This window comes from Nicotiana tabacum, chromosome 16 (assembly GCF_000715075.1).
Source record: "Nicotiana tabacum cultivar K326 chromosome 16, ASM71507v2, whole genome shotgun sequence".
Lineage (NCBI taxonomy): Eukaryota > Viridiplantae > Streptophyta > Magnoliopsida > Solanales > Solanaceae > Nicotiana > Nicotiana tabacum.
Window position 1 is genome coordinate 65,379,431 of NC_134095.1, and position 72,089 is coordinate 65,451,519.

Sequence of the window (72,089 nt, forward strand, 5' to 3'; positions counted from 1 at the left end):
TTACTTTACCGTTTATATCACATGTTTATTCCATGTTGACATTTACCGATTCTTGCTTTCATTATTAGTTTTATACTTATATACTACACAGGTTATTATGACTAGTAGGTGTCTTGACTTGTACCTCATTTTTACTCCACCTAGGTTAGTCTTGATACTTACTGGGTACCGCCGTAGTGTACTCATATTACACTTCTGAATATTTTTGTGAAGATTCAGGTATTGGAGATAGCAGACTAAGGAAGAGTTAGCTTCTTGATCGTGAGGATTCAAGGTAGAGCTGCTTGGTCGTTGCAGTCCCTTAGAGTCCTTTTCCTTTTGATTGTATTGTTAATTCGATATCCGAACAGTATTATATTTTGTTTGAAGATATTTCTATGTATTTAACTAGAGTTCGTGCATCTGTATTACCTAGTCTTTGAAGGTTGTTGTGATTATTATCGCGTAGTCTTGTTTCACCTTTGTTTCAGTATTTAAATTAAATTCCATTTTAAAATATTATTGTTAAACTGACTTAATTGTTGTAAGTAATCGGCTTACCTAGTCATAGAGACTAGGTACTATCAAAACACCTAAGGTGGAATTTTGGGTCATGAAAAGTTGGTATCGAATCTCTAGGTTCATAGGTTCTACAAGTCATGAGCGGGTTTAGTTGAGTCTTGTGAATTGGTACGGATACGTGTACTTATCTTCGCGAGGCTACAGAACTACACGAAAAATTCTACTTCTTTCATTCCCGTTGTACGAATTTGTTGATTTTGAAGTTTGAGCCTTTGTATCTCCATTCTCTCACAGATGGTGCGGGCACGTACTACTGGATCATTCGAGCAGACACCTGCACCCCTGCTAGTAGCTCTAGTTGGGGGAAAGGCACTGGAGGCGCCTGTTGTTACCCCTGGTCTTCAGGAGACTTTAGCGCAGTTCATGAGCATGTTTGGTACATTGTCTCTGGTACTTCACAGACTGAGGGAGGAGCTCAGACTCCGCCGCCCCTACTCCTGAGTAGTAGGCTCATGGTGGTCCTACTCTAGGTGTGGTGCCAGTATAGCCTATTATCGCAGTTCAGCCTGAGGTTAGGCCAGAGGCATCTAAGGAGGAACAATGGAGACTTGAGAGGTTCAAGAAGTATCACCCTCATACTTATAGCGGAAAAATAACTGAGGATGCGCAGGTTTTTTTAGAAAAGTGTCACCGTATTCTCTGTACCATGGTATTGTGGAGGCGAGTGGAATTGCTTTTACTATATTTTTGCTATCATGAGCAACGTATCAGTGATGGCAGGCTTATGAAGAGGGTAGGCCAGCTGATGCAGCACCACTAACCTGGACTCATCTTTCATAGATGTTTTGGGGGGAGTTTGTTCCCCAGACCCTCCGGGATACGCCACATAGAGTTCGAGCAGCTACGTCAAGGTGCTATGACGGTGTTGTAGTATGCCATCAAGTTTAGTGATTTATCCCATTATACACCTACTTTGGTTCCTACAGTCAGAGAGCAAGTGTGCAGATTTATCGAGGGCCTCAGTTATGGTCTTAGATTAGACATGTCTCCGGAGTTGTAGGCTAATACTCTATTTCAGCAGGTTGTAGAGATTGTTATGAGGTTAGATAATATTTAGGATGATGATATGGAGGATAAGGAGGCCAAGAGGTCTCGAGGTTATGGAAGATTTAGTGGATTTTACTATTCGGCTATGACCCATCACAGTGGAGGCTTAGGCAGTTGGCCAGCCCAGTACGCACTTTAGACTACTTATGGTGCTCCATCTAGTCAGGGACCTAAGAGTACTCTTATGGGGTAGTCTTCTTTTAGTGCAGCACGGGGTTCCTACATAGGTAATTCTAGTTATCCGGCATAGACTCAGTACTACCAACCACACTCGCGAAGCGGTTGTTATAAGTGTGGCGATACTAGGCACATCATGAGAAATTGTCCCAGACTCGGGAGAAGTGAATTTTATCAGGGCACTCAGGCTATTGGCTCCATTCTAGTTGCTACTCCACCTACACAGCTAGCTAAAGGTGGAGGACGGGCAAGTAGAGGGCGTCCTAGAGGAGGAGGATGCTTTCCCTAGTAGGGCTGAGGCCTCTACACTAGATGATGTCACTACATGTATGGTTTCGACATGTCTGGGTGAGTTTCGTGATTTTCTTACTCTGCTAATGTGTTTACCTCTGTTGAGTGATTCTATAGTGGTAGCCCATGTCTATAGTTTTGATTTGTGTCACGCCCCGAACCTGGAGAGGGGGAGAGGGGGGGGGGGCGAGACCGGCACCCGATGCCTCACATATCATTGCGTACCAACTTGCGACTAAGGGACTCTGAACATATGATTTCATTCTATGGATATGGGCCACATTGCAAGAAAACTGCGTATGATGACTAAATATCAATATAAAGCTGGGCCGACAAGGCCGTCATAATTACTACAGCTGACAAACGAACTAAATGCTGCACTAACTGACAGGATATATCTACAAGCCTCTACTGATGGATATACTGCGATCAGAATAGGGTCTCGACCTACTCATAACATATATACATATATACACGAGATGTACATAAAGCTCTAGACCCGACAACTCCGAAGGGCATGGAGCTTACCGATCAAGCTGAACAAGGGCAACACCTAATGAGGAGGTCTATCTATCTGTCTATCTGAACCTGTATCGCACGAAATGCAGCACCCCCAGAAAAGGGACCTCAGTACGAAATAATGTACCAAGTATGTAAGGCAATATACTGAAAGTTGAAATTAAACTGATAATATAATAACTGAAAGTAACTGGGGGTCAAAGATAATCTGAAGATATGCTCACCTGATGATACTGACTCAACTCTCTCAATATAGTAAGTAAAATAGTTGTCCGACCTTATAAGGCTCGGTATATGTATATATCTGCTCGGCCGTAGTATGCTCGCTCATAGGTGCTTGGCCATACTAGGCTCTGTATCTCGGCTATGCTAGGCTCGCTCATAGGTGCTCGGCCACAGTAGGCTCGGTATATAACTTACCATCTGATTAGAGGTTGCCCAATAGGGACCTGCCCATCGATTTTAACTCGATGGTAATGAAAATAGTGTAATACTGTATACATAGACTCTCTACTCTCTTGACTGGAAGAAGTAAATACTCAATTAAATATGAAGTCCCGATAAGGAAAATATTGTAACTTACAAAACTAGAAAAATATACGTAAATTCCGGGATATGAATTTTTCTTTATGACTCGTTATCAAACTCATGTAATTACGAGATAATGCAAAATGAATGAAGAGCTTAGGTTAACATACCTGGAGTAGGAAAAAATCCGTATGATATTCTTGGAAAAGGTTGTACCGTACTCCCTTAGAATTACAAAATGCTGTTGTTATTATGTAATGCAACTTCGTATGAATTTCTTTATAAATCTAAGAATTTCCGTCGGTATTGTAACGTAATGTCATATATGAATCTTCAAGAATTCCCTCCCTTCATTCCTTGTCTTTCCTTTCTATACATTTCTTTATAACAAAAGACTTTGATAACCTTTAAAGGTAAGATAGAGATGGCCAAAATTATCACTTTCTACGTGTAAAAATAGCCTAACATTTGTTGTCCATGTGCCTATTAGTTAGCTTGTGTAAAGGCAAGTCATTTAACGTCACTTCATATGCTTCCATGTGGGGGTTATTTGTCCCCACCTACAATTATTCACAAATCCTTAATTACATGGTTAATCTTTCATTAAACTAATAATTAACCAATTACCGACATAATTAAGAATTGTCTCAAATTATTTTAAATTCTACTTATTTTTAATACATTTTATACATCATACTATCATGGTCATATGGTACCTTTTATTGTACTAGTCCATAAATATCGAGTATTATTGCTCAGATCGTATTTTATCCCAACATGTCAAACTTGGACGGAAATTTATTTTTTTGAATTGCTTCCCCTCTCACATTCACGAATTTACTCATCACTTGTTTGAAATAGCATAATGCTTATAATCTCAAAATAATCCCATTCCCGAACTTATGTCAATTAACTTACAACGAAACTTTAACATACGAAAATGCGGGATGTAACATCTCATTTTTGAGCTTCCAAAAATTTATTTATGGCGTACTTTCACATACGAAAATATAGGGTGTAACAACAGTCCCCCCCCTTTGGAACATTTGACCTCGAATGTTGACTGATGCACTTATCATTTCCATAACTTATAGCTCTTGTGAATACCTTGATACTCTTATTGCCATTTAGGCAATTGTTCTGTGAATAAATCCAAAGGCCAGGGCATTCCCCCTTTTAGGCCTCTTTCTCACGCCACGACTTGTGGTCGGAATCCTTCCAATCTCATAACTGTTGCTACCTTCTTTCATGCAGCTTGTACGATTCTAACCTTGTAAGTGTGCCTATGTGACTCTTCTTTCCTTTTCCTCCAACCTTTAGCCAATCTCTAGGCCTTACTTTGTGAACATATACAAAGCTTGACAAAATGTCTCTCTGGGCATCTATAGGTATACTTAAGTTCTTCGCTCGGTACTTTGTTGAACTTACGAATATTGCTATGCTTTATTTCATAGATCCGTTTATCCATTCGTATGACTTTACTGCATCAATTTAGGTCATACTATACCATAACTCTTACTTCAATTTATCATTGCTGAGGTATGTTACCAAACTCCCAGTTACTTTTGTTTCTTATCCTTTAGGTATAAATCTCAGTCCTTTAATGCTTCTTCATTACCGTTCATCTTAAGAATGATGGCTTAATCTCATGTCATACTTTGTAACTTGTATCCTTCCATTGTTGATTCACCTCAATGTTAATCTACAATCCACCATTTGAAGACTTGAAACTTCTTACGTAATACATTGCCGCTAGGACCCACGTCTCATCGGGGATATTTAGAGTAATTAGGTTGATCCACATAGGGGTGATACTATACTTCCACAACTATATTTTATATCATCCCAATGTGACTCACCTTATATGGGTATTTTTGTCCCTTACAATTCATGAAATCCTCTTCAAGTCATTACTCAATCAAAGGCCCAAACGTCATCCGTTATCTATCACAATCACACCCTCATTCTACTACCAAGGCATCATTCCATCTCTTCTAAACGCTACTAATCTTAGACTCCTTTGAGTTCGTTCAGGCTATACTGAGCTTTCTATAACTTAGAGGAACCATCATCTCCCTTGTTTTCCTGGGGTTAATTCCGAGGACTTATATATTTCTTGTCACCTCCTCACTCGCACTTTCTTATCCTTACTCCTGTCTTCCTAAAACCTGTTGCTTTACCATACTTTTGCTTGTGACCGATTTCCTTATGCTTTTCTGGGACATCAAGCGAGATATCATATCGTCTCTAACTCTCCTTTTACTCTATAGTTAGACCTTTCAGTACTTAGAAACCATAGTCTGGAAAGTATGCCACTAACGATGCTGCTATCATTCCTAGATACTGAATCCACGTGCTTCTAGCCTTTTATCCGCAGTATGGACTATACACAACCTTCTACATTTGAGTATCTCGTATGTTGTTCCCCTTTTACCTTTTTTAGCTTAAAATCTTGCATCATATCTTCTATCTCTTTCATGACCTCCCTTTCACATAGGTACAATTCACGTTCACAACTTGAAGCTCTATTATAATACTTACACCTCTGGGAATACACAATTTGGTGGTAGAGTTATACTGACTTCTTAAGAGGTTGGTACTTCCTCTAGCTGGATTTATCGCAGAGCCGTTATAGAATATGGTTGTTGTATTATCTCTCTTGTACCTTTGATATTAAGAGTAATTCTGCAATATTCTCAATCACGATTTCTATAATTTTCTGGGTCCAATAATCAGACTCCCGATTTACTTCGTTGATGTAACTCTTTAGTTTCCTCTTCCTTCTGATCAACCTTTATGTAGGCTTAAGCCATCTTCCAATATGCTGCTCATGGTATTACTTTAGCCCTTCATGGACGCTAGGGAATATTCAAGATACAATCTCCTAACAATTCAATCCTTTGTATATGACCTGGATTCAATTCTTTCTTTTAACTTATACCGAAGTTTTCTATGATTGTATGATTGTCAACATATATGCTGCATGGCTTATACTCCGAAATTTTAAGTGCGTTCATAACGTAACTACTGGGGATCATTGATCGAATAATCCCTTTTGTTCCTTCTTAGCTTTCTTTAACGTACGCTATCACTTTTCCTGGTCTTTGTGCCCCCTTGTTGCGTGCATACTTAGCTTATCTTAGTTCCCACACATGCCATAGTTTTCGTGCAACTCATATGATCCCAAATACTACTTTTAATTTTACTTCCCGTTCATTAGCCACGGTAGGTGCCACTTTCTTATGGAGTGCATACAATGTTGTTTTGAGACTGTTGTTATAAGACCGTTTCCTCTTTAGATCAATGAGTTTAGGTTGAAGATTTCTTCCTTATTTTCCTTAGCTAGTCTTTCATTGTAGTACTTAGGCAAGACCCTCTGGCTCTTGTAAAGCTGTGAGCCTATTACATTGTATACTTAACAGACCTTCTGATGTCCTTCCTTGCCTATACTTATCCGTAGTTACTTACCTCTATGCCCTTGTGCTTGTGGGGTTGCTTCTGAACTGATATTTTGATTGTGTTTCCAGTGGCACTCTCTTTTATTTTTGTAACACTCATACGGTACATTTAACTACCCCAACTCTTATTTGAATGTATCTCAAGTATTATAATGACATTACTACGAGGCTGAATTCTTCATGTTGGGGTTTACTATATTTATCTTGCATGATTTGTTGATTTGTCTATAACCTCTTGTCTAGTCATGACTAGGCTCTTCCTGAATCACCTACTAACTACTCGTTGGCCCATTCTCAAATCCATATTCCGCGTAATCTCTCTTGGGTTTATTTCCTTTGTCTTAACTCACCTCACGTACTAGACCCTTATCTATCAATAACATCCTGGGCAGGAACCCTTCTTTTTCTTGACGTCGTGCTTACATAATATTCTGGAATCATATCATATCTTTAATATTTGAATAAGTGCAATCTCATCCATTTCTCATTTTTTATCGCATTCTTCCTTTATTATTCCATAATTACTAGATCCACTTAATTCTGACTAAATACCACATCATTCCATATTCCCCCCTTTAGGGGAGTACTAAGAATTTGAGCTACAACGACCTGCCTATAGATGTTTTTCCTTTTCATCTTTGGCGTCCTTTCATATCATCAATGACCCTTACTCGCCTTGCGGTAATCCTTCTATACCAAGGATAACAAAATTCCTTACTCGCGGTGGTGACACTTAGTGTAACTAGCACATACAGTCCCTTAAGCTTAACTTTGCTCACATTGCTTGCTTTAGGGAAGCGTCTTCCTGAATGACCATTCTATGAATTCATCATGGATCTTTTTCTGTTGTCCATTATATTATCGCCAGAACGCAATATGAAATTCTCATGATGCTGAATATTATCAAATCACTCAGTCCCTAATTCATGTTTAGTTTATCTTGTTCACCAGTCCATACTGATTTCTATTACTCTGGGTCTAACTTTTCCTTCTGTTAATCACGTTAGAGTTACGAACTTATTTCTCGAAATGAGAATGTGACTGTATGGCCTATACTCTTTTGTTGTCTTAAGTCCCATCACCCCTCGTCTCTTTCTTAATTTGACTATAGATTCTATAACACTCCGCCGTTGTCATCCATGTATCACATCTCACTCACAATGCTTTATTATCCCTCTTCTACTTTCCTGCTAATATTTCTATCTATCACTTTATTCTGAAAATTTTTAACAAGACATTCTTTTGCTTTTATCTCCCCTTTCTCCATCTACTGGCTCTTCGGGCTGCCTAACATTTTCCCTCTGCTAGGGACGGGAGCCACACTAAGATATTATTTATCCCTTCAAATCTTCCAGTGCTTATCTTTGTAGTGTTCATATCTAGCTGTACTATTTTAGAGTGCAACATCTGGGTATATCACGAGGAGATACATTAGCACATTTGCAATATTCTTCGGAAATGTCAACTGATGCAATAATCCATCCATCATTTTGGGTTATTCTAACCTCAGCCGGATCCTGATATCCTGTCTTTCTCTTATACTATTTTTGTTAACCCCCATAGGGCATAACTGGAATGGGTGTGACCAATTGTACATACCTTTCTACTATTGAAGGTAACTCAAAATGCTTATGTCTCTCTGCCTGAGTTGAAAAAATCGATAATTTTCATTAACTAGGTACCTCGTACCATTTTTCACCTTGCTTCTGTTACTTGCTGGAACATATGTCTACTTTTCGATTCTCTTTTTCCTTTTTATCGTAAACGTGGATAGGCATTTTTGCCTTAGGGATCCTTATCAAGAAGCTTACACATGTTAGTATATACATGGTTTGTTGAATACTTCATGTTTATCTATCATAAGCATGATACAAAAATCTAATTCTTCTAACTCAACTCTTCCATGATTATATCTCTTACCACCTGCCTTTCTAGATGTAAGCATCATCGTATTATGAATAAGATAGCGTTTAGAAAGTTGATTTCTTACAACTGAGCTCTACCACACGATTTAGAGTAAGAAGAAAGAGTGACAGTCCTAAATGCCTTGTAGCCTCCTCCTTATAAGTGTGGAGCACGACACAACAATAAATAATACTCTACCAGATACGGCTTGTAGATTCCCCAGGACAGAACTGCTCTGATACCACTTTTGTTATGCCCCAAACATGGGGGCATGAGACCGGTACCCGGTGCCTCATCTATCCTTGCGTACCAACTTGCAACTAAGGGACTCTGAACATATGATGTCATTCTTTGGCCATGGGCCACATTGTAAGACAACTGCAAATGCTGAATAAATATCAATATAAAGTTGGGCCGACAAGTCGTCATAATTACTACAGCTAACAAACCAACCAAATATACATACAAGGCCTACAAGCCCAACATGCTACACTAACTGATATGATATGTCTACAAGCCTCTATTGATGGATATACTGTGATCGGAATAGGGCCCCGACCTACTCATAACATATATATATACACACACACGAGATGTTCATAAAGCTCTAGACCCTGCAACTCCGAAGGGCATGGACCTTGCCGATCAAGCTGAACTCGGGCAACACATAATGAGGAGGTCTACCCGTCTGTCTGTCTGAACCTGCATGCATGAAATGTAGTGCCCTAAAAAGGGACGTCAGTATGAAATAATGTACCGAGTATGTAAGGCAATATACTGAAAGCTGAAATTGAACTGATAATATAATAACTAAAAGTAACTGGGAATCAAAGATAATCTGAAGATATGCTCACCTATTGATGCTGACTCAACTCTCTCAATATAGTAAGTAAAATAGTTGACCGGCCTTATAAGGATCGATATATGTATATATCTGCTCTGCCGTAGTAGGCTCGCTCATAGGCGCTCAACCATACTAAGATTTGTATCTCGGCCATGATGGAATCGCTCATATGCGCTCGGCCATAGTAGGCTCGGTATATAGCTTACCATCTGACTAGAGGTTACCCAATAAGGGCCTGCCTATCGATTATAGCTTGATGGTAATGAAACTACTATAATACTATATATATAGACTCTTTGCTCTCTTGACGGGAAGAAGAAAATACTCAATTGAATATGATGTCCCGATAAGGAGAATATTGTAACTTACAAAACTAGGAAAATATACGTAAATTTCGGGATATGAATTTTTCTTTATGCCTCGTTATCAAACTCATGTAATTACAAGATCATGCAAAATGAAGGAAGAACTTTGCCTTAACATACCTGGAGTAGGGAAAAATCTGTAGGATATTCTTGGAAAAGGTAACATCATACTCCCTTAGAATTGCAAAATCCCGTTGTTATAACGTAGTGCAATTTCGTATGAATTTATTTATAAATGTAAGAATTGCCATTGGTATTGTAACGTAACGTCATATATGAATCTTCAAGAATTCCCTCCCTTCACTCATTGTCTTTCCTTTCTATACATTTCCTTATAATAAAAGACTTTGATAACCTTTAAACGTAAGATAGAGATGACCAAAATTATCAATTTCTACGAGTAAAAATAGCCTAACATTTGTTGTCCATGTGCCTATTAGTTAGCTTGTCTAAAGGAAATTCATTTAATATCACTTCATTTGCTTACACGTTTGGGGTATTTGTCCCCACATACAATTATCCACAAATCCTTAATTACATGGTAAATCTCCCATTAAACCAATAATTAACCAATTACCCACATAATTAAGAATTATCTTAAATTACTTAAAATTTTACTTATTTTTAATACACTTTATACATCATACTATCATGGTCATATGCTACCTTTTATGGTACTAGTCCATAAATATCGAATATTATTGCTCTGGCCGTATTTTATCCCAACATGTCAAACTTGGACGAAAATTCAATTTCTTTGACTTGCTTCCCCTCTCACATTCACAAATTTACTCATCACTTGTTTGAAATAGCATAATACTTATAATCTCAAAATAATCCCATTCCCGAACTTACGTCGATTAACTTACGACGAAACTTTAATATACGAAAATGAGGGATGTAACATCTTATTTTTGAGCTTCCATTAATTTATTTATGGTGTACTTTTACATAAAAAATATGGGGTGTAACAGTTTGTTCACTATTGAGGGCTATGAGCCTAGAATGAACTTTTTGTTACTCATTATAGTAGGTTTTGATGTGATTTCTGGATAATTTAGTTATGATATGTTATTTAGGTGCTCTGCTGGTATGGGAAGTCCGTTACGTGTTGTGATTTTGTTTCATGGAATTGAGTTAGTGGAAGGTTTTGGTTGGTGTGATGTCTATTCTACTTGTGATTTAGAGCTGAGGATGGGATCCTCGTATTTTCATATATATTGATATGTTTTGATCAGGCTACGTACCACGGTGGATTTATTTTAGGATGAGATCCTTGTGATTAATTCATATGTTTTGTTTCTCCCTTGTGGAATTCATTCGTAATATGATACCGATGGGGAGTTATGCCTGTTGGACTTGTTCGATAGTTCTCTCATGTTTTTCTCTTTCCATATTCAGTCATATTCGAGTTGTTCTTGTTGGATTTAGATTGCGAGGTATGTTCCCAGGTGGCGTTTGGAGTGAATTGTTGATTTGAGTGAGTGGTTGTAGGATCTTCATGTTTCTTGCATCGTTGTCAATGTTGTGAAGGTTTGGAATATGGTTCTAGTCGATATGCGGCTATTTACCGGTACCGAGTTTGGTAATGGATAGTTATAGAAGTCAGAGTTGTTTCTTTGGGCATATGGATGCTGCATTACGTCGTGTGGTTATACCTTGTGGGAGTAGGTAGGAGCTGTTGAAGCTGGTTGAGGTTGATACACTATGTTTATGCAGGAGTCGGGTGTTTGGGAAGGGATCGGATGTTGAAAATTTGGTTCTAAGGCTTATCAGTATGGGTGGAAGGAATAATCTTTAGTTGAGATGGTGTTGTCAGGCTTGTGTGGATTGGGGTGATGTGGAGTCACCCACGAGTATATGTATGATGAGTTCATTAAGTGATTTCGTGGCTACAGAATGGTTCTTAGCACGTTCGAGCGTGTACCTGGATTATATGTGGAAAAGTTAATTGGTTTAGACTCTTAGGCTTCTTCCATGTATTTATTTAAAGTTGTTTGCACATGTTACATCTTTTATTTGCCAAGTTCACTCTTATATGCTTTATCTGAAGTTGTTACCTCTTTTATTATAATGTGACCTCCTTTGTTGTGAGTCATTCTTAGTTGAAATTCTTGTTACATGATATCCTTTCGTTGTCAGGTTATTCTCATGCATCTATACATAGTTGTTAGATGATACCATCTCTTACATTGTTAGCTTATGTCATACATTAGAATTTGAAGTTGCCATTTCATGAAAATACCTTTATTATTGAGTTTATTCTTACACAATTAATTGGAGTATAATGTGTTTACCGTGAAAATGGTAATAACAATTTTGATTATGGGACTCTAAAAATACATGATCTATTTTTATGCTAGTTGTTAAGCAGTTGATGCTATGTATGTGAGACTTAGAAACGAAATGAGATTTAAGGATAGGGTGATAATCAAACCGATAGGCTAACAATCAGGGCCTCGAGCTTGTCGATTCAGGGGCATCGAGGTCGATTCCGGAGCTCAGCTGGGAGCTATCGAAGGTAATCGAAGTATGACTAACAGTTGGAGTAAAATTAATGAAAGATCCTTATAGCCAATGATAAGCAATAAATGAAGAACAATAATGAAAACAATAATGAAGACAATACATGGGGGCAACAATATCAAAGAATATGTTAGAGAGCAAAGAGACTGTTCTTGTATATTTCTCTTGGAGCAACTGAAGCAACAGGTCCCTCTAAAATGATAAGAATCCCCTTTATATATGAGGGGAATCCTAACATAGTACAAGATGCACTAATTACAAAGATAGGGGGATGGGACAGCTAGATGACACCCTGATTCAGGGTCAGGGTAGTCCACTAGGCTCTATCAGTCCTAGTTGTGTACCTTGGGAACTCCCCATTTCTGCCATAGCTGTGGTCAACATTATTTCAAGGTCGGGTATCGATGAACCTCGAGGGGGCAAACCCGATCATAGCCTTGTAGCCTCGAGGCTTCGAGATGAACTTCTGAGGTGCCTCAATGATGAGGAATTGGACCCTCCGATTTTACCGTATACAGAAGGTCCCCACGTTTCTTAGAGAGGAACGACAAGAAATGATTTTGACACCAACTCTTCAGGCTTCCCACGATGATGTCACATTGATGATATCATACTTATGACGTAAGCCTTCATGATAACCGGGACATCCCATGGACTAGTCTTTTCAGAGTTATTCAATGTGGTGCCGATTCCCATTCTTCAAAGCGACTGTATCGCCATCGATTCAGTTTCCAATGACGCATTGATCGCGCCTGCCGATCCGTCTTTCAAAGGAATTAATGGCATTGTTGGCCATACTATCACCCCCTATAAAATGGAGCCTTCCAGTACTATCTTTTTATCCAACTGCCTTTCAACACCTTTCCATTCCTTTTTCCCACAATCCTCCTTTATTGCTACACACCATGTTTGGGGTATATGGTCTTAAGGTCTTACAGCGACGTTCCCATCAGCCACGCCATGGCCTTTTGCCTGGGCTTTTCTTTGCCGAGCGAGATTATACTATCTTGTCACTGTTGTTGCTATTGTTACGATTGTTACTGCTGTCGTCATCAGTTTGAGGTGATGAGATAAGGGGGCTGACTTCTTCCAACTTAGGAGGACATTTAGACTCTACACCGCTGCTCGGGAGAGCGTTCAGACTATACACTGCTGCTCACTCTCCTACCCTGGCCTGGTGTGGCACTTCATCCCCTTGGTTTTACAAGGGATAAAATGGCACCACCAGCCATTAGTCTTGCACGACACAATGTCATGGAAGGCGGACCCAGAGCCGTGCAAGTAGGGTTGATGCCCGCCGAATCTTCAACCTCTGGCTTCAGCGGGCTATGTCTCTTTTTTCTGCTTCTTCTGCGTCACTTTCCTTTTTTTCATCTTTGCCTTTTCTTCTTCTTCATCTTCACCCTCGGAGATATTATTCTGGAGGATCGAGATGAAACCCCAGAGGAGGTGGCGATCAAAGGTATTGTCGCTGGGGATGCATGCCTGAAGAGATGGTGCTCGAAGATGCTGCTGTCGAGGATGCACCTTTGGGAGTAGATTAGGCTCTTGTCTTTTTCTACGTGTGTATATTTTTTTTTTCTTTGTTTCTGTGTAGTGACCCATTGTGGGCTTTTGTAATCACATGTAAAGAACCCTCACGGGCTTTTGTAATCAAATTTTTATGAATGTGAAGATGTTTCTTCAATTTTGTCTACGATTTTTGCTTTATTTCCTTTTATTTGCCTTTATGGAGACTCTTAATGCATGATTCTATCGGCTACTACCAATATCGAACCCAGATGCGAGTGTTTTTTCTGACCTTTGACTGACTAATACGACCCCTCGTGGAACCCTTCGCCCTTCCTTGGATTGAGCCTGGATTGAACTGATAAACTCGGGTCATCGGGACTATTACTTTGAGTTGAATGAAAGTAATGCTTCGAGCCTGGACATCGTGATTTATCACTTAGGCTCCGCAGTAATCTTTAAGGAGAAATTCGCTCGAAGGCCCGAGGATAGGGACTGCCTTTGAGCTTTCAAGGGCAGTCCCCGAGTGGAGGTTCGTTCAAATCCGGACCACCTGGAAACTTGCTTTGAACTTAGCGTAGATAGCCATAAGGCGCTATAGATAGATCCCGGAAGGAGGTTTGCCCTAATTCAGATGGCACCTCGGGACCAAGTCTATGTGGGTGGATCTTAAATGCATGTTTTCTTGGAGCCTAACTCCTTTTTGGCGAAAGTCCCCGAGGTTGGGTACCACCTCGAGACTTGTAACGATATCATTTGCTTCCTGGAGCCTAACCTTTTTTTGATGGAGGTTCTCGAGGTTGGGTACCACCTTGGGACTGGCGATGATGCCGTTGGCGTTTTAGAGCCTAACTTATTTTGACGGAGGTCCTCGAGGTCGGGTACCACCTCGGGCTTGACGATGATGACGTTGGCCTTTTAGAGCCTAACTTCTTCTTGATGGAGGTCCTCGAGGTCGGGTAACACATCGGGACTGGCGATGATGCCGTTGGCCTTTTAGGCAGGCGAATCACTGCCATTTTTTCCATAGATAGGGTCGCTTCTGCTTCTTTGGAGATCCCATCATTTTAAGTAGTTACCCTTTTTATACGTTAAGTCTCTCATCACTTCAATATTAACGTACTAGCATAGATTCCTGCTTTAGCTCTCTAATTTTGCCATATCCATAACTGCTATATCGGGGTCTGTTCGGCAGGGAAGGGATAGTTCTGCCTCTGGCGTTCAGCACCAACGAGAGTATACCTTGAATATTACTTCTCTGATAGGAGAAAAACACCTTGAGTTAGTGAGAAAAAGCTGTGGTGGGGGGAGAAAGTAGTGTTACAGACATTTTCCCCGAATAAGGGCATCATAGATCGCGACGATGGGTTTTTGAATGTGTACACATATCCTTTTACATTGTGCCCCCTTGATAGGGTTTTGCTCGACTTCTGTTTGAAGTATCATGTTACCTTGGCACAGATCCACCCGTCATTTTGGCGAATAGTGTTGATGATGAGATTTTTTGCGGAGAAGGCGAGGCTTGAACTTATTCTCAGTCATCTCATTAGGCTGTACCGACCATTTTACCATCGAAGTCTGCTAACCTTGCGATGTCGATCGACCACACCCTTCATTGTTAATGATAAGGAAGATGGAGACCGGGAGTGGATGAGTCGCTTAGTTCAAGTTCGGAGCGCTGACGTTATCCCCGTGGAGCTTATGCCATTCCCTGAGGAATGGAATCATGTGCATAAGTGGTGCATTCCGTGCCTTCTCCGTTTTGTCTATGGCTAAAGTTGGTTTCGTAATCGTGCCTTCTTTTCCTTTTCTGCAGTGGTTTCAATGGGCGGCGGGCACCGTTCCTGATCTACAGGATTGGATGCAGAAGATGGAGACCTACTCGACCTGCGATGAGCACAAGTGGAGAACTTTGTCTCGGGGAAAATGGGAAGCAAAACATCCTAGTACGTGTTGTGCTATTTTTTCCTTTCCCTTCCTTCATTTGGAGAGGCATTTTCCTTTTATGCGTATTAATCTTGCTGTTGTAGGCATCGAAGAGTCTTTTGAGGCGAGGCCATGCTCCTTGGAGAGGGGGAAGGGTTTCCAGCTTCCAGGATAAAGAATGACAACAATAAGCAAGAGACGCTTTTACCGAGCGATGATGCTCAAAGCAAGGGAAAACGGGACCGGGGCTTCGGAACGGAAGCATCGTCCGAGCCTGCCGCGTTCGTGGTTCCTGTTTCTGGAAAGAGGGTTTCTCCATTGCTGTCGCCTTCTTTTTCCGTCGACAGTATTTTGAGAGATACTAGAAACCCGGGGTCGCATACACCGAGCGACTGTGGCTCGACCGGAGTCGATCCTTTCATAGCTGGGGGAACTAGGTTGGCAGATGTGCGCTTGGACTTCGAGGAAGCCCAGCGGCTTCACTTCGTGGTGAGTTTCAACATAGGCCTTTCGAGCTTCGCACCTTCCCTTCCTTATTGGGTTTTCTTTTGTAGGCCTTCGACAAGCTTAAGTCCGGGCTGCATCATTGTGAAGCTAGGTTACGGAAAGCTCTAGATGAGGAAAGATCCCTTAGGCTCCTTTGTGATGAAAAGGAAGTCGAGTTTGTGGGTTTGTGGTATGAGGTGAGCCGAAGCTTGAATTATGAGAACTACTTGAAGGAGCAGGTAATTTTCTGTCTCGTGTGAGCGTACATTCCGCCTTCTAGCTTATGAGGCTATCGCTTTGTTTATTTTAGTTGCAGAAAAAGATGGAGGCCTTGGAGCACCTCTGGGATGAAGCTGACCAAGCCAGGCATGAGTATGATGAGCTAAAAGCTCGGGCGGAGGCTCAAGATTTAGAGGGGAAGGGTGCTCTGGCTAAAGTTCCCGCTTTTGAGGCTCAACTTTGCTTGACTCATGATAATTCTTCGGTTCAAACTGATATGATTAAGAAGCTCGAACACGAGCTTTCGAAGGTCAGGGCTAAGATCGTTGATGTCCGGGCTGAAGTCGTAATGAGCCGAGCTAAGGCTGACCAGGAGATGGAGATCTATTTAAAGGACGCTACCGATGCTCAAGCTGAGCTGAGAAGGATCCTCAACCACGAAGAGAGGATCAAAGAATATGCTTGTTGCAAGTATCAAAAGAAAGGCCCTCAAGGAGATCCGTGCTAGAGGTTTCAACCTCTCGAAAGAGTTGGCACGAGCGAGGGCGGACGAGCGTGATGCTCCGTTACTTCAGTTCGACACCGAAGAAAGTGAAGATGAGGCCGGTAGGCCATAGCTCCCAGGGGGCATAGATTTTGCCATTTGTATATAGCATTTTCAAAGCATGTTTGTAGATGGAGATTGCATTTTTTTGTATATGGGTATAAAAGAAAACCTTCCGGCTTTACTTCCTCTGTATCTCTTTATGTCTCAAATTTGGCCAGGTGAACTGGTCTTTAAGTTGGTAGGAATCCTTAGATTCGTGATATGGCCCTAGGGCTCATTAGGCTGGCCCGTAGGCTCTTACGCGCTTTTGCTCTTAGGCATATTTAGACCAACTGTTTTGGGCTTAGTCCCCGAGTTGGGTATCGACTCGAGCTTATTTGACCTTCAAGTTGCCGAGTTTTAGGCTGGAGATAGTGGCTCTTATGCTTTTGGTCGATGCGACCTTTTTAGTTAACTATTTTAGGTTCAGTTTCCGGATAGGGTTACGACTTAAGCTCATTTTATCCTCAAGTTTTCGGGTTTGTGTGGACTGGCGACAATGGCTCTTACGCCTTGGGCCGATGTGGCCTTTTAGTGTGGGCTGGCGACAATGGCTCTTATGCCTTGGGCCGATGCAACCTATTAGTGTGGGCTGGCAACAATGGCTCTTACTCCTTGGGTCGAAGTGACCTTTTATTGGCTTTATCTTTCCCTTGTTAAGGACTTTTTAAAATGATTTTTGCCTGACTCTTTGATGGTTCGAGAAGAACCTCGATTACGAGTCGTTATGTGGTGATGATCGAGCACCTCGGGAGTTTTGGCTCGGAGGCTGAGTATCTCAAAGCTTGTGATTTGGAGCTGACGTGGTCGAAGCTCTTTTACCTATATTCAGAGTAGCCTGTTTAACAGGTTCTATTCGAAGTAATTGAAGGCTTGTGATTTTGTAGCGATGGTCGGGCGTCCCCGAGTCACGTTAGTTCTGCTGGTACAACCTTGTGACCGGAGTCATTTGTGTTTGGCCGAAGCTTTTAAGTCCCGAGTAAAGTAGTTTCGGCATCAATATCGAGGGTATGCCTTTTTAAGGGTCTTACAAGTTCGATATATAGCCGAAACTTTGGGATCAGGTATGCCTTTAGTAAGGTCTTACAAGTTTTAGACGACTTTGAGGTCTTACAGTTTTGGATACTTGGTACAAGTATTGTTCATTCCTTGCTTGAGGTCTTACAGTTTTGTTGCTTCCTTATGTAGGTCTTACGAGACAAAGTCTGCCCGCTCCGGGTCTTATGGCCTCGGGTTTTTTAATGAATGGTGATTGGCAACAGTCCCCGAGTCATTGAGGGTATCTTGGATCGGAAGCCGTTACTTGTAAACTTTGTATTTCCTTATTGAGGGATTACAATTTCGGAGATCCCGACCCTGAGGTCGTGCGATTTTTGAGATTTTGACGCTAGTCTCCGAGTATTCGGGGCACTTTCGGCCTTGGAGATGTTTCACGGTTTTCACGTTGCCTCGTTGAGGGCTTACGAGTTTGGAGTCCAAACCCGGAGGTCATTTAGGTGTTGAATTGCTAACACCAGTCCTCGAGTGTTCGGGATATTTTCAACGGAGGAACCGTTTTTGCGAAAATGCTGAGTTTCTTTTGTAGTAAGAGATGCTTTGACAAAAGGTATTCTTTGATTACTTGGTACAAGTATACACGTTTTCGCCGTTGGGGCTCGGCTATACGAACACGGTTCGTTCGACCGTTTTGCCCGGTAATCATTTTCCTATTAGGACCCCATTTGGCATTTCTTGGCTTTTCCGAGCGGATGGCCTTCCGGGGGGATGCCCCCCATGCCCCTAGTGTTCGAGGTTGATTGCAAAATAAGCCTTGAATACTTATCGAGTCGTCCTTAGGTAGCATGTGAAGGTTGCCTCATTAAAAACCCTTCCCGATAAAACCCTTTCCGGGATAAAAACTCGGTCGAAGGAAAAGAGTGCAACGAATGCTTTAAAACCTTAAGGTCTTCGGGTTGGGTTAGCGCTTTGACTGCTTCGGTCGGGCGCCTGTATAAGGGTTAGTGTGAAATATATAATGAAAAGGGAGATGGTTATACCTTAGTGCAGGATGTGCTGACGATGTTTTGAGGTCCGATATGTCTCAGTCGCTTGAGATGAGGATGTGGTACGGTCCTTTGTTTTGTTTAATCGGGCTTAATTGATGATGTAGTTTGATTACCCTTTGGCTTTTTTGTGAGTAGAGGTATTGGTGCCGGCGCCACAACGTGCACCGCGAACATCTCCCTCGCCGCATGTTGTTCCCCATAGACAGTTTTAATCCCATCCTTTGTCGGGAATTTCATCATTTAGTGGACGGTAGACGGTACTGCTCTTATGCAGTGTATCCACGGCCTGCCAAGCAATGCATTATACCTTATGTCGCCATTGATGACTTGAAACTTGGTGTTCTGAACCGTGCCGGACGTGTCGATTGGAAGGGTGATTTCTCCTCTTGTTACTTTGCTGGTCAGGTTGAAGCCGTGGAGGACCCGGGAGGCAGGTATGATCTCATCGTGCAACCCAAGCTGTTCTACTACCCCTGGCCTGATTACGTTGGCCGAGCTTCCTGGATCCATGAGTACATGTTTAACTTGAATGTTGTTTAAAAGAAATGAGATTACCAGCGCGTCGTTGTGTAGTTCTGTCAAGGTCTCGAGATCCTCTTCGCTGAATGCGAGGGTGTCTTCGGCCACGCGGTCTCGGATTGGCCCTTCTTATTGCGGCGGATATTTTTGTCTGCTTGATCATGGGCCCTTGGGGAATGTCGATCCATCCAATAATCATATGAACGATATGCCGAGGAATCTCTTTTGTGCCCAGGTTGGAACAACCACACCATTCTCTCCTCGGTTTTCGAGGTAGTTGTTTTCATCTCTATTTATTGATTTAGGCATTTCAACCTGAAATTTGAAGATCTTGGACAAGAACAAGTGTGAAAGATAACTTGCGTTATGTGACGAAACCAGCAAGAAAAAAATCACTATTATTTTTAACCCCATGGTGGCGCCATAATATTTACCGTGAAAATGGTAAAAACAATTAAATCTGATTATGAGACTCTAAAAATACGTGATCTATTTTTATGCTAGTTGTTAAACAGTTGATACTAATAGGGTGATAATCAAACTGATAGGATAACAATCAGGGCCTCGAGCTTGTCGATTTGGGGGCGTCGATGTCGATTCTGGAGCTCGGCTGGGAGCTATCGAAGGTAATCGATGTATGACTAACAGTTGGAGTAAAATTAATGAAAGCTCCATATAGCCAATGATAAGCAATAAATGAAGAACATTAATGAAAACAATAAATGGGAGCAACAATATCAAAGAATATGTTAGAGGGCGAAAAGAATGTTCTTGTATATTTCTTGTGGAGCAACTGAAGCAACAGGTCCCTCTAAAATGATAAAGATCCCCTTTATATATGAGGGGAATCCCAACATAGTACAAGATGCGCTAATTACAAGATAGGGAATATGACAGCTAGATGACACCCTGATTCAGGGTCAGGGCAGTCCACTAGGCTCTGTTAGTCCTAGCCGGGTACCTTGATAAATCTCCATTTTTGCCATAGCTGTGGTCAACATTATTTCAAGGTTGGGCATCCATGAACCTCGAGAGGGGAAACCCGACCATAGCCTTGTTGCCTCGAGGCTTCGAGATGATCTTTTGAGGTGCCTCGATGACGAGGAATTAGATCCTCCGATTTCACCGTATACATAATGGAGTATTATTAATTGTTGAGTTATTTTTCCCTATTCCATTTTGTTGCTATCGAGATTCTTGTACACATTTTGGTTGAGCTGTGGGCTCTACGTTGTGATGATATTGGTATTGTTGTTTTGGAAAGGGTTGTGGCCTATGGGCACTTGTGTTATGAGTTGATATGTTGTGTTGTTATGATGTTAGCACATGTGATATGTTGTGTGGTTTGATTGTAGTTATGTGAAGCATAAGAGTGATATTTCATTGTTGTTGATTGAGTGAACTGATATGGGTGGCTATTGTATTAATGTCTGGGCGGAGTGATACATATGTCTATTATACGGAGCAATATGGGTGGCTATTGTTTTATTGTCTAGGCAGAGTGATAAGGTTGGCTATTATGATGTTGTAAATATGGAGAGATAAGGGTGGCGATATCAGGGTTGACATGTGATGACCTGGGGGCATAATGTTAATGATATTCATGTGATGGTGTGATTTTCCTAGTGTATGTCATGCACCTTACATGACTTGTTGTGTTGCTTCCCATGAACTACTCGATGCCTTTGATATTACTTGTTGACTTGGACTTTAATATTACACTCGCACAAGCATACACTATAGCATGACACTTATACCAATTCAGAAGTATGAAACTTGACATTTATTGATCTTGCACATGTATTCTTGTATTATCTACCTCGACTATGATATTGAGCCTGTGACCACACCGGGTGAATTGTGATATTGAGCCTGTGACTATGCCAGGCGGATTGTGATATTGAACCTCTGACTATGCTGAGCGGATTGAGATATTGACACGTGAGTTGTCCATGTGACTGTGATAAACAATGTGGGCATGAGGTGCCGTGGGCATATGATTTGTGGTTTGAGACTCGTGGCTTGTTATCATGATATAAGGTATCTCAGAGTAATGTTGTTGTGAGACTTGTGTTAGAACGGCTTGATTAGTTAGTTGTCATTGTTTTCCCTTATTTGGTTTCACTGGTCCTTTAACGATGTTTTGATTACTTTACCATTTATATCACATGTTTTATTCCTTGTTGCCATTTACTGATTCTTGCTTTCATTATTAGATTTATACTTATATAATGCACAACTTATTATGACTAATAGGTGTTTTGACTTGTACCTCGTCACTGCTCCACCGAGGTTAGTCTTGATACTTACTAGGTACCGACCGTGGTGTACTCATACTACACTTTTGTGCATTTTTGTGCAAATTCAGGTATTGAAGATAACAGACTCATGCAGAGTTAGCTTCTTGATCATGAGGATTCAAGATAGAGGTTCTTGGTCGTCGCAGTCCCTTGGAGTCCTTTTCCTTTTTGTTGTACTGTTAATTTGATATCCGAACAATATTGTATTTTGTTTAAAAACATTTCTATGTATTCAGATAGTCTTGGGAGGTTGTTGTGATTATTGCCGCGTAGGATTGTTTCACCTTTATTTCGATATTTATATTAAACTCTATTTTAAAAAATATCATTGTTAAACTGGCTTAATTATTGTAAGTAATCGGCTTACCTAGTCTTAGAGACTAGGTGCCATCACGATACCTAAGGTGAGATTTTGGGTAGTGACACGTATTCACTTACTCCACAAGGTGTGGCGTGCTATACCGAGTTTAGCAACAATGATGATGAAACTTTGCAAGATTTTTTACGGACACCAGATGAACACATGGATGTTCTTTTGTTAAGTATGTTGGAAATGTACGTAAAGTCCGAAGACGCCAATAGTACTAATGTTCCGCAAACTAAAACTAATGCTCAACCATCTAGTGATGTTTGCGGAGCTGCGTTATCCTAACAGGTTTGGCGTGAAAGAGTTTGGCCAGATTTAAATTTATTTTCAAGGGTTAACAAGGAGCGAGGACATAATTTCTTGCTAGTGCAACAACATGGAGAGTTGCCAAGTTTACAGAATTCACAGATCGAGTGGTAGATTGAAATTTACCTTGTTTTAGTATAACTATTGGGTTTATGTATAACAATAGTACTAACTCTGATATCTTTCATATGCGTTACCATCCAGATATAAATTTTACAAGTTATGAACTAATCAACAATTGGAATCTACCTACTTTTGGAGTGATGGATCATGCAGGTCCATCCTCGAGTCATTAGATATTTAATAATGTGCATCATGGGCTATCTACAAATTATTAATTGTACATTTAAGTTTCGAAGTTAATATATTATGTTAAGATGAACAAAATATCAACTATTTCATTGGTTTTATAGTGAAAATAAGAAACATGATGGTCTTGTCCGAAGTGAGTTGTGCATGATAATATTTTCAATCAGGATATGGTAGATGCACAAAGTGAGGAAGATGACGGTGATTATGAAAACGAAACTGATGAGCCAGGCGATGAAACACCCTTCCTGATGAGAGCAATGATGAGGAACCGCATTTCGCAGGTGAGAGTGACAATGATCAACTAGATTTGACAATGGAGCATGATGCCACCACTCAGCATGCTTCGTATATGCAGACTCCACCTACCGTTAACCACCAGTGTACGAGTCGTGTGTGTCCATTCATTTAAGGGAGATTCCCTACCTTGATCACTTGCCAACTGTGCCGGATGTGGATGCCCTCACAAGGGGTCTTGATGATATTCATATGGAAATGTGGGACGAAAGTAGACCAACAGAGCTTTGTAAAAATATGCTTTTCAGTGACAATGCTCACCTCAGCAGGGCTATGCAAATTTTCATCATAAAAAACAGATGTGAGATCAAGGTTGCTGAGTCATCTAAAAAACATATAAGGTGGTTTGTTATAGATGGGACCAAGGCTCTAAGGCTGCGTTGGAGAAAATTTAAAAATGTGGGTTGTGGGGAAATAGATTGGCAAGCATAATTGTAATATGGACACATTCAATAGGAATCATTTTAAGTTACACGTTGAGTTGATTTCCTTGTCTTGATTTCACACATTGAAATGTCCATAAGGTACAAGGTGAAAGAGTGCATACCATCAGTTGTGCATGTATATGGGCGTACCATTACCAAAAGAAAAGCATTTCTCGGGCGTAAACATGCGTTTGAGATTGTTATGGCAACTGGGATAAGTTATTTGTGGCTCTACCGAGGTACATGGCTAATTTGCAGTACTTTAATCCCAGGACTGTTGTTGAATGGAAGCCCGAACGACGTCCTGACATTCCACAAAAGTATTCAGATATTTGCCAAGGCATTTAAAAATCCATTGATGGTTTTGTTCATTTTCGGTTAGTAATCTCCATAGATGACACATATGTGTACCAAAAGTACGACATAAAGATGTTGATTGCCGTTGTAGTAGATGTTAATGGCCAAATATTTCCCTTTGCCTTTGCTACTTGTGCCAACGAAAGTCAAGAGACTTGGACATTATTTTAAACCACTTGATGGATCATGTTGTGAGACACGTTTAGGTATTTATCTAATATCGGATCGGCATACTGGGATTTCAGGTTCCGTGTGTGCTTTAGATGAATGGAAGTAGCCGTACGGCTACCACCATTACTGTATTAGGTACTTTAAGGCCAACCTCTAACGACCTTATATGAATAAGAGGTTGCATGATCTAATGTGGATGAATGTAACAAATCATCAAGAGAGAAAATTCTTGATGTGAATGGAATTGATTTGGTAGGAAGACGAAGTAGCTTATATTCCTGAGATTGAGAAATGGACTCGGCATAAGAATGGTAGTAGAAGATGGAGAATTTTGATTACAAATATCTCAGTCTGGCAATGGGTTATTAAAGTCAGCTCATGGACTATCAACCACTGCCATGGTGCTGATGTCACTCAAGCAGCTGGCAGAGAGGTTAGTTGATAGATTCCGAAGTGCATCCTCCTTGGTTGAAATGAGTGTTCAAGTTATGCCAAAACCGACGTAACAAAATGAGCTTTATAGGAAGCGGTCACAGTGGCATACATATTTGCAATATTACAGTACCTAAATATTTTTGAAGTTTGAACCAGTTTGCATCAAGGCTGTAGTAATAATACCCACACTATCAATGATAGCACTCGTTATGTTCATGTGGTAAATGGATGATTTATCACATTCCATACTCTCATGCCATGAAATGCTATCAACATACTTGGTTTGCAGCAATTAGGTATGTTAATAAAGAATATAGTATGGCTGCATACGCAAACACCTATAGTGGTAACTTCCAACCTTTGGGTTCTGAGTTTTATTGTCCACCAGAACCATTTGTAATTGTTTGTAACAAGGCATTTTTGTGTCATAGGGGAGTGCAAAAAAGAACGTAGATATGGAACTAAATGGATGTTGGGGATACTTTATATGCGCATAAATGTGATTTATGTTTCCAAACAGGACACGATTGACGTACATGTCCAACAATCGATTTGGGATGCGGTGCCAAACAACTCTTGGTGGCAGTTCATCCAACATTGACAACTATAACAACAACAACAACAACATACCCAGTAAAATCCCACTAGTGGGATCTGGGGAGAGTAGAGTACACAGACCTTACCCCTACCCCGAAAAGGATAGAGAGGTTGTTTCTAGTCGACTCTCGGCTCAACATGAGAGACAACAAGAAAAGAAACAAGAGAAAATGCACGTAACAACAAAAGATGCCAGAAAGAAAATAACAACAACGAAGAAGTGAAAGGACAATAACACAAAACTATGCAAAACAACAACGTGAGTACAACATAGACCGCTAACAAACCTACACAAAACTTTATCAAACTACCCGATACAAAGAGGGAAGTATCCCCTATCCTACCACCCTAATGCTCAACCTCTACATGTTCCTATAAAGAGCTATGTCCTCGGAAATCTGAAGCCGCGCCATGTCCTACCTGATCACCTCGCCCCAATACTTCTTAGGCCACCATCTGCCCTAATGTAAGCCACCAACACACCTTTCACCTCCAAAAACCTCCAAAGGATGCCCCTAGGGACCTTGTCATATGCCTTTTCTAGGTCAATAAACACCATATGCAAATCCCTCTTACTATCCCTGTATAGTTCGACCAACCTCCCGATAAGGTGGATCGCTTCCGTAGTAGAACGATCCGACATGAACCCAAACTGGTTTTCTAATATAGACACCTCCCTCCTTATCCTCCCTTCCATCACCCTCTCACAAACGTTCACGGTATGACTTAGTAACTTGATACCCCTATAGTTGTTACAATTCTAGATATCTCCTTTGTTCTTGTACATCGAAACCATTATACTCTACCGCCACTCATCAGGCATCTTCTTTGTCCGAAAGATAACATTAAACAACTCAGTCAGCCATTCCTAGCTTGCCCTACCCGCATATCTCCAAAACTCTACTGGAATCTCGTCTGGTCCGGTCACTTTACCCCGACTCATCTAACCCATTGCACCCACGACCTCCTCAACCTTAATGCGCCTATAATACCTAAAGTCTCGATGACTCTCGGAGTGCCCCAATTTCCCTAACACGATGTTTCTATCCCTCTCTTTATTCAGAAGTTTATGAAAGTATGACTGCCATCTTTGCCTAATCTGGCCTCTTCCATCAATACTCGACCGTCCTCATCTTTGATGCACCTCACTAGATCCAGGTTGTGAGCCTTCTTCTCTCTCGCTTTGGCCAACCGAAATAACTTCTTGTCCCCACCATTGCCCCCAAGTTCCTCATAAAGCTGACCAAAAGCAACAGTCTTAGCCTCTGTGACCGCTAATTTTGCCTCCTTCCCAGCATCCTTATATCTTTCTCTGTTCGCTCTCCTCTGATCCTCGTCGGTGCTCTCTACTAACTTAATGTAAGCCGCTTCATTGGTTTCTACTTTACCTTGGATCACGTCATTCCACCACCAGTCGCCTCGGTGCCCACTAGAGTAACCATTCAAAACTCCAAACACCTCTCTTGCTGCCTCCCTTATACAGTCCGATGTTGCCGTCCACATAGCGCTAGCGTCCCCACCACTCTTCTAGGCACCCATATTCGTCAGCCGCCTCTCCAACTCCTGCACATTATCCTTAGACAAAGCTCCCCACCCGATCCTCGACTGACCCCGTACAAACCTCTTCTTCCTTTTAATCAAGATATCGACGTCCATCACTAGGAGACTATATTGAGTTGCGAGGTTCTCACTTGGGATCACCTTGCAATCCTCGCACAACCCCCTATCACAACTCCTGAGGAGGGGATAGTCAATTTGAGTCTTAGCCATCATACTCCGAAAAGTAACCAAATGCTCCTCCCTCTTCGGAAACATAGATTTCACGATCACCAACTCAAAAGCTCTAGCAAAATCCAACAGTGAGGTACCACCCCCGTTCCTATCACCAAAGCTGAAGCCACGGTGCACTTCACCATAGCCACTAGCAGACAACCCAGTATGACCATTGAAATCCTCTCCTATGAATAGCTTCTCTGTAGGCAACATACCCCACACCACCTCATCCATCACCTCCCAAAAGCGCCTTTTAACCTCCTCGTTCAAGCCCGTTTGCGGCGTGTAAGTACTAATGACATTTAGAGTGCTCCCTCTAACTACTACCTTAATCGCCATCAATATGTCTTTCACCCGTTTAACCTCTACCACCGACTTTCTTAGCTCCCTATCCACTAAAATGCCCACTCCGTTCGTGCCCTTCACGACTCCGGAGAACCACAATTTATACCGGTCTACATACCTCGCCTTCGATCCTACCCACCTAGTCTCCTTCACACACGCTATATTAACCCTCCTATTATGGAGAATCTTCGCCAGCTCTATAGACTTACCCGTAAACGTCCCTATATTCCACGATCCAATTCTCAATTTACGGGCTACCTTGTTCCCTTTACACCCTTTGGGCCCCGTCCCACCCCCTGACAGTTGCCCTACCCCCTCCCCACAACCCGACCTCCCCGAGGACATGACCTTACTTTGCCACTACAAACCACAGTCTCCTTGCCTACGAAGGTCTAAAATAAAAAGGAGAAAAAACATCACATAGAACAAAAAAAGGAGCAAATAGTAACTACAAGCCCACTAGACTGACTAGACTAGTACAAAATACTACAACAACAAAGTAATTAACACAGGGGACAGAGAAACAAGAGGCTGGAGGTACCAATTTCGCGAATAGAACCTGAAACTTTCGACTTGGTATACTTCCGATGCTGCGGAATCCGGTGTATAGCTGCTACTCTACTGCTTGTGCGCGTGCACCTCCCAAAAGTGATACATGCAAAACACGCAAACACCCACGGAACCAAGAGAATAGGGGGAGAAAAAAACTAGAAAAATGATGGATTGGAGGATACCGACCACTAATGAACTAATTATTAATTACCGAACCGTTAATAAAACCACGATGGTTATAAAGAATATGAACAATCTAGTTATCCAATGACAGTATCTTCTTGCAAATCTTGACTCTGCCGATTTTCAAACCGTACCTATGGTTAAATCCTTCCTTTTTAATATTTCAACCTACCTTGAAATATTATCAGAAAACTGTACCAAATTCACCTTCTTTTGCAGAATCTCAACAATCTATCAATGCGTTCGCTTCAAAAAACCTTCGGTTTTTTACTTTTCTTCTGCTTTTTATGGAAATTAAACAGAATTGGGAAATAGATCAAAATAGTTTGGTTTGATTTAATACTATTTGAGAGTGATTTTTTCGTGGACAATTTTATTACACGGAAAGAATCAGAAAAACCAGAGTGTGATTTAGATCACTACAATAAAATGGAATGGAAGAATGACCATGCAAGCCCTAGGGCTGATTTTTCAATTTTCAACAGAGATTAATCAATTTTCAAAGATTAGATAATAGAGAGCAAATTGGGGATACGGATCTGAAAATGAACTGAGATCGAACGCCTTTTTTCTGGCACCTTAAAGTAAAAAGTCAGATTTGTGGGGCAAACCAATTTTCTTTTGAGAAGTATTTAAGACAACTGGAGGTGAAAATTAAAAAGAGGAATATAGGGAAGCTACAAAAATTAAGACTTTGTCTTAATGAGTAAATCAAAAATCCAACATTGACAACTATTAGGCATATTATTAGTAGGAACAAATGTCTGTAATAGTGCGTTTGCAATCAATGGAATAAAATTGTATTTCTAATAGTGTTATCTCTAGTTGACACTTAGCATTGAGAATTCAATAGAAAACATAACATATAAAATTTAAAAACAAATAAGACATTTTTCACTCGTCATTATCGTCACTATCAGGTACTAATTCATGGTTACTTTCATTTAGGTCTTCATTGTCATTTTCTTTGCCTTCATTGTCTCCATTTTGTTCTCATCCATCCGGACCCAGGGCATCATAATCCAGCCCCCAATTATCACACATTTCTTGTGTTTCATCACTAACATCAATAAGATCACTTGCTTGATTTCTACAATAATATCACACTCCAATGTTAAATGTCTGTAGCAGATATTTTCGTAGGCCCGCTCACTACATAACTGTTGGGAAAATAGGATAATCAATATCTCTATGCAACTTTTCCATTCTCTAATAAAGCTCAATGCAGATCCTCAGTCCTTTGGAGGTAGTTAAGATTATCCAGTGCATGATGAACGGCTAGTGCCTTTTTCATCTCTAAGATCTCGTTCATCAAATGCTGAACATTTTCTGGTTCTTCTCTATGTGTGGAAGTTTGGAACATTGCAGACAATGCTTGTGGTACAGATAGCCTATGCCAATGACATTATACCTCAATCGCACCTTTTTTGAGTATAGGGGAACCCACTATAGGTTTTCACTCCAAATTCGCACACCTTCAGGCTTTGTAGAATACGCCTCCCCTTCAATAATGTGTCCTACAATTTTTAGATCTATATGTACATTGATAGGTTTATTTTCTAATTGATGTAAAACACCATACAACCTATCATCCACCAAATCAGTATAGCAACCTAGCATATTTTTTTCAATAAAGGGATCAATTGTGTTTTGGCCCGTGCCATATGGATCTTCTAAGCTACCTTCATTCTTTTGCCTCTTCTTAAACTATTTATTAAAGGTAAGTGGCATTTTAGAAATGCTTGGTTAAATTAATAACTTAAAAAAATTGGTTCTACTTATCTAAGCGAAAATGTAGGTAGTTCAGCATGACACATGTATAATATGCGCTATTCAAGCGCACGCCTTGTCTTATCAACTTGAAAAGGTATGTATGCACTTGTACTATTATAATTCCTTTACGAGTTTAACATGGCACATGTACAATATGTGTTATGCAGTAGTTTAGAAAAATAGTACAAATTAAATACATGCCTTGTCTTGTCCAGCTAAAAAGGCATGCTCGCACTTGTACCGTAATGATTATTTTAATAGTTCAACATGGCGCATGTAGAATATGCGTTATGCAATAGTTCAAAAATAACTACAAATTAAATGCACGCCTTGTTTTGTCCAACTGAAAAGTCGTGCACGCACTTGTACCATAATAATTCCTTTAGTAGTTCAATATGGTGCATGTAAAATATGCGTTATGCAATAAATCAGAAAAAAGTACAAATTAAATACATGCCTTATCTTGTCCAGCTGAAAAAACATGTACGCACTTGTACCGTAATGATTCCTGCACTAATACAAGATGGCGCATGTACAATATGCGTTATGCAACCTAAAATCACTCATTCTTACCTTTAATAATCCCACACATGTTACTTCATTCTTTGGGAATCGTCAGAGTGTAAACAACCATTAATCTTAATTTCCATAAAATTTCAAGTCAAGCAATACAATATGTCTGACAACGATGAGGTCTTTACGTGTTACTGTGGAAACATGCAATTTTGAAATGATGCTGGGCTACTTGCCATCTAGGGCGCTAACGCTGGATATGTAAATACATCGTGAGTTATTGATATGAAAAATTTATGTTGTTTATTTGTATATTTATTTTATAACATGATACTGATAGTCATTTGTTATCATGACTATTCATACGAGAAAAATCAATGTAGTTTTAAAGAATGGTATGATGATCTCGTTAACCAGAAAATACTAAAAATCATGTTTACTAAACCTTTGGAAATGTACAAGGGAGTACAAAATAAAAATCTGAAAACTCGATGAAAAATGTTCCAACGTTGAAAAACAAGTGGAAACATTGAAAGAGAAACAAAAAGAAGCCGAAGAACAAAATAACCGACTGCAAAAAAAATTTCAGTATTTGAAGCAGAGAATAATAGGCGATAATGACTAAACGAACACATGGCTGCTTTAAGTGTATTGTTTATTTTATGTTTTAGATTTCATGTATTATGTGTTTTAACGTATTTTAATGTATTTTAATCTATTTTTTTATTTGTGATTCAAATATTTAATTAAGCAATAATACTAAAACTTAAAACACTAAGTTAATAATATTAAATAAAAATATTATTTACACCAAATTACTGTTTAGTATGAAATATATAACGCAAGCTAAATATAAATGTGTGTCACAACCTGTATGCTTTAGTGAATTGGTTGGCCTGAGGCGTATACCCTGCCGACCGACTATGCTATCAGGATCATCCTCATCCCGTCACCTTTTTATCTGAAGATGAACTGCAACATGATTATATGGAAGGCTAGCTAGATAAGTGGAGGGGTCAGTTGGGCTAGCAGTAATGTCACAACCCCAAATACCGGTCGTGATGGCACCTATCACATTACTAGGCAAGCCAATCGATCAACTAACCACAACTCATTTCCTTTAGTAATAAACCATTTTCAACACAGGTTTTAAATACTGATTTCATAATAAACGTTTAAAACGACAGAAAAATATGCGAAAGTCAAAATAACAATAACCTACACAGCCCCAACAATCTGGTGTCACGAGTCTAGAGCCTCTAATACAAGTCTGAATACCTAATACATCAATAGTCTAGGAATGCAGAAAGATAATAAGATAAGAGGGAGAGAACAGGGTTGTGGACGCCATGCAGCTACCTCAAAGTCTCTATCAAATACTGAAACAGCTGAAAGCCCTCACTCAGCTGCTCGGACACCTGGATCTGCACACAAGGTGCAGGAAGTAACGTGAGTACGCCAACTTATTAAGTAACTAGAGTAAATAGGGACTGAAAGTAGTGACAAAAAAATACATAACTGATTAATCAACAGAATATCAGGTCATCTTTACAGTTTAAAAATCAATTTTCGTTATAGAATCACATTTCCAGTTTAAAACATTAAAGTCAGTTGCTTAGCAATATATCCAACAGAGGCTTATTTAAAAGAAGAGTGAAATCAGTGAAAACATCATAACAAGGCCTCTCGGGTAAGGAATCACTCAGAATATGGCCCCTCGGGTAGCCTCTCAATCACTCGTGACTCGACTCTCGTCACACAGTACTCACTCTCAACATTCAGCTCTTTAGTATCTCATAATAATAGAAATCATAGTAACGACTGCGGCGTGCAGCCCGATCCGTAATTTATAGTCTACTACGCTCACTGGGGGTGTACAGACTCCGGAGGGGCTCTTACAGCCTAAGCATCATATTGCTGCGGTGCGCAGCCCGATCCAATATACATATCGCTGCAGGGTGCAGCCCGATCCAGTATATATATCGCTGCGGCGTGCAACCTGATCCATATAAGTATCGCTGCGGCGTGCAGCCCGATCCGCAATATATACATATCATATCCTCACTATTAGGTTCTCAACCTCTCTCAGTCATTAACCTCACAGCCTCTCGGGAACAACAATAGAAATTAGGGAACTCAGCCCAAACAATCCTCACAATTAGAAGTAGAAAGATAAACCAGTTTTAAATATTTAAATAAGTAAGACATGATTGAGGATATGTTTTTAGCAAGTAATAGTGAGGAAACATAGTCAAAATGCCCCTAAGGGTTTCTACAGGTCAGCACAAGGCCCGAACACATGGCATACAACCCATAATACAGTATAAATATCCAAAATACGGAATAATATAACGTTTCCAAATCAAATACGTGGCTTAATAGTCGCTACGGGACGGACCAAGTCACAATCCCTACCGGTGCACGCCCACACGCTCGTCACCTAGCATGTGTGTCACAAGACAAATCAAATACTGGGGTTTTGTACCATTAGTTCCAGATTTACAATGGTTACTTACCTCAAACCAGTGAAAATACTACTCCGCGACACCTTTGCCCCTCGAATCAGCCTCCACATGCATCGAATCTATCCAAAATCAGAACGAGGACGTCAAAATATGCCAAGGGAACGAAGATCAAGCGAAAACAATCAATTAATGGCACAAATCCCAAAATTACCAAAATACCACCCCAGGGCCCACGTCTCGAAATTTAGAATTTTTTACATCAATTCTCCCCACGAGTCTATGCATATCAAGAACACTAAAATCGGAGTCCAAATGACCCCTCAAATCCTCAATTTATGGCATCTTAAACTCAATCCCTAATCCTCCATTTTTAGCCCTTTAATTCCTTTAATTTCAGCCTTAATCCATAAAATACTTCCATAGAAATGTGTTTTAGGTCAAAAAATCTTTACCTTACGAAGTTCCCTTGAAAGCCCTCTTCCAAATTGCCCAAAAAGCTCAAAGCCGAAGTCCAAAAATAGTGAAATAACTAAATTTTGCAAAATGGAATAACTTATATATTTCGCCCAGACATTTTCGCATCTGCGACTCTCCAACCGCTTCTGCGGTACCGCATTTGCGGTCATGCCTCCGCTTTTGTGAAAATCACTTAAAGTCTAAAAATTGCATCTGCGATAGTCCATCCGCACCTGCGACTCCGCAGGTGCGGTCCCACACTGCATCTGCGGTTCCTGAAAAATCTCAACACTCCGCTTCTGCAGTTCATCTTCCGCACGTGCGGCGCCGCACCTGCGGTCCCCAAACCGCAGGTTTGAAAACACCAGAGGCAGCAAAAGTTCTACAATTCCACAAGTCTCAAACCTTCCTATTAACCTTCCGAAATCACCCCGAGGCCCCCGGGGCCTCGACCAAGAGCACAAACATAACCCAATACCTTATACAAACTTGTTTCCAATCATCAAAACACTTCTAACAACATCAAATCAATTAAAACACCTCGGATTCAATCCTAAGTTTCTAAAATCTTCCGAAATACGCTTTTGATCAAACACCCAACCAAACCACGTCCGAATGACCTGGAAATTCATACACACATCTCAAATGACACGACAGAGCTACTTCAACTCTTGGAATTCCATTCTGACCCCTATATCAAAATCTCGCCTATCAACCGGAAATCGCCAAAATATCAACTTCGCCAATTCAAGCCTAATTCTACTCCGTACCTTCAAAACACATTCTGATCACACTCCTAAGTCATTAATCACCTCCCGAAGCTAACCGAACCATTGGAACTCACATTCGAGCCCTCTAAAATGTAAGTCAACATCCGGTTGACTTTTCCAACTTAAACTCCCTTAAAAGAGACTAAGTGTCTCAAACTTCACCAAACTCATTCCGGACTCGATCCGGCCAACCCGATACCATAAAACACGGATAACAAAGCATAAAGAAGCAGAAATGAGGGAAAACAGAGCGGTAACTCATGAGACGACTGGCCGGGTCATCACATCCTCCCCAACTTAAACAAACGTTCGTCCTCGAACGAGTCAAGAAACATACCTGAAGCATCAAACAGGTGAGGATATCTGCTCCGCATCTCCCGCTCGGTTTCCTAGGTAACCTCCTCCACGGGCCAACCTCTCCACTGCACTTTCACTGAAGCTATATCCTTTGACCTCAACTTTCGAACCTGATGACCCAAAATAGCTACTAGCTCCACATCATAAGTCAAATCATCATCCAACTGAACCGTGCTGAAATCCAAAACATGAGACGGATCCTTAATATACTTCCGAAGCATAGAAACATGAAATACCGGATGTACACTCGACAAGCTGGGTGGAAAAACAAGCTCATAAGCCACCTCCCCAATCCTCCGAAGCACCTCAAAAGGCCCAATGAACCGAGGACTCAATTTCCCTTTCTTCCCGAATCTCATAACACCCTTCATGGGTGAAACCTTCAACAAAACCTTCTCGCCAACCATGTAGGACACATCTCGAACCTTCTTATCAGCATAACTATTTTGCCTCGACTACGTTGTAAGAAGCCTCTCCCGAATCACCTACACCTTCTCCAAAGCATCCTGCACCAAATCAGTCCCCAATAGCCTAGCCTCAGTGGGCTAAAACCAACTAACTAGAGATCAACACCGCCTCCCATGCAAAGCCTCATATAGAGACATCTGAATACTAGATTGGTAGCTGTTGTTATAGGCAAACTCTGCAAGCGGTAGAAACTGATCCCATGACTCTCCAAAATCAATGACACAATGACACAACATGTCCTCCAATATCTGAATAGTGCTCTCGGACTGCCCGTCCGTATGAGGGATGAAAACTTATGCTTAACTCAACTTGAGTACCCAACTCTCACTGCACAGACCTCCAAAACTGCGAAGTAAAGTGAGTGCTCCTATCTGAAATGATGGAAACTGGAATACCATGCAAATGAACAATCTCCCGGATATAAATCTCCGCCAACCGCTCCGAAGAATAGGTAGTACACACAGGAATGAAGTGCGCGGACTTGGTCAACCGATCCACAAGCACCCAAATAGAATTAACTTCCTCAAAGTCCGTGGAAGCCCAACAACAAAGTCCATAGTGATCCTCTCCCACTTCCACTCGGGAATAACCATCTGCTGAAGCAATCCACCCGGTCTCTAATGCTCGTATTTCACCTACTGGCAATTGAGACACCGAGCTACAAATCCCACAATGTCTTTCTTCATTCTTCTCCACCAATAGTGCTGCCTCAAATCGTGATACATCTTCGCGACACCTAGATGAATGAAATACCACGAGTTGTGGGCCTCCTCCAGAATCAACTCCCGAAGCCCATCCATATTGGGCACACAAATCCGTGCTGATAGGAATAGGATGGGTAATAACATGCAATAGTAATCGAGACCAATCCGCGCTGTAATACCTTAACGGGATGGGAAGGGTAGATATGGATATGATGATCGGTACGCTAATGCCACGTGTAACCCCTCTTTTGAGGAGTGATTACCGGGTATTGCATTGATGTGAGGGGTGCCTAACACCTTCCCCTTGGTATAATTTCAAGCCCTTACCCTATCTCTGGTTATCAACGTAGTTATAAATGAACCCTATTGGTATCCTAATGTACCTTATCATTAGATAGCGACTCTTCAAATGTAAAATCTAGTTCCCAAAAAGAACGAGTTGTCCCTCCAAATGTCATAAACCCGATTTCGCAAGAAAAAGGGGGAACAACACCAGATCCCCGAGGCCTCTTGGCCTCCCTCTCCTCTCACTCCTGCCAGCGAACCGTCTCAATCTCATGGGCGATATCAACAACCTCCTCAAAGGTAACACCTGTCACCCTCTTGCTAGTTATGAGAATCCGAAGCTGGTACGTGAGGCCATCAACAAACCTCCTGATCCTCTCTTAGTCTGTGGGAACCATCCAAACCGCATGACAGGCTAGCTTAGAGAACTGCATCTCATACTGCGTCACCGTCATCTCCTCCTAACACAGCTGCTCAAACTACCTGCGCAGCTCCTTTCGGCGCGACTGTGGTACATACTTCTCCAGGGAGAGAATAAAGAACTGCTGCCAGGTAAGGGGCGTTGCACCAACAGGCCTACGCCTCTCATAGGCCTCCCACCAAGTGAAGGCATCCCAGAAAACTGAAAGGTAGTAAATGCCACACCACTGGTCTCAAGAATCCCTGCTGTACGAAGCATCCGCTGGCACTTATCCAAGAAACCCTGGGCATCCTCACCGTTTGCACCATTGAATGTCGGAGGTTGGAGTCTACCAAACCTCTCAAGCCGATGTTGCTCATCATCCGGCATAACTGGTACCACGAACTCCTGAGCTGGTGCAATCGGCTAGGCTGGAGGTGCCCCCGGTGTCTGGAGTCCTTGCACAACCTGCTCAGGTGTGCAAGCAACATGAGTCTGGGTGCCTCTCCCTGCCTGAGAAGTAGCTGCGACCGTAGTAACTGAGACCGCCTGAGCCAAACCGGTACACACTGATAAGATCTGAGCTAAAGCCTCCTAAAGGCCTGGAATCACAATAGGCACATCTGGTACCTGGGCTGGTTCTGCTGTAGCGTCCACAACTAGGACCTGATCCAGAACTAGGGCAGTTGGTGGATCTGCCGGTGCTGCTCTAGCTACTCCGCCCCTGCCACAGCCTCGACTGCAACCTCGGCCTCTGGTGGCCCCAGCTGGTGGAATTGGTGGTCGTCCACCCGGCCCGGTAGCACGTGTCCTTACCATCTACGAGAGAATGGAATAACAAAAGTTTAGTACTCGGATCAACAAGTTCGCACGACAAGAATTTCAAGAATATGAAGCTTTTCCTAAAGGTTCTGTAGCCTTTCGAGGATAAATACAGACGTCTCCGTACCGATCCGCGAGACTCTACTAAACCGGCTCATGACACGCGAGATCTATGTAACCTAGGTTCTGATACCAATTTGTCAGGACCCCAAATACCGGTCGTGATGGTGCCTATCACATTACTAGGAAAGCCAATCGATCAACTAACTACAACCCATTTTCGTTAGTAATAAACCATTTTCAACACAGGTTTTAAATACTGATTTCATAATAAACGCTTAAAACGACAGAAAATATGCGAAAGTCAAAATAACAATAACCTACACAACCCCAACAATCTGGTGTCACGAGTCTAGAGCCTCTAATATAAGTTTGAATACCTAATAGATCAATAGTCTAGGAAATGCAGAAAGATAATAAGATAAGAGGGAGAGAACAGGGCTGCGGATGCCATGCAACTACCTCGAAGTCTCCGTCAAATACTAAGACAGCTGAAAGCCCTCACTCGGCTGCTCGGGCACCTGGATCTGCACACAAGGTACGGGGAGTAACGTGAGTGTGAGCACGTGATTTTTCCTCTATGAGAACTATTCCAAAAAATTCAAAATAAAATGGTTTTGTGTTGTTTGTAATTTATTGGTATTTTTGTCTACGCGTGTTTATTTCTACTTTAGTTAAGAAAAATACAAAAAACATATGTGTTGCATTTGCATTTACAATTTAGGATTAATTAACCAGTGATTTGTTTTATGAAAATAAAAATCATAAAAAATAATGTACTTTGCATTTTTAGCATTTAATGTTGAATTGTGTGATTTTATTGTTAATTGACATTTAATTGTATGTGATAAATGTTATTAAAAGATAATTAGTATTTTTAGTGAGTTAACTTGGTTTATGATTTTAGAAAATAATTTAGAAAATGAAAAGAATTTTTTTATTTATTAAAAGACCCGGATTTGGGCCAAAAGCTTCAAAGCCCAAACAAAATACACCCCAAACCCGTCCAAACACCCCATCATACCCGGCCCAAACCTGCCCCAATCCAACCCGTCTCCATACCCACCGAAACGACAGCGTTTGGACACATTTCGATCAGGACCGTCGATTCCCATTGATCCAACGGATCACGTTAATTCTCTAATTCTGATATACCCAATTCCCATAACCCCTACCCCAAACCAAACCCCACCCCACCCTCGTCTCTAACAACTCAGAGACAGCCTCGTCTCTCACCACCTTGCACCGTCACCCTCCGCCCACCGGAAATCGCCTCACGGCGGTTCCGTTGGTCCAAATGACCCCAACTTTACATCACTAATTCCCCTCGACCTCCCCACTCTAAATCCATAACCCTCATCCTTTGAATCATCCTACAACCTCTCGAATCTTCGATCGAAGATCCTTATCCCTAACCCTAGTTCACCCGAACAACCCCAGCTTTACACCACAGCTCCGCTCTGACCTCTTCTCTCCAAATCCACCCTCCCCTTCCTTCGAATCTAGCCGCAGTCACTCGAACGTTGATTTTGAGCCAGGAACCCTAGCGCCGCCACAAGATTCCCTGGTGGCGGCGCCACCTCCAAACCATCCGTAACCCAACACCCAGTAGCTTCCTTGACTCCCTCACCCTAAATCCCATGTCCGTTTCTTGACTCTTAAATCAGTAATGAAGCTTGCATTCGATGAACCCTAAAAGAACCAAGTAAGGGAGCGATACACAATAGAAAACTGAGGTCGTAATAGACCCTAGTCATGTGTTCTCAGTCGAGAGCACCCGATTAAGGTCCATTTCGGCTTCAGAATCAAGTTAAAACTTCAAACGAGTGTGAGATAGGTCTGAGTTCGAAGGTATTTCTCTTGTTTCTCTGTTTGTTTTTCATGATTTGTTATTTGTTTGTTTAAGATGAGTTCAAATTCATTTTTTTAATGAAATACTCTTTTCTTTCTCCATCAGAATTTTTTATTTGGTCAAATTTTTTTATGTTCGTTGTTAATTATAGGCTGTGTAGTCGATTCGAATAAGTTCGTCGATTAGTTAAGCTTTATTATAAATCCCTGTTCTTGTCAATGCCATTTGAACTGCCTAATTGTCTATTTCTGATTGATTGCTGTCAATTGTTGTAGGCAATTGGTTAATTAGTTATCATCGATTAATTCAAGTTTTATTAGTAATTTCGTCAAATGATTTAAGGTCGAATGTTGTATGTGCTGATCTTTAGGCAATTAGCTTCAGGGTATTGTCAAAATGCTAACAATGATCCTGCATTCATGTTAATTGTGGTTCAATTTTCAGTTGCAGTTTTATTGATTCTGTTGAGTTCTGTGTTGTGATTTAAATTCAGTTCATTAGTTTCAATTGGAACTCAACCTTAGTCATTTAGTTGTTAGGAGAATTGGTTATAGCTGTTAATCAGAATTAGTTTTAGATAATTGTTAGTTTGAACAAGATTTTAGAGTTAAAGGTTTTTAATGCAGATAAATGGTTTGTATTGGGACAGTAATATTAAGGGGTTTCAGGGGTGATTTGGGAATGAAACAGTTAGGATAATATTTTAATGTTAGTGTTTTGATTAGTGCGATATTAGTGTCTTTAAATTAATATGGTAATGGGGAACAAAAGGCAATGAGAGGGCTGGAAATAAGGAAAAGTTTTCCTTAGTGGGATTTAAAGTGGAAAAATTCAGATATTTAGTGGAAAGGGGGGGGGGGGGAAGGCAGTAAGTATAAGAGGGTAGAGGGAGGTCTGTAGAAGAGGAGGAGAAATTGAATTCTGAAAGCTGAAAAGTTGAAAAAGAATAGCTATTTTTTATTGCCTGGTTTAGAATCTGAAATAGCTAGAACCTTCTTCCTTTTACTTCTGCTCTATACTTAGGGAAGTTTATAGTTGCTGGTTATTTGTTGCTGCACTGCTGTTGCCACTTTTGTTTGCTACTACTGCTGCTGCTGACTCTCTTCTTCTTCTTCTTCTTCTTGTGTTGTCAATACCAGGTGCATATTTCAAACTCCTTTGATGTAGTTCCTTGAAGTTCACAAAAAATGGAAATATTCACAGATTTGTGTTCATTAGTAAGCTGTCCGTTGTTTATAATTGGATGAATTGTTAGTTAGTTATACCTAGTCAATATTGGCTATGTGTTTTGTATTATGTGAACAGTGGAGACATACGGATTGTAATTAAGAGCTAACTAAACTACTATGTTCATGTTGACATGCTTTTAATTTACAAATTTGAACTGCTAGGCTCATGTTGACATGCTATTAGTTTACAACTTTGAGCTGCTAGGTTGTCAGTGTGCCTTACCTAAACATGATTTGAGCTAGAGTTTGTGGTTATAACTGCTGCACCAGTATTTTAGTAGTGAGTTTACTTAAAGGATGATTTTGTAATTGTTGGCATTAGAACATATTCAGCCATTGTTTAGCGTATCTGTTTGTTGGTGATCTTAAGGTAGAACTCAATTGTTATAAGGTTTTGTTGACCTTCTTGATTAGTTGGAAGTTTGATTCCTATTATGGCTCCAGCTTTGTGACTGATTGAAATATGTTTGTGATTTATTGCTTATTGCTAATGGACAAAGGGTACAATCTATTGCTTCTATTTCTATACCATGTTCTTTCCAGAAGTCCAGGCAACAAAATCCATTAAAAGGAAATATAACAACCCATTTCTTCATGCTTGAATACTAGTTGATTATTGTTACCAAAAAGCTTATGTCTAAAGCAACGAATACAGAGGCGAACGAACTTGAGATTTTGAATGATGTCATATAATATTTGTTTGATTGTGCTGATATTGGTTCTGAATTATTCTGTTAATGAGCTGTTTCAATAATTGTTTAAGCCATAAGGCCATTAGGAAATAAGGAATGTATAGCCTTGCAACTCATTTGGGCCAGCTGCCAGCCCAATGCCATTTCAGCTGAACGCTTAGCTTCAATTTAACACAAACCCAATAGTTATTAAGTTAGTTTGAACATTAGCCTAAAAATAATTAGAATTCCTTTAAGCTCACCTTAATTAATTAGACTCTTTCAATTGGTTTGAGATGTGCCATATTAGCCAGGCCAACAATTATAGCCCTCACTTATTTAACTTTAATCCTTTAGAAATCAAGGTGAACCATTTAGTGAATTTTCCATGGCTGCGCAAAATTAAAATGTATAGTGGCTTTTAAGGGCGATATTTTAATAAGGTTATTTTCGTAAATTTGGGTGCGCATTTAGACCCAAATCCAAATCTCAACAAAGTCGAAATGTGTCGCTAACCACGGGTACATTGATTGTGACGTGGTTCGAGATGCATTTCTATGACGTTGCAAATTCCTTTAAAAAAAATAATGAAAGAGACGAGCCTTGACAAACAAGAATACACAAACTGCGAGGCCCTCAACGGACAGTTATTTCAAATGCTTAGATTTCGAGACAGGCCGCATAGCGAATTTTACGGGTTTTCTCAAAACAACAACGCGTTAGTATCTTTAGGCGCGTATTTAATAATGTTATCTTCCTAAACTCGGGTGTACATTTATGTGACCCAAATCCAAATCTCAACGAAGTTGGAACGTATCGAAAATTGCGGGTACATTTATGTGGCACAATTCGAGATGCATTCTCACGACATTGCAATTCTTTGAATAAATAATAACAAAAGCGGTAAACAGTTAAAATTTGCACATAGGTTCATAAATTGTATAAAATCACATAATCAAGCCGAATATGACAGTTGAGCGACCGTGCTAGAACCACGGAACTCGGGAATGCCTAACACCTTCTCCCGGGTTAACAGAATTCCTTATCCAGATTTCTGGTGCGCAGACTGTTAAACAGAGTCACTCTTTTCCTCGATTCGGGATTCAACCGGTGACTTGGGACACCATAAATCTCCCAAGTGGCGACTCTAAATCTTTAAATAAAATCCCATTTCGATTGTCCTTTAATTGGAAAAACTTCCTTTACGTCCCTTAGCGGGGGTGTAGGTGAAAAAAGGAGGTGTGACATCTCTGGCGACTCTGCTGGGGACGTAACCCAGAATCTCTGGTTCAGGGTTCAGAATTCGAGCTTAGATGAATTGTTATATTTGGCTTTATTTATCATCTGATTTTATTACATGTTTTGTCCTAATGTGCTAAAATGTTACTTTTTACCGCTTTGATATTATTTGAACTGTATATATAAACTGCTACGAAATCCCTCTCTTCTCTTTCTTGAGGAGTGCACGCAGTTCCCATCCTCGGCTCGAGTTGTCCGCTCGGGTAAGCCAGGTCTAGAACAAACACCCAGGATAAATCTAGTATAACAAAACCTCATGCCAGATCCCTAGTAGGAACACTTATTTGCATCATGTGCACTTAACTTAGGGGACTCAACACAGGGGTTGGGTCCGTTTAGGACAAGCGACCTGAAATGAAAAAGACCATCCTGCTGCATCCTGTTTGTTTTACGAATTTATTTGCTGTAGACTTGCATGCTGACCGACTTCTGAAAATACTGGAATATTGAAAAAAAGAAAAGAAAAGAAAAGAAAATAGCAGTGTAGAGAGATAATTCTGAGTTACCGGCGAACTCTACCAAAATTTTGTGAAAATGAAAAACAAAATGTCTTTTTTTAGTGTAATTTGTTTTAACAAGTCTTGTTGTCAGAATTAGTTTATTGTCGTGGCCCGTGTCACACCTCCTTTTTCCGCACCCGAGGGGGCGCAGGGGGAGTTTTTTTCAATTAAAGGACAATCGAAACGGGATCGGTTTAATTATTTCAGAGTCGCCACTTGGGAGATTTAGGGTGTCCCAAGTCACCAATTTTAATCCCGAATCGAGGAAAAGAATGACTCTATATTACAGTCTGCGTACCAGAAATCCGGATAAGGAATTCTGTTAACCCGGGAGAAGGTGTTAGGCATTCCCGAGTTCCGTGGTTCTAGCACGGTCGCTCAACTGTTATATTCGGCTTATTTATCTGATTTTTAATACAATTATGAACCATGTGCAAATTTTGTCTTTTAACCGCTTTATTAATTATTATTATTAAGAAATGTGAACATCGCTTAAAACATATCTTTGGACTGTGTCACATGAAATGCACCCACAATCCGAAACATATTTTATTTGATGTTTTAGAATTTGGATTTGGGTCGCATGAAATGCGCACCCGAGTTTAAAGAAAGTAAATTATTAAACACGCGCCTAAAAGACTATCGCGTTATTATTTTGGGAAGGCCACGAAATTCACTAAGCGGCCCTCCTGAGTTCTAAGTAATTTAAAACAAGTGTTTACTGAGGGCCCCGCAATTTGTATTTTTATTCGGCGAGGCTCATCTCATTCTTATTTTAAAGGATATCCTATAGCAACTACGTTTCTTGTCGTGTTTGTCTCTATCAATCGAAAGCAGTAGATAGTCCTAATTAATTAATGCTTGCAAGTTATTTTATAACAGAATTCGGAAATGCTAAAATCAGGAACAAGGCTGCGCACACAGACAGTCGAATAAATAATCATGGGCCCAAATTCGACCCATGCGTGATGGGCCAAACCTGGGCCACTGCTTTGTTCGAAGCAGGCCGGCTAGGCCTATTTTGGCTTGAACTCGACCTTTATGGGGTTGAGATTGCAAGTTTGGTGTTCTTTGTCTTAGCAGGTGGTTTACTAGTTATATGAGGCCATCAATTCGAAAAGGAAGAACTTAATCCAGGATATACAGTGTTCATACTTGCTATACATTACAACATATACTGCAAAGTAAACTAAAATCTGAGATGCAACCTATCATATTGGACATATTATCACCTATCAGCATACATATGTAATCTACCATTTAGCTAACTTATATTGATATACACTAGGCATACAGGCTGCTTCGATTGTCAACACAAGAATGTAAATTATCATACAATACATGATATCTAATATAACAGTATATATATGAAAATCAACTTCAAGTCTTTTTCCCCTTTTTTGCATTCATGCTCAATGTTCCAATTACATTTGATAGTGCCTTGGTTGTGTACCTGATGTAGAGGAACAGAAGAAGAAAGAAAGGATCAGCTGAGTAGCACACAGCAAACAACGACAATCAGCAGATTCACAGCAACAACACAGCAACAGACAACCAGCCAATAATGATGAAGCTCAGCAAAGAGTCGAACAACAAATGGACAATCCCAGTGGTGTCCACAGTCCACAGACAAACAACAATATTTCCCAGAACCAAAGAGAAACCAGCAAATAGTTGAATACTAAACCAGTGATCCCAGAAAACAGAGTAGGAAATAACAGCCCAGGATGTTGAATGTAACAGCAACAGAAATCCAATGATCACAAGAAAGCTTGGCAAACGGCAGAAAAGCAAAACTACAAAGACAACCTGATCAAACTGGACTCTTACACAGTTTCTTCTAGACAATACTCATTCACAATGTTCTGAAATTTATTCCTGTCTTTCTTTTTTTTCAGTTTTCTTACTCACAGAAACTCTCAAGACTCAAAAATGAACCCCCTTTTCTAATGGAAGGTCTCCTCTTTTATAGCCTAACCTTAACACTTTACAGTCTGTTTTACAACTCAAAATTGCCCCCCCCTCTCTGTTTTTCCACTCACTTGTTTTAAATAACCAAGCTCCCATGAAATCCCTGACAGCCCCTTCTCTCTTTTTGGTTGTTAAAGTGTACTGATCACTTGTTTATTTAACCAAAGTATGGGCAGTAGGAATATAATCTGACAGCACATGCTATCCAATTATTTTAATCCCTTAAAGCTAACCATACACATGCTGCCCACGGTCCAAACCAAATGGCATTGTGTTTTAAAATCAAAATCTAAATCTGCCATTATAACCTTTCCCCTAGATGTTCTTTTAATTCAATTTGAACAAAATCAACAGGCAACACAATTCAGTTCCTAATGGGACTCAAATACGATCACAGCAGAAATAAGCAATACGAATCAAGTTGTTACCATTAACGATTGAAACTAATTGACGACATATATCGACTCGACTATATTAATCGTAACACATAACAATCAATCGTTCATATAAACAACACGTATAGAGTCCCGAATGACCTCAGACAAATTTGTTCAAACACTGGGAACTTATGTGAATTAAACTCGTTTGACGACTAATCTAATTGATGAGCACGTATATCACAGGGTATATTCAGAACACAAAACAGAAGACAATTGGCCAAATAAAAAGGCCTTTAACAGAGATGGAAGAAATCCGAATGAAAAATAACAAAAAAATAACAAACAAACACAACGAAACATGCTGACCACTTAATCAAAACTAACACAAAAGAAAGGAAAACTTACCGAAAATGTTTAAATCAAACAGACCCAAATCTGATTCAACTTCGAACTTTTGAGGCCGAACAAACTTTAATCAGGGTGTTCTCACATGAGAACACCTTGATTAAGGTCTATTAGACCTCAAACCCATGTCCAAACCGGCCGGATTCCCCAGGTGCATGTGTTCTAAAGTCTGGATTTCCAGATCTGATTTTTAGGGAGTGTCTGGTATGAAGATGGGATGGTTTGGCATAGATCCGGGTTCGACTCAAATCTTCAAAATGAAGATTCGAGACGAACGAAAGTGATTCGAGGCTCGTGGTTAGTGGATTCGTGTTCAGGACAGTGAGGTGGTCCTAGGGTGTTCCGGAGGCGGTCAGCGGCGTTCATGCCGCCGGCTTTAATGGCGAGGGATACTGGGGCGACTGCTAGGGTTCGGGGGGTTTCAGATTTGGGTTTGGGGACGATGAAGGGTGGGGTTGGTATAGGGGGCGTGGGGTGCAGGGCTGAGTTTATATATGGGGGGGTTGATTGGATCTGAGCCGTTGGATCAGATGATCTCAACGGCTTGGATCTGAGGATGAGACATGAGACGGGGTCGTTTGGTAGTTAAACGGGGTCGTTTGGTTTAAGTGAGGGGTCGGATCGGATTGGTTATTTGGGTCGGGTTTGAACATGGGTCGCTGAAAGAGGTCCTGAACCGTTGGATCGGCTGGGACGGACGGCTCAGATTGATTTGCCTGAAACGACGTCGTTTCAGGAGGTGCCTGGGCAGCCGGTTTTGGACTGGACCTGATCGAATTGGTTTGGGCCTATTTTTTGGTTTATTTCCTTGGGCCCAACCGATTTTCTTCCCTTTCTCTTTTTTCTCTTTTTTTTTTTTTTTGTTTTTTCTAGTTTCATTTTTCAAAAATAAAATAATAGACAATAAAATAATGAAATTAAAACTAAACAACAATGGAACATTTTAACACAATTAACACCAAATATTCAAGTAAGTTAACTAAAAGCCTAGAACGAAGGACGCACACATATATATATTATTTTTTTGAATTTTCTTTTACTGACACATATTTTTGTATTTTTGTTTGATAATGACTAGATGCAAAATGGACAGACCCACAAATGACCAACAACACATGTTACGGAAAGATCGAAAAATTGTACAGCGAAACCATCTGTCACTATTTTTATTTTCTTTTGGAGCGATCGTCCGTGAGGCAAAAATCACGTGCTTACAGCTGCCCCTCTTTGCACGAAGACACGAAGGGTTTTCGCGCAAAGATAAGCGAGCGATTTTTGCCCGTCCGAATACTCCGTGTGAAGCATTTTTTGAAAAAGATTTGACCGAACCTTTGCTTCAGAGGATTCCTACATATCCCGGGCTGAAACAGGAATCAGGTCAATGTAGTTCGGGAAATTTTGGTAGCTGGGACTACCGTGTGACTGTAGTGTTTGCTGTTGTTGTGCGCTGTTGTATGCTGCTGTAGGATGCTGCGGCTCAACCGATCTCCCTATTACATTATTCTAAAAGGAAAACAAGAAGCTAAGCTAAACTGAGGATTCTGAAATCTCATCCATCTTCAACTTGTTCTTGTTGCCTTGCTTTCTTGTCGGCTAACGCTTTCCTCCGATACCTTTGTCTTGTGACTTTGGAGATGATGCTGGTCCACTGCCTTTCTGAATGCCAGTTTTCGTCACTTTGTTTGATTTGCTGGGGACATGGCTTTCTTCTTTAAACCTTCCAATGGTTTCTTCAGTGGTATGGCTTTTCATCAGAATCGTCATACTCGGCATGCTACAATGTCTCCGAACTGCTTCTTCTGAGACGTGTTCTTTCTTGCTTTTGAATGTGCGCTTGCTTTGGCAGACTTCTGCTTCTTGGCGCTGGTGATTTTATTGTTTTTCCTGCTTGGGGCTCTCTGTTGTAACCTTCCGTCTTCAGGTGGGGCTACTGATTCCAAATTCTAGAGCTAAAAGTATTCCCGCATTATACTGGTGGGCGACCTAGAACTTAAAAGTATTCCCGCATTATACTGGTGGGCGACCTAGAACTTAATGTATTCCCGCATTATACTGGTGGGCGACCTAGAACTTAAAAGTATTCCCGCATTATACTGGTGGGCGACCTAGAACTTAAAAGTATTCCCGCATTATACTGGTGGGCGACCTAGAACTTAAATGTATTCCCGCATTATACTGGTGGGCGACCTAGAACTTAAAATGTATTCCCGCATTATACTGGTGGGCGACCTAGAACTTAAAAGTATTCCCGCATTATACTGGTGGGCGACCTAGAACTTAAAAGTATTCCCGCATTATACTGGTGGGCGACCTAGAACTTAAATGTATTCCCGCATTATACTGGTGGGCGACCTAGAACTTAAAATGTATTCCCGCATTATACTGGTGGGCGACCTAGAACTTAAATGTATTCCCGCATTATACTGGTGGGCGACCTAGAACTTAAAATGTATTCCCGCATTATACTGGTGGGTGACCTAGAACTTAAAAGTATTCCCGCATTATACTGGTGGGCGACCTAGAACTTAAAAGTATTCCCGCATTATACTGGTGGGCGACCTAGAACTTAAATGTATTCCCGCATTATACTGGTGGGCGACCTAGAACTTAAAAGTATTCCCGCATTATACTGGTGGGCGACCTAGAACTTAAATGTATTCCCGCATTATACTGGTGGGCGATCTAGAACTTAAATGTATTCCCGCATTATACTGGTGGGCGACCTAGAACTTAAAAGTATTCCCGCATTATACTGGTGGGCGACCTAGAACTTAAAAGTATTCCCGCATTATACTGGTGGGCGACCTAGAACTTAAAAGTATTCCCGCATTATACTGGTGGGCGACCTAGAACTTAAATGTATTCCCGCATTATACTGGTGGGCGACCTAGAACTTAAAATGTATTCCCGCATTATACTGGTGGGCGAACCTAGAACTTAAATGTATTCCCGCATTATACTGGTGGGCGATCTAGAACTTAAATGTATTCCCGCATTATACTGGTGGGCGACCTAGAACTTAAAAGTATTCCCGCATTATACTGGTGGGCGACCTAGAACTTAAAAGTATTCCCGCATTATACTGGTGGGCGACCTAGAAGTTAAATGTATTCCCGCATTATACTGGTGGGCGACCTAGAACTTAAAAGTATTCCCGCATTATACTGGTGGGCGACCTAGAACTTAAATGTATTCCCGCATTATACTGGTGGGCGACCTAGAACTTAAAAGTATTCCCGCATTTTACTGGTGGGCGACCTAGAACTTAAAAGTATTCCCGCATTTTACTGGTGGGCGACCTAGAACTTAAAAGTATTCCCGCATTTTACTAGTGGGCGACCTAGAACTTAAAAGTATTTCCGCATTTTACTGGTGGGTGACCTAGAACTTAAATGTATTCCCGCATTTTACTGGCGGGTGACCTAGAACTTAAATGTATTCCCGCATTTTACTGGTGGGCGACCTAGAACTTAAAATGTATTCCCGCATTATACTGGTGGGCGACCTAGAACTTAAATGTATTCCCGCATTATACTGGTGGGCGACCTAGAACTTAAAATGTATTCCCGCATTATACTGGTGGGTGACCTAGAACTTAAAAGTATTCCCGCATTATACTGGTGGGCGACCTAGAACTTAAAAGTATTCCCGCATTATACTGGTGGGCGACCTAGAACTTAAATGTATTCCCGCATTATACTGGTGGGCGACCTAGAACTTAAAAGTATTCCCGCATTATACTGGTGGGCGACCTAGAACTTAAATGTATTCCCGCATTATACTGGTGGGCGATCTAGAACTTAAATGTATTCCCGCATTATACTGGTGGGCGACCTAGAACTTAAAAGTATTCCCGCATTATACTGGTGGGCGACCTAGAACTTAAAAGTATTCCCGCATTATACTGGTGGGCGACCTAGAACTTAAAAGTATTCCCGCATTATACTGGTGGGCGACCTAGAACTTAAATGTATTCCCGCATTATACTGGTGGGCGACCTAGAACTTAAAATGTATTCCCGCATTATACTGGTGGGCGAACCTAGAACTTAAATGTATTCCCGCATTATACTGGTGGGCGATCTAGAACTTAAATGTATTCCCGCATTATACTGGTGGGCGACCTAGAACTTAAAAGTATTCCCGCATTATACTGGTGGGCGACCTAGAACTTAAAAGTATTCCCGCATTATACTGGTGGGCGACCTAGAAGTTAAATGTATTCCCGCATTATACTGGTGGGCGACCTAGAACTTAAAAGTATTCCCGCATTATACTGGTGGGCGACCTAGAACTTAAATGTATTCCCGCATTATACTGGTGGGCGACCTAGAACTTAAATGTATTCCCGCATTATACTGGTGGGCGACCTAGAACTTAAAAGTATTCCCGCATTATACTGGTGGGCGACCTAGAACTTAAAAGTATTCCCGCATTATACTGGTGGGCGACCTAGAACTTAAATGTATTCCCGCATTATACTGGTGGGCGACCTAGAACTTAAAAGTATTGAAATTGTTTCCCCGTTCTTCCGAGAAAATTTTCGACAATCGGCAGAAAATTTTCTGCCCCGGTTTTTGGTGACTCCATGGCGTTGCATCTTGCTGCCCTCATTAATCCTCTGTTCCCCTGCAACAGACAAAAGGATTTGGTCAGTTTTAATCGTGGTGGCAGAGGGTGCCTTTCTGGCGAGCAATTTTTCTCTCTTCCTCTTTTCTTGCTCTTTGTCCCCATAATTGGTTGGCGGGCAAAGTTGCCTGTTGGGGGTCTCTAGCCTGCTGGGGATTGGTTTTCAATTTATCCCCTTTTCTGCTTTCTCTTTAAACACATGATGTGGGAGTCTGCTTCTAACTCCCGAAACCACTCCCTTTTGGATCTTACTTCTTTCAAAATTTCCGGGCACAATCACTGCATTGCCTGGGACCGGCCCTTAAGACTGTTTGTATTATCCTGCATTGGGATGAATTCCCCTTCGGTTTCTGGTAGTAAGCTTTGAAAAATCCTTTCAAGACACATTTTAGGAAAAGAAATAAAGGATATGGAAAGGAGAAAATCTTTCTGAACCAATATTTTTTGTGGGAGGAGACAATCAAAAGAACTTATCTGGAGGACACAACTGGTCCCTGTGATCATGGCGTGCACCATAGATTCCCGACCCAGTCTATTTGTATCAATCGATTTGCCCGATGGTCTGACTTGCTGGGGATGATAAATGAGTGTTCACTTCGTTTCTAATGTGGTAGCTTCGCTGATCTGTCTCGCCGCCTCATAGTGCCCTTCGAGGGGTTTTCACTAATGAGACTCTCTCTTTTCTCTCATCTCCCGGCGCCTTATGGTGCCTGTGAAGGTTTTCACCAATAAGACTCTCTCATTTTATATCCCTCATCTTACATCGCCTCTCGGTGCCTGCGAAGGTTTTCACCGATGAGACTCTCTCATTTTATTTCTTTCGAGGAATCGGGGTGTTGTAGATACGACCCTCTTTTCTGGAGATTCCTTTGACTATCAATTCGTTCCCAATCTTACGATCCTCTTCTTTGCTGGGGCTTGGTGTATTATTCTCGGTCTTATTCGCCTGACTCGACATCTCTTGAACATTGATCGGGAGGTCTTTTGGACGTTGATGTTGGTTTTGGTGTGGGGTTAAAGAAAGGCTATGAAAAATGAAAATAATCTGATGGGTGATGTACTACAACTTTTGGAATCAAACCTTTGTGGGATTTTAAAACATAACCTCTGCCCCAGTTTTCGTGCTTGGGGAATTTTTTTTTTTTACACTTATGTTGCGCTATGTGCGTTACGCACGCTGTGTCTATTATGCACACTATGTACATTATGCATCCTATATTTATTATGATGCATACTATGACCGAGCCGTGAGGCGCCTACGTATCCTCTTTGAGGAATCAGGTCAAACGTAGTTCCCACGGTTTTGTATTTCTTGTGATTTTATCTCTTTTTTTTTCTTTTCATTTTCTTTTTCTTTTCTTTTCTTTTCTTTCCTCTTTTTTTTCATGTCTTTTCCTTATTTTCATTTTCTTCTTTTTCATGTCTTTCCCATTATTGATTCCAAAAGAGGGGTATGAAAGAATAACTTAAGGCTCAAAGGGGGAAGCAAGGGTTAAACAGTGTTTGGGTAGAAGAAAGAATTGCCTCCGTCATCTCATTATCCAATAAATGCCAAATACAAACAAATAGACCAAAAATTGCCATAATTAAAGAAGTTACGCATAATATCTCTTGACTGCATCTGAATTGATAGCCATGTCGACACATCTACCTTCGACATCTGTCAAACACAAAGCACCGTTGGACAATACTCTGGTCACGATATAAGGCCCTTGCCAATTTGGGGCGAATTTGCCTTTTGCCTCGACCTGATGTGGGAGGATCTTCCTTAATACCTGCTGCCCTACTTCAAATTTCCTAGGGCGCACCTTCTTATTATACGCTCTTGCCATTCTCTTCTGGTACAGCTGACCATGGCACACTGCTGCCAATCTTTTCTCATCTATCAGGCTCAACTGTTCCAAGCGAGCTTTGATCCATTCATCATCATCAATTCCGGCTTCAGCGACAATTCGGAGGGACGGAATTTCGACCTCCGCTGGTATCACGGCCTCAGTTCCATACACCAACAAATAAGGAGTTGTGCCTATGGAAGTCCGGACGGTAGTGCGGTAACCCAACAAGGCAAAGGGTAATTTCTCGTGCCATTGTCTGGACCCTTCCACCATTTTTCGCAGTATCTTCTTGATATTCTTATTGGCTGCTTCGACTGCTCCATTTGCCTTAGGACGATATGGGGTGGAATTGCGGTGTGTAATCTTAAATTGTTGGCATACCTCTCTCATCAAGCTGCTATTAAGATTCGCACCGTTATCCGTGATGATCACTTTTGGGATCCCAAATCTGCAGATGATATGGGAGTGAACAAAGTCCACCACTGCCTTCTTGGTTGCTGATTTGAAGGTTTTAGCCTCAACCCATTTGGTGAAGTAGTCAATGGTCACTAGAATGAACCTGTGACCGTTGGACGCTGCTGGCTCGATAGGCCCAATGACATCCATGCCCCATGCCACAAATGGCCAAGGTGCTGACATCGCATGTAACTCTGTTGGTGGAGAATGAATCAAATCTCCATGTATCTGGCACTGATGGCATTTCCTCACAAAAGTGATACAGTCGCGTTCCATGGTGAGCCAATAACACCCTGTTCGAAGGATCTTTCTTGCCAATACATATCCGCTCATGTGTGGCCCACAAACTCCAACATGTACCTCTGCCATAACCGTCGTTGCTTGACTGGCATCTATGCATCTCAACAATCCCAAATCCGGGGTTCTTTTGTACAATACTCCTCCACTGAGGAAGAAACCATTCGACAAACGCCGGAGGGCTCTTTTTTGGTCTCCAGAGGCATGTTCTGGATATATCCCCATTCTGAGGTATTCCTTGATATCATGAAACCAGGGTTCGCCATCTGCTTCTTCTTCTATGGCATTGCAGTAGGCGTGCTGATCACGGACCTGGATGTGTAGAGGATCAACATACATTTTGTCAGGGTGGTGCAGCATTGATGCTAAGGTGGCTAAGGCATCCGCAACCTCATTGTGAACTCTCAGGATGTGTTTGAACTTCACCGATCGAAATTGCTTGCTCAGATCATGCAAGCATTGTCGGTATGGTATGAGCTTTAGATCTCGTGTTTCCCATTCACCCTGAATTTGATGTACCAAGAGGTCCGAGTCTCCCAAGACCAAGACGTCCTGGACATCCATGTCGGCAGCCAGGCGCAGACCCAGAATGCAAGCCTCATACTCGGCCATATTGTTGGTGCAATAGAAGCGTAGTTGAGCCGTAACAGGATAATGCCGTCCTGTTTCAGAAATGAGTACTGCTCCTATTCCAACCCCTTTTGCGTTTGCAGCTCCATCGAAGAAAAGCTTCCAACCTGGTTCCTCGGGTAATTCCAACTCATTCGTATGCATCACCTCTTCGTCAGGAAAATACGTTCTTAAGGGCTCGTATTTTTCATCAACGGGATTCTCGGCCAAATGGTCTGCCAGTGCCTGGGCTTTCATGGCTGTCCTCGTCACATAGACGATATCAAACTCGGTGAGCAGAATTTGCCATTTTGCCAACCTTCCCGTGGGCATAGGTTTCTGAAAGATATACTTCAATGGGTCCAAGCGGGATATGAGATAAGTAGTATATGAAGACAGGTAGTGCTTCAACTTCTGAGCTACCCAAGTTAGGGCGCAGCACGTTTTCTCGAGTTGAGTGTACTTGACCTCATGCACTGTGAATTTCTTGCTAAGATAGTAGATGGCCTGCTCCTTCCTCCCTGTGTCATCATGTTGCCCCAGTACACAACCAAATGAATTTTCCAAGACCGTCAGGTAAAGGATTAGGGGTTTCCCGGGCTTAGGCGGGACCAATACGGGTGGATTAGACAGATACCCTTTGATTTGGTCGAAGGCCTCCTGACACTCTGCTGTCCAACCTACTGCAGTGTCTTTTCTCAGCAGCCGAAATATGGGCTCACAAGTTGCTGTGAGTTGAGAGATGAACCTGCTGATATAATTGAGTCTACCCAGCAAACTCATTACCTCTGTTTTGTTCCTTGGCGGTGGCAAATCTCGGATGGATTCAATTTTGGACGGGTCTAACTCAATTCCCCGCCGACTGACGATGAATCCTAGCAACTTTCCTGATGGAACCCCGAATGCGCATTTGGCCGGGTTAAGCTTGATATCATACCTCCGGAGTCTTTGGAAAAATCTCCTTAGGTCTTCTATATGGTCCTCCTGACGCCAAGATTTGATGATCACGTCGTCGACGTACACCTCAATCTCCTTGTGTATCATGTCATGAAACACTGCAGTCATTGCTCGCATGTATGTTGCCCCAGCGTTCTTTAACCCGAATGGCATTACCCGATAGCAGTAGGTTCCCCATGGCGTAATAAATGCTGTCTTCTCAGCATCCTCCTCATCCATTAGGATTTGATGATAACCTGCATAGCAATCCACAAAGGATCCAATCTCGCGCCCTGCGCAATTGTCGATTAAGATATGAATGTTGGGTAGCGGAAAATTGTCCTTGGGACTTGCTTTGTTGAGGTTGCGGTAATCCACGCACACCCTGATTTTTCCATCCTTTTTTGGGACTGGTACCACATTGGCCAACCACTCGGGATACCGAGTGACCCGAATGACCTTCGATTGGTAATTGCTTAATCACCTCTTCTTTGATCTTTACACTCATTTCTGTTTTAAATTTCCTTAGTTTTTGCTTGACCGGAGGGTATGCCGGGTCAGTGGGTAGTTTGTGAACCACTAAATTGGTGCTCAATCCAGGCATATCATCATATGACCAGGCAAAAACGTCTTTGAATTCCCTGAGAGTTTTGATCAATTCCGCTCTGACATTCGGCTCAATGTGGATGCTAATTTTGGTCTCCTGGACGTTATCAGCGTCTCCTAGATTCACAGCCTCGGTGTCATTTAAGTTAGGCTTGGGTTTCTCCTCAAATTGGCACAGTTCTCTGTTTATTTCTGCGAAGGCTTCACCTTCGTCACATTCGGATTCATCGTCATAAACGACCTTTTGCATCATTGAGTCGGTTTCAGATTGATTTATTAGACTAGGTCGAAGATCCGTTGTGCATGCCATGTCATTAGAACCAGTAAAAAGAGAATTGTTCAGAAAGAAAAGAACAAAACAAGAAATTAAAATGGGACAAAAGAAAAAAACTTTATTAAATTTGCAGGATAAAAAGGGTTCACACTTTTACAAAACGAAAGTAAAATTTGGATTACACCCTTGAATAATCCGATCAAACAAATAAACAAACAAAACATTAATCAAAGCCTACTACCAAGACTCCCCTCGGACAGGAAGAGGAGTAACCGTCCAATTGTTGGTCCTGGCCTCAGGCCCCACAAATTTTATCTCTGCTCTGCTGGAACCTTCTCCAGCTTCCACCATACTGACATCCGCAAATAGCCTCTCAAAACTCTGATTCAGGTCTTCATTTATACCGATCAAAGGTCCTCGAATCTTTGGGATCGCTGACTCCTTGGCACTTGCTTTAACAAAAGACCTTGAGAGGCGTGGCACTGGTTTAGGCAGAAACCAGACCTTCTTCTTCATTCTTCGCGCCTCCTTCCTGTCTGCTGCGGTCGGTTTGAACCCCAACCCGAAGGTTTCCAGATTCTTAGGAAGGGAGACAGGTTGGACTATCCCTTGAAGTTCAACTCCCAGGCCTTTTCCCGGTACAAATCCGTTACCCAGCATCTCCGAGACCATCATGACCGTTGCGGCAGCTACCCTAGGGTGCGGGATGATTTCTCCTTCAGAAATTTTGTTGGCTGACCCTGTATCGAGAATCTGGTAGACCCAGGGGCCCTTGTCATCAGTGGTCTCTATGAAAGGCACAATGGTTCCGCTCATGGTGCATGTTGTGTCCTCACCGTGCAGCACGACCTCTTGTCTTTCCCACTCGAACTTCAATGTCTGATGTAGGGTGGAAGGCACCGCTTTAGCTGCATGAATCCAGGGTCGTCCTAACAGCAAGTTGTAAGATACCGTAGCGTCCAATACCTGGAATTCCATGGTAAACAGGACTGGCCCAATGGTCAGTTCAAGTACAACATCCCCCACAGTGGCTGTTCCGTTTCCGTCAAATCCCCGGACACAGATGCTATTCTCCCGAATTCTTCCATGGTCAATCTTTAACTGGTCCAGGGTGGATAAGGGACAAATATTGGCGCTTGAGCCGTTATCCACCAATACTCGGGTTACCACCGAGTCTTCACATTTGACAGCCAGGTATAGAGCTTTATTGTGCTCCGTACCTTCCACCGGCAGATCATCATCTGAGAATGTCACTCTGTTCACCTCGAAGATCTTGTTGGCAATGGTTTCCAGGTGGTTTACAGAAATCTCACTGGGTACATGGGCCTCGTTCAATATCTTCAACAGGGCCCGACGATGTTCCTCGGAATGGAGGAGTAATGACAATAGTGAGATCTGGGCCGGTGTTTTTCTCAGCTGCTCAACCACAGAATAGTCTTGTACTTTCATCTTCCTCAGGAATTCTTCAGCCTCTTCTTCTGACACTGGCTTCTTGGTTGCCACTGGGTTGGTTTTTCTTAACTCCACCGGAGCAAAACATCGACCTGATCGAGTCAGCCCTTGCGCTTCACACCAGACTTCTTCCACCTGTTTTCCTTGGTAGGTCACCACTGCCTTTTCATATTTCCAGGGCACAGCCCTGCTGTCAATCATCGGCAGTTGGACCATCGGCTTTATGGTCACCCGTTCTCTACATACCCCTTTCAACATGACTGCCGGTGTGGGCAGGATCCCTGGTATTACCAACTTGCTTGGCTCGGATTTGCTTGCTATGATGGATGGGCTTTTCCCCCATATCACTACCGGCTTGATGCCTTCTCCCTGCGACTGTACACTCGTTCCTCCACTGGCTAAGACTTCTTTCGGGGCGGCTTGGATCATCATCACTGTTTGTGAGGGTTTTCTTAATTCTCCTCCCTCACACACCAACTCAATCATGTGAGTTTCGTGGTGCGCTGGCAGTGGGTTCTGGTTGATGTTAGGAGCCTCCGGTGTCTGGACCTCGATCTTATTGGTGTCAATAAGATCCTGTATGGCATGCCTTAACTTCCAGCACTTCTCGGTATCGTGCCCGAGCATCCCTGAACAGTATTCACAACTGTTTGAACGATCCAAATTCTGAGGCGGGGGATTTGGTTCCCGAGTATGGACAGGACTAACCAAACCCAATTGCCGCAGCTTGTGGAACACAGCGGTGTAGGTTTCTCCCAGTTCGGTGAAGGTTCTTTGCTTCCGCAACCTGTCATTCCTAGCATCTGGATTTCCCCGGAAACCTGCCCCTGAAGGGTTTCTATATGCCCTTGGTGGAGGGTAGGTGTTTTGTGGTGGTGCATATATGTTCTGGGGAACCGGTGCGCGCCATTGTGGGCGAACCGGAGGCTGAGTGTATATCTGGGCTTGGTGTACGGAACAATGTGGTTCTCGAGGTGGATAGAAATTTTGTGGTGGGTTGTATGGGTAGTTTGACCTGTGAGGCCTGGGTTGGTTGTAATGCGGCCTGCCAGCCCGGGACCAACTGCCTGCCTCAATCGTGGCAACCTCTTCTTTCTTTCTTCTTAGCGCACCTCCCGTGCCGCTTTGAATAGCCTGGGTTGTGGCCTTGAGTGCCGAATAGTTCAAAATCTTGTCTGACCTCAAACCTTCTTCTATCATGACCCCTATTTTGACCACCTCGTTGAAAGATTTTCCAACCGTTGTCACCAAGTGACCAAAGTAGGTTGGATCCAATGTCTGCAAAAAATAGTCCACCATCTCTCCCTCTCTCATGGGAGGATCGACTCTGGCTGCTTGTTCTCTCCAGCGGAACCCGAACTCGCGAAAACTTTCCCTGGGTTTCTTCCCAGTTCTCAATAACGTGAGACGGTCAGGGACTATCTCCAGATTGTACTGGAAATGACCTGCAAAAGCCTGCGCCAGGTCATCCCACGTGTACCACCTGCTGAAATCCTGCCTGGTATACCATTCCAGTGCAGATCCGCTCAGACTTTGGCCGAAATAAGCTATCAAGAGCTCGTCCTTGCCTCCTGCCCCTCTCATTTTACTACAGAATCCCCGCAAATGTGCCATGGGATCACCGTGCCCTTCGTATAAATCAAACTTGGGCATCTTGAACCCAGCCGGGAGTTGGACATCTGGGAAAGGGCACAGATCTTTGTATGCCACGCTGACTTGATTGCCCAAACCGTGCAAGTTCCTGAAGGATTGCTCCAGGCTTTTGAACTTTCTCAGCACTTCATCCTGTTCAGGGGCCTTAGCCGGCTTTTCAATCTCTGCCGGCACTTCCACATGTGGATTGTAAGCTTGAGGCTCAGGTGCATGAAATGTAGGCTCAGGGGGATAGTATTGTGTATCGTGAGCCTGAAACAATGGCTCACTGGTCGTCCTTTGCAAAGGGGCCGATGTTGGTCCCACAAAAATGGGAATATTGGGTGTTGGGAGAGGTTGATGGGGTGGTGGAGCTTGGGAATCATGAGGGCTTCTTTCCTGATGATAGAGGGGATTTGGGCGGCTTGTGGAAGGGCCAGAGTGAGGGTACTCCGGCATGTGTCCCAGTGTCTCAGGGCTCTTTTGTGTTTTGGCCAAGGCTAGCTGCATTGCATGCATCTCTAGTCCCATCCTTTCAATCTTTTCCATTGCCTCTTTTAGCAATTGGCTCATCGGCCTTTCTTCCTCATTACTATTCTCTGAAGTAGTCATGTTTGTTGCTACCGGTCCTTTGGATCTGGTTTGGTATGAATGTGTTGCCAGAATTCTTTAACAACTAACTGTCTGAATCAGACAATAACAAACTTCGGTAGCGTTAGATTTCAACAGATTTGATCATAACACATAGGGGATGCAATGTACCTAGGCAGTTAACCGTTTCTATATGCTTTGCTTCAAACAACATGCGTCATCCCGGCTTGCTCAGTTATCCCCTTTTAAAGTATTTGGAAATTCCGTGTTTCATTTTATTATGTACCTTATTCTCTTTCTTTATTAAAAGAGGTCGAATCTTATGGGGATTGCCTACGTATCACGTCCCCGCGTGAATCAGACCAGGCGTAGTTCTGCCTTAAAGTAAAGAAACACACAATTCTTGTGAAATCATTGAATTCATTCTCAAAATTTTGCTATTACAAATTACATCAAGCAAGGAATAGCAATAGTACAGACTCCACGGTTTTAAACTCGGTTTAACGAAAAAGAAAACAACATATGGAAAAACAACCAAAGCCAAATAAACAGGACTTGACCAAAACTAATTCTCCAATTTAAGGGGCCGCGAGGCATCGTCCGGCCTTTTCGCGGATCTAGGTGTAAGGTCTCTTTGCAGGCTCTTCAACTCGTTCATAATCCGGCGGACGCAGCCCATGATGGAAACAAGGAGGGTCTTCCGAGGTGTTCGCTCACATGCCAAGCATTTCATGTAGATGTAATGCCCTATTTCATCAATCCTTGCTTGAATGTTATCTCTTTCACTGAGCAACTGCCTGATTTGTTGGTTCTTTAACCCCAGTTCTTGAGCATCGTTGGCAAGTCGATCCTGAAACAACTCCATTTGTCTTTCCATGCAGGCCATTGCATCGTAGCACTGTCTTCTGTCGGCCTGGGCGTCTCGTGCTTGTTTGACGATCCGATCATGTAGAGTGGAGCTCGTCTCCCTTAATATTCTGACGCTCATTTCATAATCCCTTATGACCTGTTGCAAACGCTGCTTCCGGGCCATTGCGTACTTTGCCCATCTGACCTTCATCCTTGTTATGCAAGCTTTTGATTGTTCTAATTCTTCTTGGCTTTGGATGACCTGATTTCTCAAACTTGCTATCAATCTTTCATCAGAGCGACGCTTCTGTCGGTCAACGTTGCTCTTACTGGCTTGGCGAAGGCAGGCCTTCAAGGTTTGGTTTTCTTGGGCTAACTTGTTTCTTTCAGCCTGCTCCGAGGCGACTTGCACATTGTTCTCAAATACAAGCCTTTCAACTTGTTGCTTTAGCTTCCCGATTTCGACCCGGTAACCTTTCTCCCTTTTCAACCATCCCCATTACTCTTGTGAATCATTGGTAAAGTGTTGGACGTGGGCCCTTTTAGCAGGTCTTTGCCGAGTCTGAAACCTTCTTTCGAACCAAGCATCGTACTTTGGGTCTACCTCACCTTTAGCTAGCTCTCGTACCATTGTTTTGGGCTCCAAGAATCTACATTCATGCCACAGTTTTCTAATCTTCCCCTCGGGGAATATGACTCCCGGGCTTAATTCCAGGGCATGCTTGCTCAGATCTTCATCATTAAGGACTACTTGAAACCTGCCCAGTTGTCGTAATACCCGATGAGGGGCATATGGCTGGATGCTGCAAAGCCCCATTAAGAGAACATGACATTCTTCAGCCGACATGTAGATAACCTCAGTATCAGTTAACCAACCAAATGCCCATTCAATTTGGTCAGCTGTTGTTGACCTTAACCGTGTAAACCATTCTTCGACACCTTCAGGAAATCTGGCGCCTGTCATGCGCTTCTTGAATCCGCTGATACAATTCCTCTCGGTTAACCCGTGGTTCATGTATCCTACTCGGTGATGGAGGTGTTCCTGTATCCATAGCTGAAGTAACAGGTTGCAACCTTGGAAGAACTTGCCTCCTTCTCGGCATATAGTCAGAGCCCGGTAGATTTCGGACAAAATCAAAGGAACCACAGTACTATTGGTTCTTTTGATTGCCACGTCGGCCATCCCTACCAGACCTATCTCTATCTTTTTGTCCTTCCTTGGGCAGACCATGACTCCCAAGAATGCTGTGATAAAAGCCAAAGTACGTCTTGCTTCCCATTTGTTTCTGTTCCCGCCGTGAGTTAGCCCAAGGTTTGGTTCCTCGAAACCCTGCGGGGTTCCGTACCGCTGATACAAGAAATGGAGATCACAACACCCTCTCGATAAATCGTCATGTTGTACCTTCCGACTAATGCTTAGTAGATCCAGAAACGCATGCGGGGACACTGGCCTTGGCGAAAGCAAATATTGCCCTCTTAACTTCTCATTCAGTCCCGCATATCCGGCAACTTCCTCAAGTGTCGGTGAAAGTTCAAAGTCAACAAAACGGAACACATTGCAGGTGGGGTCCCAAAATGGTATTAGAGCTTCAAGAATATCTGTCCTCGGCTCAACACCCAACAAATTTACAAAACCTCCCAATATTCTTCCTATTACCCCTTTGCTATCGGCTTCCAAGCCATTCCACCACATGTGGAGTTGTAGAGGGACCTCGCTGAGGGCTGAGAATGGTTCATTTTGCTCTGTGTTCATCCTGCACATTTATTAGGGTGACCTTTTAGGTGAAAACAAAAACCTTTATTTTGACTCTAACCAAAAATCTTTGGACAAAAACAAAAAATTTATTTATATACATGTGTATACATATATACATATATGCTTTATGGTATATCATTTTGGTAAAATGGAAAAAGAGTTGGACCCGATGAGGGTTGCCTACGTATCTCACATCCGGTGAGAATCAAACCGACGTAGTTCGGGTGATAAACTAACTGGTTTATTTATTTCTATATATATATATATATATATGTATTTTTTTTTTTATGTTTATTTTTTTTTGTAAAAATTTCCCAACATTCAAAACCGGTCATCATGCATGTTTGAAGCAAATAAATGCACAAGCAGTGAGTAGGATGCATCAGGATGGCCTTTTCTATTTCAGGTTGCTATTCCTAGACGGACCCAACCCCTGTGTTGAGTCCCCTAAGTCAAATGCACATGATGCAAATAAACGTTCCTACTAGGGATCCGGCATGTGGCTTTGTTATACTAGGTTCAGAACCTGGGTGTTTGTTCTAGACCTGGCTTACCCGAGCGGACAGCTCGAGCCGAGGGGGGCAGCGTACCGGGAATACAGAAGCTTCACCGGCTTAGCAACTTGTCCGAACCTCGTTCTAAATTGGGATTTGACACTATACAGAAAAGAAGTCGTACGAAGTACACCCTTCTTCATGATTCAGAAGACTCAGAAAGGATATGGGTTTCGGCACAGTTTATATACAGTCCAAAAATATCAAAGCGGTAAAAGCAGCATTTAACACATTAGGCTCAAACATGTAAAAATCAGATAATAAATAAAGCCAAATAATAACAATTATTCTAAGCTCGAATTCTTAACCCTGAACCAGTGGTTCTGGGTCTCAATCCCCAGCAGAGTCGCCAGAGCTGTCACACCTCCTTTTTCCGCACCCGAGGGGGCGCAGGGGGAGTTTTTTTCAATTAAAGGACAATCGAAACGGGATCGGTTTAATTATTTCAGAGTCGCCACTTGGGAGATTTAGGGTGTCCCAAGTCACCAATTTTAATCCCGAATCGAGGAAAAGAATGACTCTATATTACAGTCTGCGTACCAGAAATCCGGATAAGGAATTCTGTTAACCCGAGAGAAGGTGTTAGGCATTCCCGAGTTCCGTGGTTCTAGCACGGTCGCTCAACTGTTATATTCGGCTTATTTATCTGATTTTTAATACAATTATGAACCATGTGCAAATTTTGTCTTTTAACCGCTTTATTAATTATTATTATTAAGAAATGTGAACATCGCTTAAAACATATCTTTGGACTGTGTGTCACATGAAATGCACCCATAATCCGAAACATATTTTATTTGATGTTTTAGAATTTGGATTTGGGTCGCATGAAATGCGCACCCGAGTTTAAAGAAAGTAAATTATTAAACACGCGCCTAAAAGACTATCGCGTTATTATTTTGGGAAGGCCACGAAATTCACTAAGCGGCCCTCCTGAGTTCTAAGTAATTTAAAACAAGTGTTTACTGAGGGCCCCGCAATTTGTATTTTTATTCGGCGAGGTTCATCTCATTCTTATTTTAAAGGATATCCTATAGCAACTACGTTTCTTGTCGTGTTTGTCTCTATCAATCGAAAGCAGTAGATAGTCCTAATTAATTAATTCTTGCAAGTTATTTTATAATAGAATTCGGAAATGCTAAAATCAGGAACAAGGCTGCGCGCACAGACAGTCGAATAAATAATCATGGGCCCAAATTCGACCCATGCGTGATGGGCCAAACCTGGGCCACTGCTTTGTTCGAAGCAGGCCGGCTAGGCCTATTTTGGCTTGAACTCGACCTTTATGGGGTTGAGATTGCAAGTTTGGTGTTCTTTGTCTTAGCAGGTGGTTTACTAGTTATATGAGGCCATCAATTCGAAAAGGAAGAACTTAATCCAGGATATACAGTGTTCATACTTGCTATACATTACAACATATACTGCAAAGTAAACTAAAATCTGAGATGCAACCTATCATATTGGACATATTATCACCTATCAGCATACATATGTAATCTACCATTTAGCTAACTTATATTGATATACACTAGGCATACAGGCTGCTTCGATTGTCAACACAAGAATGTAAATTATCATACAATACATGATATCTAATATAACAGTATATATATGAAAATCAACTTCAAGTCTTTTTCCCCTTTTTTGCATTCATGCTCAATGTTCCAATTACATGTGATAGTGCCTTGGTTGTGTACCTGATGTAGAGGAACAGAAGAAGAAAGAAAGGATCAGCTGAGTAGCACACAACAAACAACGACAATCAGTAGATTCACAGCAACAACACAGCAACAGACAACCAGCCAATAATGATGAAGCTCAGCAAAGAGTCGAACAACAAATGGACAATCCCAGTGGTGTCCACAGTCCACAGACAAACAACAATATTTCCCAGAACCAAAGAGAAACCAGCAAATAGTTGAATACTAAACCAGTGATCCCAGAAAACAGAGTAGGAAATAACAGCCCAGGATGTTGAATGTAACAGCAACAGAAATCCAATGATCACAAGAAAGCTTGGCAAACGGCAGAAAAGCAAAACTACAAAGACAACCTGATCAAACTGGACTCTTACACAGTTTCTTCTAGACAATACTCATTCACAATGTTCTGAAATTTATTCCTGTCTTTTTTTTTTCTCAGTTTTCTTACTCACAGAAACTCTCAAGACTCAAAAATCAACCCCCTTTTCTAATGGAAGGTCTCCTCTTTTATAGCCTAACCTTAACACTTTACAGTCTGTTTTACAACTCAAAATTGCCCCCCCCCCCTCTCTGTTTTTCCACTCACTTGTTTTAAATAACCAAGCTCCCATGAAATCCCTGACAGCCCCTTCTCTCTTTTTGGTTGTTAAAGTGTACTGATCACTTGTTTATTTAACCAAAGTATGGGCAGTAGGAATATAATCTGACAGCACATGCTGTCCAATTATTTTAATCCCTTAAAGCTAACCATACACATGCTGCCCACGGTCCAAAACAAATGGCATTGTGTTTTAAAACCAAAATCTGAATCTGCCATTATAACCTTTCCCCTAGATGTTCTTTTAATTCAATTTGAACAAAATCAACAGGCAACACAATTCAGTTCCTAATGGGACTCAAATACGATCACAACAGAAATAAGCAATACGAATCAAGTTGTTACCATTAACGATTGAAACTAATTGACGACATATATCGACTCGACTATATTAATCGTAACACATAACAATCAATCGTTCATATAAACAACACGTATAGAGTCCCGAATGACCTCAGACAAATTTGTTCAAACACTAGGAACTTAGGTGAATTAAACTCGTTTGACGACTAATCTAATTGATGAGCACGTATATCACAGGGTATATTCAGAACAAAAACAGAAGACAATTGGCCAAATAAAAAGGCCTTTAACAGAGATGGAAGAAATCCGAATGAAAAATAACAAACAAACACAACGAAACATGCTGACCACTTAATCAAAACTAACACAAAAGAAAGGAAAACTTACCAAAAATGTTTAAATCAAACAGACCCAAATCTGATTCAACTTCGAACTTTTGAGGCCGAACAAACTTTAATCAGGGTGTTCTAACATGAGAACACCTTGATTAAGGTCTATTAGACCTCAAACCCATGTCCAAACCGGCCGGATTCCCCAGGTGCATGTGTTCTAAAGTCTGGATTTCCAGATCTGATTTTTAGGGAGTTGTGGGTAGATTCGGACCAAACCAAGTTTGGTTTGGTCACGAGGAAGGTCAGAGGAGTGTCTGGTATGAAGATGGGATGGTTTGGCATAGATCCGGGTTCGACTCAAATCTTCAAAATGAAGATTCGAGACGAACGAAAGTGATTCGAGGCTCGTGGTTAGTGGATTCGTGTTCAGGACAGTGAGGTGGTCCTAGGGTGTTCAGGAGGCGGTCAGCGGCGTTCATGCCGCCGGCTTTAATGGCGAGGGATACTGGGGCGGCTGCTAGGGTTCGGGGGGTTTCAGATTTGGGTTTGGGGACGATGAAGGGTGGGGTTGGTATAGGGGGCGTGGGGTGCAGGGCTGAGTTTATATATGGGGGGGTTGATTGGATCTGAGCCGTTGGATCAGATGATCTCAACGGCTTGGATCTGAGGATGAGACATGAGACGGGGTCGTTTGGTAGTTAAACGGGGTCGTTTGGTTTAAGTGAGGGGTCGGATCGGATTGGTTATTTGGGTCGGGTTTGAACATGGGTCGCTGAAAGAGGTCCTGAACCGTTGGATCGGCTGGGACGGACGGCTCAGATTGATTTGCCTGAAACGACGTCGTTTCAGGAGGTGCCTGGGCAGCCGGTTTTGGACTGGACCTGATCGAATTGGTTTGGGCCTATTTTTTGGTTTATTTCCTTGGGCCCAACCGATTTTCTTCCCTTTCTCTTTTTTCTCTTTTCTTTTTTCTTTTTTTTTGTTTTTTTGTTTTTTCTAGTTTCATTTTTCAAAAATAAAATAATAGACAATAAAATAATGAAATTAAAACTAAACAACAATGGAACATTTTAACACAATTAACACCAAATATTCAAGTAAGTTAACTAAAAGCCTAGAACGAAGGACGCACACATATATATATTATTTTTTTGAATTTTCTTTTACTGACACATATTTTTGTATTTTTGTTTGATAATGACTAGATGCAAAATGGACAGACCCACAAATGACCAACAACACATGTTACGGAAAGATCGAAAAATTGTACAGCGAAACCATCTGTCACTATTTTTATTTTCTTTTGGAGCGATCGTCCGTGAGGCAAAAATCATGTGCTTACAGCCCGAACTATGCCGGTTTGATTCTCACTGGATGTGAGATACATAGGCAACCCTCATCGGGTCCAACCTCCCATTTTTGCAAAAATAACAAAAAAAAGTGTCAAAATTTTAATCTTTCGTCATAAGTAAGTCGGGTGATTCCATTCTTGTAAAAATAGCCGAATGTCCCTAAAAAGACTCCGGAAGGCTGTTTTTGCGAAAATAGCCACTTTTGGTCATTTTCAAGGTTTTGTCCTGTTGGTAAAATACAACCTTTAAATCTTCTTCGAAGTGCTGAAAGGCCGTATCGACAAGACCGGAGTTTTATTTAGATGTTTGTCAATTTTAGTTTATTCTTTCTTTGAGTCCAATGAGTGTTAATAACCCCAAACAAACATACAGAATGAGCCCGGGTCCAAGTTTGCCGGTAACAGTTAGGAGCAAGATCCCTTTAGAGTTGCGCTTGTGGTGGGAGGATTTGGAAAAGTTAGATTGAGATAATATCAAACTGCATCTGGGAGGTCTCACCAGTTTGTTAAACGTCAGACCTAGATGTGACATCATAAAGGCTTTGGTTACATTTTGGGACCTAGCCCACAGTGTATTCCACTTCTCAGATTTTGAACTTACTCCAACCTTAGAAGAGGTAACAGGTTATATGGACATTACTGAGGGGCTAAGGCACAAATATCTGATTGCTCCAAGAGCCGTCAATTCGCACAAGTTCATGGATCTGCTAAAGATAAGCAAGGGAGTCCCGTACTCTAAATTGGATAAGGGTTTTTCTACTCTGCAATTCATATACCAGAGGTATGGGCATGTAGGAGGGTTCGACGATCTGGAAAGTGGGGTTTGCAGCAGAGGGAATCAGACAAAATGGGATGAACATAGGCAGTTCGCCTTCATGGTAGCGTTCTTGGGCATTGTGGTATTTCCTCGGAAAGACAGATATATTGATTTGAAGGTGGCCGGAGTCGTCATGGTCCTGATTACCAACAACAAAAGCACGTTTGCCCCTATGATAGTGTCCGAGATATACCGAGCTCTCACAGCCTGTAAAGCCGGGGAAGATTTTTTCGAAGGATGCAATTTGTTATTGCAGATGTGGATGATCGAGCACTTGTGTCATCGTCCTCAGTATACGAGCTATAGATCTACAAACAAAGGTTGCATTGAAGGATATAACATGAGGGTTTCAGGGCTCAAATTGCCAGAAGGGTCTGAAGACTGGGTATCTTGCCTTCGCGCCATCACTGCAGCACAAATAGGGTGGACATTGGGTTGGCTTCCTATTGAAGAAATTGTGTACATGCCCGCCACGAGTCCTTACTTCCTCTTAATGGGACTTCGAGGCATTCAGCCTTATGCGCCTTACTGGGTGATGAGGTAGTTAGGGAGGTGTCAGGTGGTACACCCAGATGAAGATCTCAGTGTTTATGCAATCGAGATTGGTACCAACGGCCAATTTCATGAAGAAGCCGTTCGTTCTATATGGAATGAATGCCAGTATTTAACAGTAAACACTCGAGTGCGCGACCTAACCAGAGGTGAAGTCTCACCGGCTTATATCGCCTGTTACAGGAAGAGAGATGTTGTAAGAGATGAGCCAGAACGGCCGACCAAAAAACCTCACATTCAAGAGTTCATTGAGGCATCACAAGAACCGTGGGACTGGTTGGCCAAAGAGCGCAAATACCGGGCCGAAATAGGCAAGCTGAAACAACAGATTAAGGATCTGAAATTTGAGAACAAGGTGCAAGTTGTTGCCGATGAAGGAGAGAAGAACAAATTAGCTCGGGAAAGCGAGATCCTCAAAGCTCAAATCTGGGAAATGAAAATAGTTGCCAGAAACCCGAAGAGAAGTCGGGCTGATGAAAAGCTCATAAATGGTTTGAAGAAGAAAGTCCTCGAGTATCAAGAAGACTTGGAAAAATCTAAAGCTGGTCTAGCGAGAATCCAGGTGAAATGGATAAAGAAGGCAGAACAGCGAGCACGGTCTATGCAACAAATAAAGAGGGACTACGAAAGGAGCATCGCTTTATTGAGAGAAACAATATCCACTCTCGAAGAGCAGATCTTCAGACAAGCCCGAGATGCTAGAGCAGATAGGAAACGCTACTATGATCTAATGGCCCGAATGGAGAAACAGATGAATGAGTTTCAGGATCAACTCCTTTACAACGCTCAAATGCTGGGGACACGGAATCAACAAATAGAGCGATTGCTTATGGAAAGGGACAGAATCAAGGGAAGAATCGACGATATCGGGCACTATATCACCATAAAGTGCCTAGCTTGTGAGGATATGTCCCGCACCACCTTCCTTGATTCAATAATGATTTATGTCCACCAGATTATGGATGATTTGAAAGATCTGCAAAGGGTCCTTGCACCAAAACTCGCGGCGAAACCGAACGACGCCCCGCGGGCGCCAAAATTCAAAACTCTGAAACATTCATAGTTTGAGTCTGTATTTTCCTTGTCTTCAGAGTCTGTTGTCCGTCGGAGTTTGTATTTCCCTTTTTTGCATAAAATTCTGTAGTCTATAGCAAGTCTGTCAATTTCCTTTCAAAAATGTTGTCTTATAATAAAACGTTTTGCTAGTAAAGGTTGAAAAATCCAAAAATGGTGTCTTTATTTTCCGCATTTGTGTCAGAATTACGCACGGTCTGATTCATGCAGGGACATGATACGTAGGCAATCCACATAAGATTCGACCACCACTAAAAAAGGAAAGTTTGGAGGCACTTAAAAGAAGTCGGAATGACGCATGCAGTCAGAACAAAGACATGATAGAAATGGTTAAACTACTTAGGAACATTGCATCCCCAACGTGAAATTGCAATATGTGTTAAACTCTAACGCTAACAAGTTTGTTGTTAATACCAGAGATTTCGAAACAGTTAGCTCGTTAGAACGTTCTGGCAGATTACCATTACCACACAAGATCTAAAGGGCCCATTCCGAAAAGTATGTCTGGTTCGGACAAAAGTGTTGAGGAGGAAAAGACAGAGATACAAATGATGAAGGAGGAAGTAGACAGGTTGAGACAAGAGATAGCTGGGATGCACTTAGCCTGGGCTAAGGGATAAACATCACCAATACTTCCCCCTACTCCCACCCTCTCACCGGCTCGAACTCCGGAACACCCTTTCACTGGTCCATCAACGAGCTTCCCCATTGCCCAATACTATCAGGGGGAAACTTCCTATAAACCCCAAGCTCCACCACCCAAACAAAACCCTCCTCCACCAACTGTTCCTATCTTCGTGGCACCTCCACCCGCCACATTGCAAAAATCATCCGATGGACCAGTGTTTCAGGTTCACGACAACCAATACCATCCTCCCGAACTCACCTTCAAAGCACCCAAGCCATACACTTACACCCCTCACCTTCAGCTCCCGGCGAAAACTGAGAGGCCGGCTAAGAATCCGGAGCAGGACGAAGTGCTTCGTAAAGTGAAAATCCTGGAGCAGTCCTTCAGGAATATGCATGGATTGGGCAGCCAAGTTAATGTGGCCTACAAAGATCTGTGTCCCTTCCCCGACGTTCAATTGCCGGCAGGTTTTAAGATGCTAAAGTTTGATCTATATGAGGGACATGGTGATCCCATGGCACATCTACGAGGTTTCTGTAGTAAGATGAGAGGGGCAGGTGGAAAGGATGAGCTGCTGATAGCTTATTTTGGTCAAAGTTTAAGCGGGTCCGCACTGGAATGGTACACGAGGCAGGATCCTAGCAGGTGGTATACTTGGGACGATCTAGCACAAGCATTTGCAGGTCACTTCCAGTATAACCTTGAGATCGTCCCTGACCGTCTCACACTGTTGAAACTTGAGAAAAAGCCTGGAGAGAGCTTCAGGGAATTCGGATTCCGTTGGAGAGAACAAGCAGCAAGAGTCGATCCACCAATGAGGGAAGGAGAAATGGTGGACTACTTCTTACAAACTTTGGAGCCAACTTACTTTGGTCACCTGGTGACGTTAGTTGGTAAATCTTTCAACGAAGTAGTAAAAATGGGCTGTATGGTTGAAGAGGGACTCAGGTCCAACAAGATAATGAGTTATTCGGAAATCAAGGCCACAACTCATGCTATCCAAAGTGGCACGGGAGGTACGCTCGGGAAAAAGAAGAGAGAGGAGGTCGCAATAGTCGAAGCAGGTACTTGGTCCAGATCCAGAGGTCTTTCCCCTCCCTACCAACCCAGACCCCATCACCCAAATTACCCACACACTCCATACAACCCTCCACAGCCCTATTATCCACCACAAGAACCACATTTCTCCGTCCATCACGCCCAAACTTACACCCAGCCTCCGGCTCGCCCACAATGGCGTGCGCCGTTTCCCTATAATACATATCCACCTCCATAAAACACATACCCACCTCCGCAAAGCACATATCCACCACCAAGGGCCTACTGGAATCCTTCAGGGCCAGGCTTCCGTGGAAATCAGGCTTTCAGGAATGACAGGGTGCACAGGCAGAGAACATTCACTCCGCTGGGAGAAACCTATACTACTCTGTTCCACAAATTAAGGCAATTAGGACTATTGAGTCCTGTTGAGCCCAAATTACCAAATGCCCTTCCCAAAAATCTGGACCATTCAGTAAGCGGTGAATATTGTTCGGGGGCTCCCGGTCATGATACTGAGAAGTGTTGGAAGTTGAAGACTGCCGTACAAGATCTTATTGACACAAATAGGATCGAGGTTCAGGCACTAGAGGCACCCAACATTAATGAGAACCCGTTACCGGTGCACCATGAGGCCTACATGATCGAACTAGTACACGAAGGAGGAAAGCCCAAGAAACCCTCACAAACGGTAATGATGATTCGTGCCAGTCCAAGCGAGAAGCCGACCAGTGGAAAGGCAGTGATACAGTTGGGAAGGGTAGATGACAAGCCAATTTTGGTAATGGGGAAAGGTTCGTCTGTTGTTGCGAAGAAGCCGGAGCTGGTCAAGGTAGTGCTGCAGGGAGTATCAAGCACACCAGTGTTAGTTGTGAAAGGGGCCTGCGTAGAACCAGTTGTTATCATGCCAGTAATGCAGTTGCCGATAACAAGTGAGAAAGCTGTGCCCTGGAGCTACAATCAAGTGACGGTGATGCATAAGGGGAAGGAGGTTGTGGAAAAAGTATGCGAGGCCCCGGGGTTAACTCGTTCGGGAAGGTGTTTTGTTCCCGCAGAATTGAGAAGGGCCAATCCTATAACAATAAAGAAGCCAGTAACGGAGGAGGAAGCAGAGGAGTTTTTGAAGAAGATGAAGGCACATGACTACTCCATTGTAGAGCAGTTGAGGAAGACCCCGGCCCAGATTTCGTTTCTATCCTTGTTGATCCATTCAAGCGATCATTGTCGGGCATTAGTGAAGATTCTGAACGAAGCCCATATTCCGGACAAGCTCTCAGTGAACCATTTGGAGAAAATAGTGCACAAAATCTTCTAGGTAAACCGAGTGACATTCTGTGACGATGAGTTGCCAGTAGAGGGTACAGAACACAACAAAACACTCTATTTGACTGCAAAATACGAAGACTCGGTGGTCACTCGAGTACTGATTGATAATGGGTCCAGTGCCAATATCTGTCCTTTGGCCACTCTGAACAAACTGAAGGTCGATAGTGACAAAATTCACAAGAACAACATCTATGTTTGAGGGTTTGATGGTGGTGGTACAAACACAGTGGGTGACATCATACTTGAGTTAACAATTGGTCCAGTCGAGTTCACCATGGAGTTTCAAGTGTTAGATGTGGCGGTGTCATATAATCTTCTGGTAGGGCGACCCTGGATCCACGCCGCCAAAGCAGTGCCTTCTACATTACATCAGATGGTCAAATTCGAGTGGGATAGGCAAGAGATCATAGTAAATGGGGAAGATAATGCAAACGCCTTAAGTGATGCCATCTTGCCCTTCATTGAGACTGATGATGATAAGGGACTGTGGGTTTACCAGGTGTTCGATACGGTTTCAGTGGGTAAAATTTCTGAATGCGAGGACCTTCCACTTCCCAGGATCGCAGCTGCGACTGTCATGGTAG

At 42.0% G+C, this 72,089-nt stretch overlaps 2 protein-coding genes across 2 annotated transcripts; both read right to left on the bottom strand.

Moving 5' to 3' along the window:
- Nucleotides 1-26,134: 26,134 nt before the first annotated feature.
- LOC142170274 (uncharacterized) lies at nucleotides 26,135-26,578 on the bottom strand. The gene has a single exon (XM_075232147.1). The coding sequence runs from the start codon at nucleotides 26,576-26,578 to the stop codon at nucleotides 26,135-26,137; it is 444 nt and encodes a 147-aa protein (XP_075088248.1).
- A 24-nt stretch (nucleotides 26,579-26,602) lies between these two features.
- Nucleotides 26,603-27,187, bottom strand: LOC107816320 (uncharacterized). The gene has a single exon (XM_016642016.2). The coding sequence runs from the start codon at nucleotides 27,185-27,187 to the stop codon at nucleotides 26,603-26,605; it is 585 nt and encodes a 194-aa protein (XP_016497502.2).
- Between the last annotated feature and the right edge of the window lie 44,902 nt (nucleotides 27,188-72,089).

Bases quoted from the DNA above. Each gene is read 5' to 3' on its own strand.
- LOC142170274 (XM_075232147.1), bottom strand. From the start codon at position 26,578: ATGTGGACGGCAACATCGGACTGTATAAGGGAGGCAGCAAGAGAGGTG.
- LOC107816320 (XM_016642016.2), bottom strand. From the start codon at position 27,187: ATGGCGATTAAGGTAGTAGTTAGAGGGAGCACTCTAAATGTCATTAGT.